This window comes from Eschrichtius robustus, chromosome 17 (genome assembly GCF_028021215.1).
Source record: "Eschrichtius robustus isolate mEscRob2 chromosome 17, mEscRob2.pri, whole genome shotgun sequence".
NCBI classification, from domain to species: domain Eukaryota; kingdom Metazoa; phylum Chordata; class Mammalia; order Artiodactyla; family Eschrichtiidae; genus Eschrichtius; species Eschrichtius robustus.
In genome coordinates this window covers 85,554,899-85,622,577 of record NC_090840.1, presented here as the reverse complement: position 1 = coordinate 85,622,577, position 67,679 = coordinate 85,554,899, and the positions used below count along the sequence as shown (strand labels likewise).

Below are 67,679 nucleotides of genomic sequence, written 5' to 3'. Positions count from 1 at the left end.
GCCCCAGGGGGACGGTGCAGATAGCACTCAGTCTGCCTGCTCCCAGCCACACTCTCCTTGGACAGCCCTGCACTGTGTTCATCACCTCTTCTGATATTAACCCCCAGAGAGAGACTCTGTTTCCAGAGGAAGGAGCTGGCACATGGAGAAGGCAAGCACCACACCTCGCTCGGTCAAGCCCGACTGCGTGGTGCTGACAGATGGGCACCGAATCTCCCCGCTGGAAGCCAGAGGTCCCTGTTCACCACTGGTCAGCGGCTCTGCTCTGCCCATCTTCCTCCATCCAGGGCCAACAAAACACGTGCCACTGGAATGCTGCTGGTCGCTGCGGGTGCAGAACAGAAAGGTGGATGAAGCCCACCGGGTCTTCCCAGTTCCCTTTTACTGCCCAGAGCAGCTGGGGCCTACAGTCCTGCCACAACGTAGGGGGAGAGATGAGGGGCCGAGCACAGTGGACAGGCCTTCCAGCAGGCGGCTGGGCAGCAGCAGCAGGGCCAGGAGGGGAGGAACCAGGTAGTCTGGACCCCCAACAACAGCCTAAACTGTTACCTCTTTGGGACCAAAACCAGCCTCAGAACGCAAGAGCTGAAGCCGGAGCAGCCCTGAGCCTACTCAGTACGTGTAACCTGCAACCCGCAACCTTCCCACCTCTGGACTCCCCGCCATCCCCGGGGCCCCTCTGGAGCCTCTCCCGCAATCCCGCCCAAACGGGGCTCCCCGCACCAGTCTCCTGCCAGCCCACCCTGTGTGTGGAGGCTTTTCACAGCAGAGGCATCAGTAAACGCTGAGTACCCGCCCACCACGCACTGCATTTATTTGTAAAAAATTATAAAAATCATAAAGCACACATAAAAATTAAAACATCTTAAAAAGATGATCTAGGGACTTCCCAGCTAGTCCGGTCGTTAAGACTCCACACTCCCAATGCAGGGGGCCTGGGTTCGATCCTTGGTCAGGTAACTAGATCCTGCATGCGGCAACTAAGAGCCTGCAAGCCGCAACTAAAGATCTGCGGTGCAGAAACTAAAAGATCCCCCACGAGGCAACTAAGATCCCGTGTGCTGCGACTAAGACCTGGCGCAGCCAAATAAGTAAATAAATAAATAAATAAATATTAAAAAACAAAAAGATGATCTAAAAACTAGAAATAAGCTTGCCGACGCATCACAAGGGAAAACCTCCAGTATTCTGAGGGCTACTCTTAGCAAAAACAACACTCCGAAAACGCCAGCCCGACTTCCGCTCCTGAACCTTCTATCAAACAAGCCACCAGGCAGTCCAGGGGTCTCACCTGGGCGCACGCGTCCGGAGCGCCACTGCGGCCACTTCCCACCAACGATATCCACATCCGGGTCTGTGCTCTAACCTCTTCTCGCAGCCCTATAAGCGCAGAGAAGACCAACTAGGCTCAACTAAGCTCGCAACCCAAAACTCTTCAATGGTCACAGGCGCCCCGCCCCTGGCGGCGCCCCGCCCCTGGCGGCGCCCCGCCCCTGGCGGCGCCCCGCCCCTGGCGGCGCCCCGCCCCTGGCGGCGCCCCGCCCCTGGCGGCGCCCCGCCCCTGGCGGCGCCCCGCCCCTGGCGGCGCCCCGCCCCTGGCGGCGCCCCGCCCCTGGCGGCGCCCCGCCCCTGGCGGCGCCCCGCCCCTGGCGGCGCCCCGCCCCTGGCGGCGCCCCGCCCCTGGCGGCGCCCCGCCCCTGGCGGCGCCCCGCCCCTGGCGGCGCCCCGCCCCTGGCGGCGCCCCGCCCCTGGCGGCGCCCCGCCCCTGGCGGCGCCCCGCCCCTGGCGGCGCCCCGCCCCTGGCGGCGCCCCGCCCCTGGCGGCGCCCCGCCCCTGGCGGCGCCCCGCCCCTGGCGGCGCCCCGCCCCTGGCGGCGCCCCGCCCCTGGCGGCGCCCCGCCCCTGGCGGCGCCCCGCCCCTGGCGGCGCCCCGCCCCTGGCGGCGCCCCGCCCCTGGCGGCGCCCCGCCCCTGGCGGCGCCCCGCCCCTGGCGGCGCCCCGCCCCTGGCGGCGCCCCGCCCCTGGCGGCGCCCCGCCCCTGGCGGCGCCCCGCCCCTGGCGGCGCCCCGCCCCTGGCGGCGCCCCGCCCCTGGCGGCGCCCCGCCCCTGGCGGCGCCCCGCCCCTGGCGGCGCCCCGCCCCTGGCGGCGCCCCGCCCCTGGCGGCGCCCCGCCCCTGGCGGCGCCCCGCCCCTGGCGGCGCCCCGCCCCTGGCGGCGCCCCGCCCCTGGCGGCGCCCCGCCCCTGGCGGCGCCCCGCCCCTGGCGGCGCCCCGCCCCTGGCGGCGCCCCGCCCCTGGCGGCGCCCCGCCCCTGGCGGCGCCCCGCCCCTGGCGGCGCCCCGCCCCTGGCGGCGCCCCGCCCCTGGCGGCGCCCCGCCCCTGGCGGCGCCCCGCCCCTGGCGGCGCCCCGCCCCTGGCGGCGCCCCGCCCCTGGCGGCGCCCCGCCCCTGGCGGCGCCCCGCCCCTGGCGGCGCCCCGCCCCTGGCGGCGCCCCGCCCCTGGCGGCGCCCCGCCCCTGGCGGCGCCCCGCCCCTGGCGGCGCCCCGCCCCTGGCGGCGCCCCGCCCCTGGCGGCGCCCCGCCCCGCCCCGCCCCGCTGCCAAGTGCTGGTTATCCGCGTCCATTTCTATGAAAGGGACAAGACTGTTTTGGGTCGGGGATAAGTACCCGTAGTACAAGCCCGCAAATATTTCGTTCACTAGTAGGTCGTACATATGTTTTGGGCATATTAATCCTATTTTTAAAATAACCCTTAACATGCAAAGGCCGTTGGTCGCCTGACGGCTGTACACAATCAGGCCCCGGTTGCTCTTCCCCAGCGCCTGAGCCCTCGTCTAGGCCTCGGTCAGGGCCGCCATTAGGGGGCCACGGGGCGCTCAGGCCCTACACTTCCCTGCGTGTCTGTCAACAGCAAAGCCGCCAGGTCTCCCAGGAAGAGAAAGGGCGTGGCCGCCTTGCCTCGACCTTCTGTCCCGCCCGAGACCTGGACTCTGTTCGCACTTGTTTCACTGGGCGGCCCTGGGGCGGTGAGGGCTGGGGGAGGGTGCGGTCGAGGGGGCGAGCGCCGGCATCTTAACTGGGGTGCAGGGGCCACCTTCAGCGGGGGTCCGTGTGCTGCTCTCCCCGCGCCCCTAGCAGGGCGCGGCAGGCATCCGTAGCATCCACAGCGCCCTCCAGTGGAAGGTCGGCTTGGCGCGGCACAGGCCCCGGTGGACCCCTGCGGTCCCAATCAGCGGAAATGGTTCTCCCCGGTGAGGACGCGCTGGTGCCACAAGCAGCCCGACAGGGCCCTGAAGGCGTGGCCGCGCTCGCCGCACTGGTAGAGCTTCTCGCCGGTGTGGACCCTCTGGTGCTTCACCAGGTCCGACCTGCGGCGGAAAACCCTCCCGCACTTGCGACAGTAAGGAGGCTTCTCCCCGCTTGGAAGCTGCCACTGCTCCAGAACGTGGGCCCCTCATGGGGAGGCCTCGGGCCGCACGGCCCGGTGCAGTGCTGGTTCGCCCGTTGGGGCTCCCCACGCCTGCTGGATTCTGAGTGGCTCCTCCAGCTGGGGTCGCAGCTACCGGGGCTCCCTCCTGCGCGGTCTTCCTGGCGGGTCACCAGGCTGGCGGTGAGGCAGGCTTTGCTTCTGGGCTCATGGTCATGGTTCCTCTCTTCCTCGAGAATCGCCTGGTGCGCGCAGGCCTTGTGTGGCAGCCCTGCCTGCCCCTGTGAACCCTGATGGCTTCTGCATGGCCCGGCAGGTCCCTGGCCCTGTGGCCCGGGCCTTAGGACCTTTGTCCCCGGGACACCCTGCGGTTCTGCCCCAGAATCTGCTCCTCACTCTGAACTCCGTCCTCATGGTCTGAAACCAGAAAGGGAGGAAGCAAATGACACCAGACTGTGAACCAGAGCATGGAGAGACTTCGGCAAAGGCCGCATCATCTCATTTAAATCAGCGGGGCGGGAACAAAGAAATTAGGCCCTCTGTCTGGGATGGGGTTACGCAGGGATCAAGGTCAGGGAGCGGAAGGTGTTAGAAGGACACAAACTCCCAAAACACTATTAAAGAAAAAGAAATCTGGGAGCACTCCTAACCACTTCCAGTTTGGTGCTGCCTGATTCCAAACGATTTTTGCTCAAATAAACTTTTTTTTTTTTTAAATTTTTATTTATTTATTTATTTTTGGCTGTGTTGGGTCTTCGTTTCTGTGCGAGGGCTTTCTCTAGTTGCGGCAAGCGGGGGGCCACTCTTAATCGCGGTGCGCGGGCCTCTCACCGTCGCGGCCTCTCTTGCTGCGGAGCACAGGCTCCAGACGCGCAGGCTCAGTAGTTGTGGCGCACGGGCCTAGCTGCTCCGCGGCATGTGGGATCTTCCCAGACCACGGCTCCAACCCGTGTCCCCTGCATTGGCAGGCAGATTCTCAACCACTGCGCCACCAGGGAAGCCCCAGCTCAAATAAACTCTTAAAGTTAAGACAAAATCACAAAAAAAGAAAAGAATTCTGTTAAAACCTGTCCTCCTTGAGGACTAGCCTTCAATTTCCCCTGAGATCTGGGGCCTGGCTGATCCCTGGGGCAAGCAAGGCAGCAGGGCTGGGGGGAGGGCACTGGGAACAGCCCGAGGAGGCTGCACCCTGAATGACAGATGCCAAGGTCAGGACCTGTGGCCCAAGGGACAAAGACCAGGGCTCGAGAGGGGAGTACCATGTCCCTGGGTCCCCGCCTCTGGAAGAGGAGCGCCTGGCCCGGTCCCCTCGGCAGGCAGAGTGGGTGACAGCGCTGCCATCGGTGAGATGAGGATTCGTGCTGATCCGTGGAGAGGTCCTGAGGCAAACACACCCCAGCTGTGCAGATGGGGCCGTGCCCAGAGCCAGATGCTCTCCCCAAGGGCACACTGGCCTGGACTTAGCAAGGTCCACCTGGACACTCCAGGATGAGCTTCTCTGAAAGGGAAACCCGGGCTTTCCCGGGATTTTCAAATCTTCCGGCGGACTCCCTAAAATAAGGAGTTGGGAGAAGCATGGTTTGGGAACCTCGCCTGTGGCCGTCCAGGCCCTGGGCCCAGCAGGCCGGGGGCGCCCTCCTCGCGCACGGACGGAGCTCGGGCGCCGGGGGTCGAGCCCGCCGGCCACGGTACCGAGAGCGGCGGGGGGCGCGGCCGGCTGGTCGTGCGGACGGCGGGAGGGAAGGCCTGAGGGAGCCGGGCGCGACGCCGCGTCCCGCGCCGGCCCGGCTGCAGGGCCCAGCGACCAGCACCGCGGGGCCTCTCACCCACCGGCCCCCGGGCCCCGGCGGTAGCCGGAGCCGGAAGCGCGCTCCGCGCCCACAGGGAGCCCCGCCCCGCGCCGCCGGCACTTCCGGGAGCTCTAGGAAGCTCGGGGGACCCGCCCAGGGGAGCGGCCGGGGGGAGGGCTCCTGGGGAGGAGTCCCGGGGAGAGGCTCGGGGGACCCGGAGAGCCCCAGGGCCGTGGACCTGCGCACGGAGGCGTGCGCGCGTCCCTGGAGCTGTCCGAGGTGCTGGGCTGCCCTGGCGATGGGGCCTCGGAGAAGTTGTCGGCGAGGCAGAGACCCTGGGAGGGAAAAAGCAAGGGGACTCGGCGTGTAGGGCCCGGAAGGCCGTAGGAAGGGCTCTGGGGAGGAATGACGCACGCTGGCTTGGACTGAGGTGAGAACATTACCGTCCATTGCTAAGGCAAGTCCACAAACCCTGCGAGCAGCTGAGGGAACTGAGTGCTTAGAAAAGAACCGCAGGGGGGAGGAGATGGACCCTGGCCCTGACCCAGCAGAGCCCTTCCCTGCGATGCTTCCCTTACCCTTCTAGTGGCTAGAAAATCCTGAGGGTTCTTCCTACGAGTGAGTGCAGCCAGGCTACGACTGGCCCAGAGGGCAGAGCTGGGAGCAGCTGGCGGTGAGAGGGCAGATCCTGGCGCGAGCCAGAGCTGTCCAGCACTTCAGGTTGCCTCTCCAGGTGGTGTCTGAGTGGGGCTTGGACCACTGCCTATGCAGATGCACCTGCTTTGAGGGACTAGATGAGACCAGAGGTTCCCAAGCCTGGCACAGTGTCAACATCACTGGGGGTGTCGGAACTAAATCCGGATTCCCTGGCCTACTGAATCTGTCTTCCCTGGTGTGGAGCCTGGGAATCTGTGTTTTTCAGCAAGCTCTGCCCCCAGGAGGAGCCTCTGATACTCATTCCTCAGGGGTCTGGTTCCGGCATAACCCCTCCTTCAGCTCAGAGACCCCAGTCAGAGACCTCTGAAGAACAGTTTGTCTCACTTTCCCTAGTGGAGTTGGAAAAGTCCTGCCAGATTTGATTTAGCCCGCAGCCTTGGGTTTAAAAGATAAAGTCAGGGGATCTGACCATTGATACACTTGGGTGACTGCAGTGACTGTTTAACCATACAGCAGTGCACAGGCCACCACCGTGCTGCACACCGAGGACAGAGTTGGGTGTGACGTGCTGTGTGGAAAAGCAGCCTCCTAGATGGGGACATGTACAGCCCAGAGCAGGTGCCCAAAAAGGGTTTACTGAATGAATGGGATGGAAATAAATAAGCGTAATAAACTATCATGAGGGAGGATGTATATTTTCCAGGTGGGAAGTGGATGTTAACTTCTGCTTCTGGCCTGTGCTCTGCTGGTTCTTCACATAATGATCTCATTTAGTGCTCACAGAAACCTTGTGATGTATTCAATAGAATCACTATCGCCAACTTACCGATGCAGCTTAGAGAGGATACGGACCTTGCCCAGGTGGCATAGAAGTGAGTGGCAGAGCAGGGCTACAAAGTAGAGTGAATGTCCTTAGAAGCTGGATGCTGGGAGAGCCTGCCTTCCTGCCCACCTGCTTTGGGGCACACGGCACAGAGCAGATGAGTCCATAGACCACGTCTTGGCTTCCACCTCTGGACCATCATTAATCTGGGGTCTCTCAAAGTCTGAAACCCTTGGGATACTGAGGTAGCCCAATATGGAATGTTGCATAGCAACTGAAAAAGACAAGCGCGTGGACGATACTGGTATTGAAAACGTGTGCAGAGGACCTTATGGTTCTGTTTGCCCATCCCAGCAACCTGCAGCCAGCATGGGTGTGACCTTGAATCAGGCTGAATGACAATCTCTGGGCCCATCTCCCTGATTACAGCCCTTGGCCCAGGGATGGACAGTGGGTGGCATGAGACCCCAGCAGGACCCAGCAGAGCCCTTCCCTGCGATGCTTCCCTTACCCTTCTAGTGGCTAAAATAGACGCGAATGGGTCTGGGGCCGCTTTGAGCTCTGCTCTGCGTCACGGGGAGAGAGCACATCCAGACCAGGAGGAATGAGGCCAACCCTATGGCATTAAGTACAATCTTATCCTTGCTCGAGATGGTTAATTTTATGTGTCAACTGGACTGGGCCACAGGGTGTCCAGATATTTCGTCCAACGTTATTCTGAGTGAGATCAACATCTGAGGCAGCAGACTGAGTAAAGCAGGTTGTTCTCCCTAATGTGGGTGGGTCCCAGCCAATCAGCTGAAAGACTGAATAGGACAAAAAGACAAAGTGATATAGAACTCCTCCTGTCTGACTGTTGAGCTGGGGCGTCAGTCTCACTCTACCTTTGGACTTGGACTGAAACACTGGCTTTTCTTGGGTCCTGGGCCTGCCGGCTTTCAGACTGGACCTATGCCATCGGCGCTCCTGGGTCTCCGGCATCCTGACTGCAGGTCTCGGAACTTCTCAGCCTCCATAATCTCGTGAGCCAATTCCTAAGAATACCTACCTACCTATCTACCTATCTCTCCAATTGAGTCTGTTTCTCTGGAGAGCCCTAAGACATCTTTTTTTTCTTTTTTCCTAATTAGAAAACAAATTTGGAGACGAATAACTTGTCGAACATTACACTTAAGTGTAGAGTTGGGCTTTAAGTTTCAAAGTCGATTCTCTTAACCATCATGCCACACTGCTTATATTCATGTAAAAATAAAAACCCTTGTATCCAACTGAAAAGCGTCCACATTTAGGCCCAGCTTTGTCGTTATTTCCTGACTCACAGGCACACGCAGCCCGCTCCACACTCTGCACAGAGCCCAAGATGGATTGTCAGCTCCTGGACCCTCTTCCCTGTGCGGGGCCCTGGGAGCTCCTCACAGGACCACCTTTCTTTAGGGCTCAAGCTCCTATAGGGCTTTTATTTACTTCTAGGGCCGAAAGCAGATACTGCCCCTACACAAGTGACCACTTCCTGGGCTCTGAAACGCACAGGGACTGCTTTCCTGGTGCCTCACTCCTTCTCCCTCAATGTTCTTTTACACTTGCCGTGGCCGGCCCTGGCCCCAGGTGGCTTTCTGCTGAGGCTGTCCATTAACAGTGTTCCTGACCTGTCCCTGGTTGTCGACAGAGCCTTTCCAGGAGCCCCTTTTATGGGTTTTTGCTGTATGCCTGGTGGCGTGCAAAGGATTCTATGGCCATCCTCCCAATCACCCTATGCGGTGCCAAAAGACGGCTGTCCCTATTTCCAGAGGAGGAAACAGGCTCCGTGAGGGACAGTAAGTGCCTGGGCTGGCATCAGGGCAGGCAGACCCTAACCCTGGTGTCCCGGAGACCAGTGGTTCAGGGAAGAGTGTGAGGCTGGCTGGAGCCGAGGACATGGGCCTGGGTGGGAGGGAGAGCAGCCCATGGGGTTGGAGATAACGGGGTCAGCGGGAGGCGAGGGACAGTGGCCGCTGAGCTAGAGACACTCGCAACCAGGGCTGGATAGAGGCTCCAGAGCAGGCCGGGGCACAGAGCTGGAACTGGAGGATGACGATGGCGGGGGAGGCGGGGCGTGACACCTGCGCCTGACACGAGACAGGAGGACAGTGCAGAGACTCCGGGCTGTACCCACGCCCCAGGAGCAGTCAGGGGTCGAGAACTATAACGTCCTGTGCAGCCAGATACTGATAAACCTGGGCAGCCACAACGGGCAGAGAAGATGCCCTGAGGAGTCCTTGTCTGGGTCCTGCTGGGCATTCTAGGTTCCCGGGAAGTGCTGAATGGATCAGATGGAGCCCTCGAGAGAGAACCGGTCCCAAGCCAGCAAACGCAAATGCCATTCAGCCCATCTCAGTGGGCCCCACACGACAAGGGAGGACACAGAGCCTTTGCTGAGAGTTTACCGCCTGGCACCGAGGAGCTGCAGCTGGGGGTGGTTGATTCCACGCTCCCCTCCTCTGGGCAGCCTTCCTAGCTTGCACGCCTGCTGCTCAGTGGCCTGGGAGCTCCCGCCCTGTCCCGTCACCGAGGGTCTGCCGGGCCACCTCCAGGACAGTCTAGGACAGTGGAGGACCGCTGGGCTCTGCTCTGGGGCTGCCCGCTAAGTCCGGTTGTGGTGCAGGTATCCAAGTCCAGCCTTGGTGCCGAGGCTGCAGGATGACCCTTCTGGAGCACAGGCTGAGCCGCCGCTCCCCGGAAGGCCCTGGGGGCTCTGCTCGCCCGCTCCGCGGCCTGGCTGCCCAAGATGGAAGCTTCACGATACCCAGTAGCCGCGTGGTATTAGGGACAGGGGACTGGGGAGAAGGCGGGTGTCCCTCGTCTTCCAGGGCGTCACAGTGCACCAGCAAAGACGACTCAAGGGTGTGTTCTGACCCTCGTGGGGGAGTCCAAAGCACCTGATGGCCTCAGGGCCCTGGGAGTGTAGCCTGGAGAGGCGGGGCAGCCCAACCACAGGGCTCTCCATTGGGGTCACTGGGAAAGAGGATGCGGAGGCGAGGCGGAGTTTTACCCTGGAGAGGGGCCGGGCAACTCCTCCGTGTGTGGTGCAGGTGGGGGGGTCCCAAAGCTGTCCAGGAGGGAGCAGGCAGGCAGGCAGGCAGAAGGCGTCCCCACCCATCTGGGTTCTCCCCTTTACCACAGGGGCTGGAGAGCTACCGGGCAGTCATGGCAGATCTGAAGCCGGCTACAGCCAATGCCCAGCTGCAGTTGCCTAGACCTGTCAAGCGGGGAACCCCCTGGGGCCCCCGCTTCCTGGGGCTGGAGGCAGCTATGAAGGCTGGGCAGGGCCACCTTCCACTGAAGCCCGCTGGCCTCAGGCAGCCACCAGTAGGTACAGAGGCAGGGTGAGAAGGCAAACAGAGCAGATCCGAGGGCTTGCTGCAGAGAGAACATGCTACACACATTCTCCCAGATGCATGAGGGAACCAAACCACCAGAGACTACAGCCCAGGGTGAGAGCGGGCAGCCCGGCTCCCCCCCCCACCCCCCAATCTGGAAACCACCCGTCCTGGGGTGCCTGACCCCGCCCTGGCTATGGCTCTGGTAAGTCACGATGCCTGCAGGCCTCGGTCGCTAGGGCACACGGTGGGCTCTGCCTTAGGTCCCTCACTCCTCCACCGAGAGGAGCCCTCAGGGATGGGGGGCAGCCACGTGGCCTTCCTCCCGCGTCCATCAAGTACACAGACTTTATTCGGGACACGCACGAGACGCCGGTTGCGCCAACCAGGAGGCGCGAAGGCAGGAGCCCTCCGCGGGAACTCGCCTCGACCTCAGGCTGCTGACGCGCCCCCTGCGCCCGCTACTCTCGGTAGTGCACCCTCTGGTGCTGGATGAGCTGGGAGCTCTGGCCGAAGGCTTTGCCGCAGGCGCCGCAGGCGAAGGGCTTCTCGCCCGTGTGGGTCCGCAGGTGCCGGAAGAAGTGCGAGCGGCCGCGGAAGGCCTTGCCGCAGTCGGGGCACTCGTAGGGCTTCTCGCCCGTGTGGATGCGCTGGTGCTCGATGAGCACCGAGCTCCAGATGAAGGCCTTGCCGCACTGGCTGCAGGCGTACGGCTTCTCGCCCGTGTGCAGCCGCTGGTGCCGCACCAGGTTGGAGCTCTGGCTGAAGGCCTGGCCGCACTCGCCGCACTCGTACGGCTTCTCGCCGTTGTGGATGCGCAGGTGCTGCGTGAAGTGCGAGCTGTGGCTGAAGGCGCGGCCGCACTGGCCGCACTCGTAGGGCTTCTCGCCCGTGTGGATGCGGTGGTGCTGGATGAAGCCCGACCAGCCGCGGAAGCGCTTGCCGCACTCGTGGCAGGCGTACGGCTTCTCGCCCGTGTGGATGCGCTGGTGCTTCAGCAGCAGCGAGTTGTACTGGAAGCTCTTGCCGCAGGCCTCACACCTGTGCGGCTTCCCGCCCCGCGGGCCACCTCGCCGGGTCCCGAGGCCCGAGCCCCGGCCGAGGCTGCCCGCCAGCTCGGCGGCGCGCCCCGGGCCGCCCTCTGTCCCCGAGGCTCCCTGCAGCCCGAGCGGCCCACGCCAGGTGCCTCTCTTCTGGGCGCGGGGCCCGGGCCCCAGCCGCTCCAGGCTGCACTCCTGCCCAAAGCTGTCCCCACACTTGGGTCTACGGGGAAGGCTGCTCAGAAGGGTCCTGAGCACCCCCGGGTCCTGGTCCGCCTGGTCTTCAGGATTGTGCGGCTGGGGAGACGACGGGGCCTGCTCGCGCTCCAACTCGGGATCTGAAATGGGAAACGGGAGGGGCGGAGAGCGCTCAGCCGCCCACCGGGCTGTCCCTCCGCGGGGACCCCCGTCCCATGCCAGATGACAGGACCGGGGTGAGAGCACACAGGGTGCGTGTGCATGTGGAGGGGGGTAGGCCTGACAGGAGATTCGGACCAGAGCCAAGCAGAAAAGCCCCTGATCCTGAGGACGCTGCCCACACGGCCCCGGAGCTGCTCCAAGGACCCCCAGAGGACACCCCAAGGGGAGAGAGGCGGGGGTGGGTGGGGGGGAGAGAAACGAGGAGCCGAGGGCCTGGATGAGCGAAGCCCCAGGGGAAGGGGATGGGACCAGAGCTCGACTTAGGGGACAAGTGGAGGCCGAGGGCAGCACACAGGGGGGCCAGGACGGCTCCCCGACTGCTGGCCAGTGGTGCCAAGTCAGACACTCTAGCCGGACAGGCAGGTGGATACGGGGGTCTGCGCTGCACTCACAGCCCAGAAAGTGTCAGCAACAAGACCGGGACTGAACGGGGGGAGGGGCTGTGGGGGACAGAAATGAGCGCTGAGCCAGGGACAAGCGGGGTCCCGGGGCCTGGCAGCGGTGGTGGGCGGCCGCAGGTAAACGCGCTTCTGGGCAGGGCCCCGCAGCAGGTTCCGCTCGCTCACCTGGCCAGCAGGTGTCTCTGCCAGTCTGGAGCTCCTCCTCCTGTGCTGGCTGGGAGGGCACCTCAGGGCTGCAGCCGGGGAAGCCTGGGGGTCACAGTGGGGCTGGGGCTCATCTCCCCCTCCTCTAGGAGGGGTCGTACCCCCCAACACACCTCCTTGCCCTCTGGAGGCTCGCTGAGTGGGACAGAACACATCTACCTGGGCCCTCGTCCTGGCTGTCAAGAGCTTATTTGTGTCCTCGGCTGTGAGGGGAGTGAGGCCAGGCCTCCTGTGGGACACGGGGCACGGAAGGGACCCCGGACTCCCTGACGGCTGAGTGCGAGCAGGGTCCAGGGGCACCACACACCGCAGGGCTTGGACATCCTCCCCGACCAGTTGTCGGCTATTTCCACACCTGGACACCCCCAGATCCTGCCGGGCAGCAGAGCAAGGCTGGTGGCTCCATCCCTGCAGGTCCCTGGGGGTCCCCACCCAAACCAGCTTGCCCAGAACTCTGGAGACCATTTTCCTGGCGTGGGATCAAAGGCTCGGAGAGGGAGATAAGGTGACTGGCTCCTCTCACACAGGCCTGGCCATCGAGGCTGCTTTTTCTGCACCCCTCATCCCCTAAAGAAACACACTCCAAGGGACTGTCCTCTAGGGAGCCACTGCTCACACAGCTCGGCCCCCAGCCTCAAGCACTGCTGCCCGAGTCCCGACCCAAGCACCAGGGTGCCGAAGCCCCAGCGCCAGTGAGCTGCCTGCCCGCAGTGACGGTGCAGGGAGGCAAGTACCATGTTGATGGCCGTGGAGGTGAAGCTGGGCCTCGTGGTGGTGGTAGGCTCCAGGTGTCTCCGGTGACTCGAAAGTGACAGTGGACAGGACATGAGGGGGCTCCTGACCGTCCCCCAGGGCCGCCATCTTCCCCCAAGGCCTGCTGGAGGAGTGCACACCTGGGAGCCGGGGAAACGAAAACCACGGCGAGATGAGGGGGTCAGAGGGATGTGCGGGGTGGGGCCGATCAGCCACAGGGGAGCTGGAGGCTCCCCCCCCGGGTGAGGGACTAAACGCCAAGAGGTAACCCGTGGGGCCCACAGTGCGAGGCCAGCGGGGCCCCTGGTGCGTTAGTTCCACCATGTGCACAGCACCAGCGCACCCACACGAACTGAACCCAAGCTCTCCTCCCAGCAATGCCTGCAATGTCCTCCCAACCCAAGGCCTTGCCCACGGAGAGAAGCAAGCTGGTTCTCCCAGAAAAACCTCCCCCATCACAGCTGGGGGCCGCTGGCCCTGGGGAGGGCAAAAAACTGAACCTTGCCTGCCGGAGCAGGAACGTCCTAAGTTAAATCTTAACGAGACATTTCCAGAGAGGAAAACCCCCCTCAGAGGCTGCAGGCTGGGACCCCTCACATCCCAGCCCCGCCCAGGGTGCTCCGAGCCTCCTTTGGGGTCAAAGATACTTTTCTTTAGTCTGGTTAGCAGGAATAGCTTGGTCTAAAATGAGGATTTTTCTTTCACACTTCCATGAGAAGGAGGCCTTATCTGGGAGTGAAAAGGGGCAGGGGAAGGACGAAAGGTAATGTACATCCAGTAACGGTGCAGACAGTACCTGCTTCAAGGAAGCAGGGAGGCAGACGCCACAGGGCTCCTAACCAGTGGGGGCCTCCTGGGTCAGCCCCCGACAGACCTCAGCCCCTAATGATGGGAAGGATCACCCGCAGCCAGGTAAGCGGACACACGGTGGGGCTGCAGTCCTGACATCTGGGTATGCCACATCTTAAATATCTGGGAAAGGGCACGGTCACCCCTAGCCGGGCTGTCTGAGGGGAGGTGGCGGTCACAAAGGGACGCCAGTTCAAACGTCCACGCTGTTGCAACGGTACCGGCCCAGGAGCAAACCCTCCTCCACCCCCCCTCCCAGCTTGGAGCCTGTGCGCCGCCGGAAAGAACCCGAACTCAGGGCGCTTGGCAGCGGAGAGCAGGGTGCCCCGGCTGAGTCCGGCCACGGACCTCGGGCCAGGGGCAGCTCTGAGCCTCTTTTCCATCTGCAAAGTGGACATCACCACAGCTCCCGTCCCTGGGGTTCCGGGCGCGTGGGGAGGCGCCCCGCAAATGGACACCCGCGATCGTCAGGGGCCAGTGTGCCCCCTGCGTCCCTCCATCCGCGCCCCCCACGCCCGGCCGAGGCCAAGGTCGCGGCGGCTGCGGGGACAACGCGCGAGCGCGGGCTGGGCCAGGGGTCCCCCGCAGCCGCCACCACCGCCGCCCGGCGCCCACTCACCTTCCGAACGGGAGGTGGCCGCCCGCCCGCCTGCCGGCCGGAAGTGCTCCCGCGCCCCGCCCGCCCGGCCGCGTGCACTTCCGGGACGCTCTAGGTCCCCGGAGGACCGGTGCCTTGGTGACCTCGGGGGCGGTGGGCGGGGCGCCTCGGGGGCGGCGGGCGTGGGCCCTCGCCAAGCGGGGCCGCCCCACAGGTGTCCGACAGCGTGTCTGCGGCCTTTGACCACCGCAGCCGCGCCGAGAGCCTGGGGCCGGGAAGGTCCCTTCGCGTGCCGCGGACCCGCCTGCGCCCTCTCAGCCCAGAGCCCGGAGCCCGTCGAGGCCGGCCGCCCCTTGTTCGTCTGCGGAGCTCGCGGTCTCCGGTCCACACGCTTCCAGGGCAGCGCTCGTCTGGCACGCATCCCTCCTTGCGGAGCGAGGCTTGGATCTCACACGTATTCTTTTAGCCCCTGGAATTCTCCCTTCCGCAATATGAAAAGTTCCACCCAAATCATCCTTGGAGGGATCTTTCTTTCCCCAGGATGGACGGCCATCATTTGCTGGGGAACTTGCTGAAGACATTCTTCCCCCCTTTTTTGGGGTGTCTCGAATACCCCCTAAACTGCCCTTTCATTGAAGTGTGCTCCCAAACTCTAGGGCCTGAGGGGTGTGTTACAGATGTTCGCAAAAAGCTTTCCGTGGAATTCTTCCTGAAAACAGCTGGAGGAGGATTCCATGAACCTATCCACCAGGGATGGACGTCCGGCAGGGCTGCGTGCCCATGGCTACCCCTGAGCCTGGGCAGGTAGAGGACAGGAAGACAGCAAGGGCGGAGCCACAGCCCCAGGCCTGAGGATCTCATCAGGGAGGAAGAGACATCTGGTCCCAGGGCGGATGCCAAGGCAGCAGAAAAACTGGATGATCAGGGACGTGTGAAGGACCAAGTGTCTGGGGGGGGGGGCCGTGCTTGGTGGGTGGTGAGACCAAGACGAGAGCTGGGAAAGAGGCTGAAGCATGCCTGGGGCTGGAGAAAAGGTGCCTACACCTGGAGCAGCTGATTCCCACCAAAGACTAGAGGTGGAGATAGTGGAGCTACCTGCTCAACCTGCCCCGCTCCCGGTGGACCCCAGTCCTGTAGGTTCTGTAAGAGTTACCCCCGACCCCCTCTGCCTGACCTGGTACCAGGCCCTGGGCCACAGGCTGGGGTACAGTGTGGAACAGGACAAGTCCCTGCCCCAAAGGGCTAAGGAGGTGACATCAGAGAAGAAAGGGAGGGAGGAGGGCAAGCTAGTCACACAAAGGCTGGAGGTGAGCGCGTTTAAAGCAGAGGAGCATGTGCGAAGGTCCTGAGGCATCGTGGAGCGTCCCTGCGGATTTGGAAGACTAGGCAAGCTGGAGTGTGGTGAGCAAACGGGGGACAGAACAAGCTGGACAGCGGGCTTGAAGCCAATTTGGAGCCTGGATTTCATTCTTCTTGCACCAGGAGCCACTCAGGTCCCGAGCAGGGGAGTGAGGAGTGCATTTAAGAACAGTTTGGGGCCGTGGGGAGGCAGGAGAGAAGGGGAGAGATGGGCTAGATGGAGAGGACGCTCGGTGGGGGCCGTGTGGGCGGCAGAACTGACAGTACTCGCTGCCCCCTGGGCTGTGGAGCATGAGGACACCTCGGGGTTCAGGCAGGAGGGAGACGGGGAGATGGCAGGGGAGAGGAGGGGGGTTGTGATGGAAATGCACACAACCTAATTCTCCTTGGATGTGTCCTCCCCGATGGTGGACAGCGGTGGCCGTGGGCTGGACTTTCACCCTTTCTCTTCTTCAGTCTGTCCCGCTGGTTCAGTTTCAGAGGGATGGGGGGCAGCCTTCTGTTTCCCATGAGGGTGGGGAGACCTCAGGGGTTCTAATTACTCCCATGGAGACTTTTAGCCAATCACCCTTTTTCTTACCACCTCTGCCCCACTGTCAGGGTTACCCGGGCCCCCATCCCCAGGCCCTGCCAGCCTTCTCAGCCTGAATGTGCACCTTGTCAAGTGTGTAGGCTTCTGCCGAAAGCTGCTTCTCCTCATTTTCCAGCTTCTGAAACCTCCAGCCGACAGCGCTTACTCTTCTCTCTCTGGCCTCGTGAATCTTCTCTTTAGCCCTTCGCCTAAGTCACGGATCTAACTCGGGTCCCCACCCTCAGCATCCTGGGCTCTTTAGCCCTTCGCCTAAGCCACGGATCTAACTCGGGTCCCCACCCTCAGCATCCTGGGCTCTTTAGCCCTTCGCCTAAGTCACGGATCTAACTCGGGTCCCCACCCTCAGCACCCTGGGCTCTTTAGCCCTTCGCCTAAGCCACGGATCTAACTCGCGTCCCCACCCTCAGCATCCTGGGCTCTTTAGGACGCTGAGCAGCTTCCCTGCCCCCCGCAGCTGACAATAGCACCTCCCCTCAGTTGTGACAACCAAAAAAATGTCCCCAGGTGTTGCCAGTGTCCCCTCCTGAGGGCAGAATCGCCCCTCGTGAGAACATCTGCTCTAAGAGAGGCAAAGTGAGCAGGGGCACAGAGGGGAGGACTGACAGAGCACGTCAGAGCTCAGGACCTGAATGGGGTGCTTACAGGGTCTGGGGGCAGGCAAGGGCACGTCACACTGCAGGCATGAAGCAACGACAGGGCCTAACTTTGTTTCCCAGATAAAAATGTCCCCCTGCTTTTTGAAAGTTCGCTTTACACCACTTTGCCTTTACAAGAGACCTATGTTAGTACCTGTTTTCCGACAAATCCAAACAGGATTTTAGCTGTTTTTGAATAAAGCCAAAAAGTGAAAACGGCGCTCAGCATTTGTTCTGCAGCAGCTGCAACCGAGGCAGCGAGAGTGGCCCTGCCAAGCTCCTTTGGAACTACACTCAGCACCAAGCTGCCAGGGCTGCGAACCGCGTCTGGGGGTGTCTGCGCTTCCTCTCGATTTGTCTTGCGCGCCGTGAGCAACATGTGTCCTAACAAGGTAACTAAGTGCCTCTTCGCTTTATGCCATTTCGGCCTTGGAAGGTGTCACAGGAACGCTCTGCTTTTGGATAGCAGGGGAACCTGTATCCAGGCTGAGAGAGGCGGTGTCTATTGAGGGACACGGTATTTTGCTGCAGCAAGGGGTCACGCCCATCCTAAGTTAGCACATTCCTTTTCTTTTTTCTTTTTTTTAATTTTACTTATTTTATTTTTGGCTGCGTTGGGTCTTCGTTGCTGCGGGCGGGCTTTCTCTAGTTGCGGCGAGTGGGGGCTACTCTTCATTGCGGTGCGCGGGCTTCCCATTGCGGTGGCTTCTCTTGTTGCGGAGCACGGGCTCTAGGCCCGCAGGCTTCAGCAGTTGTGGCTCCCAGGCTTCAGTAGTTGTGCCTCTTGGGCTCTAGAACACAGGCTCAGTAGTTGTGGCGCACCGGCTTAGTTGCTTTGCGGCATGTGGGATCTTCCCGGACCAGGGTTCGAACCTGTGTCCCCTGCATTGGCAGGCGGATTCCTAACCACTGCGCCACCAGGGAAGCCCAGCACATTCCTTTTCTGATTTGTGTGTTGGTCTCTTACAAGTTTGGTTAAGATGAGGTGGCCCCCAAGAGACGCATCCAGAGACAGTGACCAGCTGGGACTCTGGCTCTGCAGGCCTGGGCCAGACCCTGAGCTGGGAGATGGTCTCTCCCTTGAGGCAGTGGCACCTCCCTGGGGAATCTTGACTGTGGGGAGAGCAGCTGAATGCAGTGAACAGGTCAGAACAGATGTTTATTGTAGGAGAAAACAAGATCCAGAGGCAGCAGGATAAGGAAGCACTGAGATGCCCAGGGCATCTGGGAAGAAACGTGGGGACCAGCGCAACACCCGTCTGGGTTAAGAGAACACCGCGTGAAAAGCAAGCCCCGGGAAAGCGAGGCGAGAACAAAAGAGAACATCTACCCCAAATGTAGACCACACTTGCTTTCCACGGACTGAAGGATGTGACAATAAAGTAAAAGTTCAACAAATTTGACTAGTTGGAAAGTTGCATTTCTAGGACTAAAAATAACAGTCGGAAACACTAGACAGGGGAAAGCGTCTGCCCCAGCACGGGCCCAAGGCCACCCGCTGTGCATAGGCGTTTATAGCCCATGGCCACCTCGGTCCCCCAGGGGAGCATGAGGAGACCAGCATCCCCAGTGCTGAAGCTCTCCAGGAAACAAACACGCAGTAACACCAAGAGGCAGGACACTAAAGGCAAACAGGACCAGAATGCTGCGTGGGTGAGGCTGCAGGGACACAGGCCACGCGGGGCCGCAGGGAGCTAGCAGGTGTGTCGGGCGTACCTGACACCGGGGCCGCCCAGTGCCGGGATCGCTGTGGGCACTGGGGCCGGGGCGCCGGGAGCTCACCCCGAGGGACGGCTGTCCTCAGGCCTTGGAAACCCCCGTCCGTGAAGTCTGCAGCGTCAGCCTCGCCCTGTGGCCGGGCCTGGATCCTGCAGGGGCTCTGGTCAAGGGGGGGGACCTCCGGCTCCCGGGTTCGCTGACAGGTGGCTGAAGTTTGTGCGGAAGCAGCCAGGAGACAGTGAACTCCGAGCTCGGGGCAGGGGCCCTTGAAGGCACCGGCTGCCTCTCAGAGCACAGCCCTGACCCCAGGCAGTGGATCCCGGGTCACTCCCGCCCTGTCCCCTGCCATTTCCCGCTCTGGTCCCAACACTGCTTCCTTGGGCCTCGGAGACACCCGCTTTGCCCCTCCATCTTTGCTCAAAGAAAACCCCACCCTCACCGCGACCTCTCTCTCTGATGCTCCAGAGCAAGTGCCCAAGTGCCCCAGCACCAGGGGCTTCCATTGCAAGCAGGGCGACTCGGAGCCCTGGCCTTGCCGCCAGGGCCCAGGCCAGCCCAGCGTCACTCTGCAGTGCGTCTTGGTGTCTAGCTCACCGGCAGAAGAAAGGAATGATCACATCTTGGTGCCCAAAACGGGGACAGACATGAGCGGCCATTAGAAATAAAGCCCAGGTGACATGCTGGTGCCCAGAGCCTCCCCAGGGCTGCAATGGACCTGGCGAGGGCGACCTGGGCCGAAGCCCATCAGCCCCACCTGCTCTGTGGCCCGCACCGCCAGCTTCCCTCGGAGCACAGGATCTGGCACGAAGGACCACAGACGTCACGTCCCCGGGACATCCGCAGGTGTCCCCACGTCCGTTCAAGGTCCTCTGTGCCTTCGCTCTGACGCCAGGTCATGCCGTCCCAGCGCTCTCCGTGCTGGCCCCGGCAGCGGGGAGCCTGCGCGGTGACTCAGGTGCCCTGACGTGTTTTCTGCGGTCGCTGCTTTAACAGTTCTCCTGTGTTCAGCGGGGAGGGGACACCCTGAAGGGCATTTGTCGGGACAAGCTCCGAAGCCAAGGAGGTTCTGACTTGGCCGGCAGCTGCTTCCACCTGGAGCCTGTCCTACAGCTGAGGGAGGGGAGCTGAGCGCCTCAGAACCTCCAGACGGTTCCCTGCAGTTACTTCCCCTTTTCATCTCACTGCTTTCACAGGGCCTCTCAGCCGAAACACTTCCCTCCACCTCCACCTGACCCGATGGCAGGCACTGCCCGAGTGTCTGCTGCCCGGCCACCTGCCCTGCGGTGACAATGCCTGCCCTGTAGTGACAGCCCTCCGCGCCCCGTGTCCCCGCACGCCCCTCCTGCTGCCTAGCATGTGGACCGCAGGGGTGTCCTTTCTCACCATGGCCTTTCTCTTCCCTTCCTTCTTGATCTCTGTTCCTCCCTGGAGCTCAGGATTGTGGAAGTTTTGCTAGTTTTGAGGTTCCTTTTTATGCATATTTCATCAGGAACTTCTTGCTTTGGGGCTGATCTGCTTTCACAACCGAAAAAGGACGAGAAATACCTTTTGAATAAATAAAGAAGTGCAATTATCACCTGGTTGATAATTGGAAATTATCAACAGTTGGGAAATAGCCAACTGTGTGAATAAGGCCATGGCTCTGGGCACATGGACACGCGGACACTGGTATTTGGTGGGGATAACAGCCACGGGGGCTGGAGGAGAGCAAAGTGGGGAAGGGGGCACGGGCTGTGGCTCAACCCGTGTATCCCACCCTGGGTGGCAACAAGATTTCAAGGAAAGTGCTTCAAAACTTGGGACTTCCCTGGTGGCACAGTGGTTAAGAATCTGCCTGCCAATGCAGGGGACACAGGTTCGATCCCTGGTCCGGGAAGATCCACGTGAATATTAACAGTGATGGCAGAAACTCTGTACTGCTCTTGTTTTCAAACAGAATGCCGTTTAACATTTAACCTTAAGGTTTAATTTGCTATAGTTTTTTTTTCTTTGATTTTTATTTTATATTGGAGTATAGTTGATTTACAATATTTTGTTCATTTCAGGTGTACAGCAAAGTGATTCAGTTATACATACATATATGTGTGGGTATATATATATATTCTTTTTCAGTTTCTTTTCCCATATAGGTCATTACAGAGTACTGAGTAGAGTTCCCTGTGCTATACAGTATGTCCTTGTCAATTATCAATTTTTATATATAGTAGTGTGTATATGTTAATTCCAACCTCCTAATTTATCCCTCCCCCCCACCTTTCCCCTTTGGTAACCGTAAGTTTGTTTCCTAAGTCTGTGAGTCTATTTTTCCTTTGTACCTAAGTTCATTTGTATCATTTTTTTTTAAGATTCCACAAATAAGTGATATCATATGATACTTGTCTTTCTCTTTCTTACTTCACTTAGTATGATAACCTCTAGGTCCATCCACGTTGCTGCAAATGGCATTATTTCATTCTTTTTTTATGGCTGAGTAATAGTCCATTGTATATATATATACCACATCTCCTTTACCTATTCCTCTGTCAATGGACATTTAGGTTGCTTCCATGTCTTGGCTATTGTAAATAATGCTGCAATGAATATTGGGGTGCAGGTATCTTTTGAAATTATGGTTTTCTCTGGATATATGCCCAAGAGTGGGATTGCTGGATCATATGGTAGCTCTATTTTTAGTGTTTTGTTTTTTTTTTTAAAACAGGAATGAAGAGAATAATGCACTTTGTTCATCCTGTTTCTTATTTTTATTTTTATTTATTTTTGTCTGTGTTGGGTCTTCGTTTCTGTGCGAGGGCTTTCTCTAGTTGCGGCAAGCGGGGGCCACTCTTCATCACGGTGCACGGGCCTCTCACTATCGCGGCCTCTCTTGTTGCGGAGCACAGGCTCCAGACACGCAGGCTCAGTGGTTGTGGCTCACGGGCCCAGCCACTCCGCGGCATGTGGGATCTTCCCAGACCAGGGCTCGAACCCGTGTCCCCTGCATTGGCAGGCAGATTCTCAACCACTGCACCACCAGGGAAGCCCTCTGATCTTTTGTTGTTTTAGAAATGCAACAGATTTCTGTGTATTAATTTTTTATCGTGCAACTTTACCGAATTCATTGATGAGTTCTAGCAGTTTTCTGGTGGCATCTTTAGGATTTTCATGTATAGTATCATGTCATCTGCAGACAGTGACAGTTTTACTTCTTCTTTTACAATTTGGATCCCTTTTATTTCTTTTTCTTCTCTGATTGCTGTGGCTAGGACTTCCAAAACTATGTTGAATAAAAGTGGCCAGCGTGGACATCCTATCTTGTTCCTGATCTTAGAGACAATGCGTTCAGCTTTTCACCACTGAGTATGATGTTAGCTGTGGGTTTGTCCTATATGGCCTCTATTACGTTGAGGTATGTTCCCTCTGTGCCCACTCTCTGGAGAGTTTTCTTTTTCTTTTTTTTATCATAAATGGGTGTTGAATATTATCAAAAGCTTTTTCTGAATCTATTGAGATGACCATATGGTTTTTATTCTTCAGTTTGTTAATGTGGTGTATCACACTGATTGATTTGCGAATATTGAAAAATCCTTGCATCCCTGGGATAAATCCCACCTGATCATCGTGTATGACCCTTTTAATGTATTGTTGGATTCGGTTTGCTAGTTATTTTGTTGAGGATTTTTGCATAATATCAGTGATATTGCCTGTAATTTTCTTTTTTAGTGGTATCTTTGTCTGGTTTTGGTATCAGGGTAATGGTGGCCTCGTAGAATGAATTTGGGAGTGTTCCTTCATCTGCAATTTATGTCGTCTATGCATCTATGAATTTATGTCATCTATGAATGCAATCTGTCTGGTTAGAGGATTCTTCAGGCTATTTCCTCGAGTTGGCTTCAGTAACTCATCTTTCTTCTATAACCCACTTCATTTGAGTTCTCACATCTCTTGGTTTGACAGTTTATCCTTCTAATCTCTGATGTATCTGCCATTATCCTCCCCTTCTCACTCCTAATAGCTCCTTTGCTCCTTCCTTCTCTCTTTCTGGATCCCACTGCCAGGGAATGTCAATTTTCATAGTCCTGTCAGAGAACCAACTTTTATTAAAAATGCTCTCCATGGTATCCATTCCCATTAGTCGTATTAATTTCTATAATTTATTTCCTCCGTTCTACTTTGAGTTTATTCTGTTGGCCTTTTTTCACTTTTAAAGTTGGATGCTTAGCTTGTTGATTTTCAGCTCTTCTGCTGGTCACATAAGGCTACAAATTTCCGTTTGGCTTTAGTTGCACCAGAAGTTCTGGCAAGCTGTATTTTCATTATCATCCAGGTTTAAGTATTTTATAACTTTCATTACATTTTTTTCTTCCCTCTTTTAAAAAATTTATTTTTGGCTGTGTTGGGTCTTCGTTGCTGTGTGCGGCCTTCCTCTAGCTGCGGTGAGTGGGGGCTACTCTTTGTTGCAGTGCGCGGGCTTCTCATTGCGGTGGCTTCTCTTGTTGCAGAGCACAGGGGGCTTCAGTAGTTGTGGCGCGTGGGCTCAGTAGTTGTGGCTCACGGGCTCTAGAACGCAGGTTCAGCAGTTGTGGTGCACAGACTTAACTGCTCCGTGGCATGTGGGATCTTCCTGGACCAGGGCTCAAACCCGTGTCCTCTGCATTGGCAGGCGGATTCTTAACCACTGTGCCACCAGGGAAGCCCATGTTTTTCTTCTTTGCCTCAGGCTACTTAGAAGGTTTTCTTTTTCGGGAATTTGAGTTTCATTTGAAGAGCAATAGCAAAAACAAAAAACAAAAAACAAAAAAAACCCAAAAAAACCCCATCAAAATAGATTTATCTGAAAGGTTTGGGTTCAGTGCTTGGTGGTGATGTGGTTTCATAATGGTTAACTCAGAAGGAATGGGAAGTGAGCCCGTCTGTCTGCGCCAAAATGACAGGAGGCAAAAAAGACGGTGGACTGATTTTAGTTTGATTGTGTGATTTATTTTCTCATGTCTCTCGTTTTCCTGGTTGATTTCATTCTCTTGAGAGAGGGACTGACGGTTGTCTGCTTGCACAGCCACCTCTCATGCCTGTCCCCTCATTAAGGACACTAACACGTGACCAGAGCTGACAGCGGCTGAACTGGGGGTCAGCACGACACTGAGGTCACACACAGTCACTGACCAGGTTGAGCACTGTCAGTGCCTCCAAGTCACCTCTGAGGAACCATAGGCACAAGGAGGTGAAGGACGGGCCGAAGGTCCCACATCTCCAAGGCACGAGGGTCGAGTCAGTAACCCCTGGCTTGAGAGACTATGCTCTTTGCCACCTGCTTCCTCTCTAGAAGACACCAGATTAGAATGCTTCTTCTATCAAATTGGCGAGATTAAAACCCATCTGCTGTCTGTGCACTGCTGGGGCACTTATGCAGCACACCCTGGGGGAAGGTATTTGCCAGAATGATCTCCCTGTCAGCTCATTTCTGGCAACTGGTCCTGTTGGCCCTAAATATGGAAAAGATGTTTACTGCATTGTTTATAATGACCTAAACTGGAAACAGCCTACATGCCTTTGTTAGGAGACGGCTAAGTCAACTTTTAATTTAATGGATCATTATGCAGCCACAAAAAATGCTTCCCATTGGTATTAACGTGGAAACATAATAACATAGAAAACGATAATTTTTCTATAGTACATGTGATGTGTTGTAATTTATGGTACATTTATACAATATTTTATATATAACAATATATCCATCATGGTATATTATAAACCATAATAAATAAAAACCAAACCAAACCGAAGCAGATGCAGACACCCCTGGAACGTGTCACATACCCTTCATCTGGGACCGGCCAAATCCAGCCCACTGTCTGCTTCTGTAAGTAAAGCCTTATTGGCCGTTTCTGTGCTGTGACTGCTATTGCATGTCATGGCTGAGCTGAGTTGTGGCAGAGACCTTATGGCTACAAAGCCAAGAACAGTTATTATCTGTCCCTTAACAGAAATGTTTGTCAACCTGCCAATGTGCATTGTTGTTATTGCTTCTTTGCTCAGCCTTTGAGAGCAAACTGCAGACGTCATGACCCTGTGGCCCTTAAGACCTCAGCATGCATCTTTCATGACAAGGACGTTGTCTGGGATGGCTGCAGGCCATCAAACCAGGGAGCTTTGACACGGATGTGCCCCCCCCTCCCCTGTGGACAGTCTAGACCCAACGTTTGCCAAATGTCCCAGTGACCTCCCTTATAGCAACCTTTCCCCACCCAGGATCACAGGTGTGTTTTCCCTAAGCCAGACCCTGGCACCTGTTTGAACAACTTTGCCTCATCACATCTCCAGTTCCGGGGCTGTGAGAGCAGGATCACAGGTCACACCTGGGGCCTGCCTGTCGGGGGAGGAGGAGGGCCTGCCGAGCTGTGAAGCGGAGGTGCCAGCTCAGGCAGAGCTGTTATAACGTCGTAGCTTTTAGAAAGAACAAGAGTAAGAATCTTAACCTGGAGGGATGTTTCCACTGGGAGCACTCTCTCCTGTCTCCTGATGGAGGAGCCCCCAAGACCAAGGCCATTATTAGTTTTCTGGGTCCAAAGAGCTGAAAATGTAGGTATCAACATTTTCCTGATAAAAAGCCCTATTACTTCCTGGATGACAGTCACCTCACCCCTCTTATACTGTGCTGAAATTCTGGGACAAACCACACCCCCGCCCAGGAGAACATGGAGGCCCATCCAGACCACTCTTGGAGGGAAGCCAAGGGCAGGCACAGCATGTGGATGTGAAGGGGGTAGGATGGAACCTGGGGGCCAAGCACAGAGAAGTGGAACTAACCTGAACGGAGAGCTGGCCCTGGGGGGCAGGCCCACCGTCTCGTGTCTGAAAGGCCGCACGGCAGGCAAAGGCTGCATCCAAGCTGCCATCAACATCCCGGGGCCCCACATGGCCAGGGCAGGAAGCTCCCACAGTGGCAGCATTTAGTGTCCTGAGTGGTCCACCTGTTAAGTCAGGCTGCTCAGCTGGGATGATGGCTGATGTGGGAGGACACACAGAGAGCCCAGTTCCTGGGAGCAGGGGCCAAGTTCAAGGAATGGTTCTCCAGAGAGGAGGGAAGGCAGAGGACAAAGCACAGCACCGCCGCCACAGCCAGCCAAGGGGACAGTGGGGTCCCCAGTGCTCACTGTGGAAGCACTGCCATCCAGCTCAGGGCCACAGGCCTCCTGCCAGGCTGCACGGAGGTGGACTTGGGACCCAGTGGGCCAAGGGTCTGCAGCTCAGTCTTCAAAGGAGCCGGTGGGAGGGCCGAAGCCAGCATGGGAGTCACAGGCGGAGGCGGCAGTGGGAGGTGCTGGCCGTGCTCGGGTCTGAAGCCTGTTCCCTGGACAGCAGTTTGTACACTTGCCTCCCTGGTGCCACAGCTGCAAGGAGCTGCCTTGTTATCATGATGTCTTGCCCTGGAGATTCTCTAGACCAGAAAGGTCTCCGGCCACACTGGTGTTTGCTGACCTGGCTGGGGCGGTTTTGCTGGTGACGGCAGGACCCCCAGCCCGATCAGATGCCAGGGGAGGAGGACCCCCAGGCAGGCCTGCCAGGACAGTTCTCGCGGGCACAAAGCTCCGAGTCTGGATGGCTTCCCCACGCTCAGTGCTTCTTCCGTGGGTGACGTTTCCGATGGCGAATAAGACATGAGCTGTAGGCAAAGGTTTTCCCACATTCCTTACATTCGTACGGCTTCTCTCCAGTGTGGGTTTTCTGATGTTTTAGGAGATTCGACCCGCAGTTAAAGGCTTTGCCGCACTCACTGCATTTAAAGGGCTTTTCTCCGGTATGAATCCTCCGGTGCTTGGTCACGTCGGAGCTGTGCCTGAATGTCTTCCCGCACTGGGCACACTGGAACGGCTTCTCTCCAGTGTGGACTCTCTGGTGGCGAACGTGATCCGTCTTGTGCTTAAAGATGCGCCCACATTCGCTGCATTCGTAGGGCTTCTTCCTCTGGAAGGGAGTGAACACAGGAACCCCCTCAAAGTCATCTTTAAACGAAGCATTGAAGGCGTCAAACATGTGTTCCTCGTCCTCACGACTCAGGCTGGGTTCCTTACTGTGCTTTTTGGCCAAAGTGGATCTCTGGTTTGGCTTCTTTTTCCTAGATGCTTTATCTTCCTTGGGAGTGTCCTTCTGCACACGTACTTCTTCCTCTGGGGTCTGTGCCTTCTTTTTTTTGCCTGTGGGCTTTTCCATCCTTCTTGTCCCCAGGAGAGAGGAAGGACCACTGGAAGCCGGCAAGGGCCAAGGAGAACGACCAGCAGCAAAATTCTCCAGCCTTACGAATTTCCTTGTAACTCCACTTCTTCAGAAAGGTCTTGCTTTAGACACAACACTGTATTTTTCCAAGCTGGTAACTGCAGTTCTGGAACAGAAACTCTGCAACAAAGAGAAGAGCACCAACAACCCTTCTGAGGCTGGAGAGAAACAAGACCATGAACATTAGATTAAACGAGTGTTTGGGAGGAACACAGCCGTGAGGTCTTTGAGCGCTGAGTTATGAAGGGACAGATGGGCAGGGAAGGGGTGGGGGAGGCATGGGAACACGGCCCCCTTCCCTTCCCTGCTCACGTATCCCACCTGGACATCTAACGAGTCTCAGGCTGGACATGACCAAACAGAGCACTTATTTCCCAGAAACCCACCCCCGCCAACCTCACTGTTCCCAGTTTTCCTCATCTCAGTAGATGGCATCGTCGTTTACTCAGTTGCTAACCAAGGAATCCTTTTTTTAAAAAATTAATTAATTAATTAATTAATTTTTGGCTGCGTTGGGTCTTCGTTGCTGTGCGCGGGCTTTCTCTAGTCGTGGCGAGCGGGGGCTACTCTTCGTTGTGGTGCATGGGCTTCTCACTGAAGTGGCTTCTCTTGTTGCGGAGCATGGGCTCTAAGTGCGCGGGCTTCAGTAGTTGTGGAATGCGGGCTCAGTAGTTGTGGAGCATGGGCTTCGTTGCTCTGCGGCACGTGGGATCTTCCCGGACCAGGGCTCGAACCCGTGTCCCCTGCACTGGCAGGCAGATTCTTAATCACTGCGCCACCAGGGAAGTCCCAACCAAGGAATTCTTATTCCTCTGCCAGGGTCCAGTGTCTCCACACCTGCGTCCAGTAGGACTCATGTGTACCATGGACCAACGACTGCCGCATGGTCCCCAAATTGGAGTTTTCCCCGCCCTTTACTTCCTCCTTCTCCACTTCTTGTATTTGGGACCAGACAACGTGCTTTTGGAGTTACAGGCTGTGGGAGCCACATGTGACCCTCATGGAAGGTACCTCCCATCACCTGGAGCCTGGATTCTGAGCTGGATGAAACTTGCTCCCACCCTCACGCTGGCCCTCCCTTGGGTCCATCCTCCACAGAGCAGCCAGTGAACCCCCATCACATCTCTGCCCAAATCCCCACTGGCTCCCTTCACACTGCTGCCCCTGTGCTTCCCCACTCCCCCAGCCATCCTTAGGTTTGCCACACATTCCTTCCTGCCTCAGCGCCTGGCTGCTCCTAGAAACAGGTCCTGAGAGGAGGTGTTGGTGGTGCTGGCCCCTCACTCATTCAGAGCTCTGCTCTGAGGGCCCTTCTCAGGCAGTCCTCCCTGACCCCACTTGCTGGTTCCCTTACCCGGCTCCCATTCTCCTTGTGGCACTTAACTGGAGCCAACTCATCCACTGAAGGCCAAAACCCCATGGAACCATCAACTACGATCTTGCTTGCCTTGTCTAAAAAATATGACATTCTCTGTCTCTAATCCCATCTAAAAGAATCCCAATTTCACCACGAATTCAAACAGGAATCAGTCGGTCCCAGTGACAGGTCAGGTCCAGGTGCTTGTAGAAGCATCACCAGCATGGCTCATGTTTCATTGGTTAAGAACCTTCATCTATTTCTTTTTCGTATTATTTCTGAGCTTCATTGACCTGCCTCTTTCCTCAGTGCTAACTAGTGCAATTCCAGGATAAAGCCTTGACAAACTTCAGGCTCTTTAACCGCTAGCAAAAGAAATCCTCCTCAAGATTAGGAGAAAGCACTTTCCAAACAAAGCAGATCGTGTTCTGAGTCCTCAAATCATCCCTGAGAAGACCTCCCATGGCCTGTGCTGGTTACCCGATCTACTGGGAGGTCCATATCCTGACAGGCTTGTCTCGCCCTAAAATGTGGTGCTCTGGGTGATAATGTTCCAAGTGACATACGTTTTGAGGTACAAATGCTTTGAATTCCCTTTAAGTTAAAGGGGGTACTTGGGCTTTCATCCACTCTCCCATGCATAGAGGCAACGCATAAAATGACTGGACAGGTTTCCCAACTTGACAAGAGTTTGAGAGTCTGGTTTCTTCTAAATGCAAATGTTTAGATACACCTGACTTGGTTTCAGGTAAACGTCCTTCTCTGAAGGCTCTGTTGGAGGGAGCTTCTGGGAGGAGGCTGCTCTCAGCATCAGATGACAGCCAGAACTGAGGGCGACGGAAGGCCACCTAGGCTGAGCGAAGCATGCACAAATACGGGAGCATCTCTGCTGGGGAGGTAGGCGGAACCAGGGCAGAGGCTCACGGCCCCAGTCAGCCAGGCTGGAGTTTGAGCTCAGGTGTAGTGTTAGTAGGAAACAGATGAAAACCAAGAACCAACAGGAAAGTGCCATCAACCCTCTAGCCCAGGGCTCTCCAGGGAAGGTGTAAACTCAGCTTGGCTCTGTGCTGACCCACTTGATGGAGAGGGGTGGTCCTCGAACCCTCTGAGCCTGATAACTGCCGGCTGTGCTCCAAGAACTGTTCCCCCACCAGGACTCCTGTCACTCCACGTGTGGCTTGTCACTGATGCGGCAGTCTCCCGATGAGGCGAGGGCTCTTCAGGGCAAGGATCGTGTCTTTTTCATCCTTGAATCCCCAGTTACTTGACTGTAGCCTGCACATACTGCTGCTCAGGAAACATTCTAGATAATCGTCTTGTCTGCCTAACTCAAGCTGGCAGGTGCTTAATGGCAGAGACTGGACGTACTCACTTCTCGAAGTCCCGTGCACACCAAGGAATAAAATATTTAATTATTAAAAGCGGCGTAGATCTGAGGTCATTGTCTTGGTCTTTTCATTTCACAGGCCTGTAGGCCTGGTGACTGCTACAGCCACGCAGAAAACTCAATCCACCTTGCCAGAGCAGACGAGAACCCTGGCCTAAAGGCCGGGGTGCTGGTACCTGCTGTGCGACTTCAGTGTAGCTCCTTCACTCTCTGTGCCAGGCCTCTTGTAACATGAAGCTTTGGGTATCCCCCTGCAGCAGGACACTCCGTGGTAACCTCACTTGTCCTCAGAAGCCGGGGTCTCAGGGAGAGACTGGATTACTAGTGGTGGGAGATACAAGGGCAAATATGCACCCAAGCAGTCTGTGGGTCCCGGGCCCGCCTGCGGGCCCGCAGCGGTGTCGAAGCCGAGGAGAGGGCGCCTGACAGAGCCTCGCCAGCCTTGGACCCGGGGACTCCACCTCGATCCGCACGGAGCTGGTCTTCGAGCCTCGCCCTCCTCCCCGCGGCGCCCAGGAGCCGAGAGAGGAGTGCCGTTGCTCTGGGCGGGGGGCCCACGCGACGCCAGAGGGACCCAGTGAATTCCTGCATGGAGGTTGGGGCGGGCGCGCCCCTCGCAGCGTTCCCGGGCCGGGAGGGACGACTCGTCGCCGAGCCCCGCCGCACCCCAGCTACCCAGTGCCGGGAAGCTGCACAGTCGAGCAACCCCGCCCATGCGCCGGCCGGAAAGGCCCGCCTCTGGCTCCGCCCCTTCCTGCGTCGCTCTAGGAGGCGAGGGCTCGGGCCTCTCTGTGGTGCTCCCGGGAGGGCTCCGCCCCTCAGCTGGTTTCCCATTTCAGGCGATCCCCGCTGGCCCGCCCGCCCGCTCGCCTTCGGTGCCCGCAGGAAGTGCCTGCTCCCAGCCGGCCGTTTCCGGTGCCGCTCTAGGTGGCGAGGCCCCAGCATCTCGGTGGTGCGCCACGGAGGACTCCGCCCCCGAGCCACCTCCTCCCACTCTGCTGGGGTCCCACACGCCCCCTCACGCAGCCACCGCCCCCTATTAGCTGCACCTCAGTCACCTCTGCACCCGCTCCCTTACTCTTGTGCCCCCTTACTCCTGTGCTCCATCACTCACTTCAGCCCCCCTTCACTCCCCCCACACCCCTTCCTTCTTCTTGTGGCTCCCCCCGCTCACCCCAGCCCCCTCCCTCACTCGTGCCCTCCCCGCCAGCCACCTGTTTGAGTTCCTTAGAGGCAGCAGGCACGCTGTGGCGTGCGTTCAGTTGCACTGGCCACTCCCTCTGCCTGGGACACTTGTCCCCAGCTGTCTGGTTGGCTCACTCCCACTTCCGCCTGCTGAGAGCTCACCTCCTAGAGGGAACCCCTGACCACTGACTACCCTGTGTGTATTAGTTTCCTGGTTATCACAAGGTTAGCAGCTTAAAACAATACGTATTTGTTATATCACAGTTCCTGTGGGACAGCAGTCCAGCGAGTCTTAGGTGGTCCTCTGCTCAGTCTGGCAAGGCTGCGGTCATGGTGTCCGTGGGCTGTGTTCTCAGCTGGAGGTGAGACTGTGGAAGGATCTGCTTCCACACTCATGTGGTTGTTAGCAGGCTTCCTTTCCTGGTGGCTGTGTGACTGAGGGCCAGCTTTTTCTGGGCTGTTGGGAGGCTGACCTTAGGTCTTAGAGGCTGCCCACAGTTCCCTGCCATGTGGCCCTCTTCATGCTCCTTCAGGGTCAGTGGAGAGCCTCTGGCCCCGGTCTACTGGGGTGGAGTCTCATATGACCTAACGGTAGGAGCAGCCTTCTGTCACCCCTGCTGTAGTCCGCTGGCTAGGAGCACGTCCTGGGTGCTGCCTGCCCTGTTGGGGGTCACATTCTGTAATACCACAGCATTCTGCCTCTTTCTCCACCTTCTGGCCCTCACCCTTCCCTGCATTTTTTTCATAGCAGATTCCACTTTCTAACATACTGTGTAATTTCCTTATTATTGTGTTTATTATGTTCATCTTCCCTTCCCACGCCAGAAAATCAAGTCTTTGGGGGTGCACGGTTTTGCTTTTTCTGGTGGGGTCTCATTATGTGCAGTGCAACGAATGGGCACTTGACCCTGATGTCACCTAGATACAGCCTTCTCCCACGTATCTCTGTTTCTAGCCCCTGCTGTCCAGCTCTCTCCTGGACTTCACCCTTGCAGGAGCTTTAGGCACCTCAATTTGAAAATATTCAAGACCAAACTCAACTCTGCTTCCTTCTTTGTTGCTACTGTCAACTTCAGTAATATAATAATAGCCAGGTATTTTACCAGCAAAAGCAAGTTTATCTGGGAATAGCCAGAGGAATTGCAATTCAGGAAATGCAAGCTATGGTGGACCATAGGCAAATCTAGAAGGAAGGAAAAGGGGGGAGTTGGGAGGAGCCGGTCCCACAGCACAAGGGATGGGATGCTGGTCCCACACACGCCGGGCGTGAGAGCTCCCCCTACATGCTTGAGAAGTCCCCTTACCTTGGCCCTCCAGCAACCTGCTGGCCACCCTCTTGCCACCGCTTGCCCTTCCATGAGACCCTAGCAAGTAGTGTACGTTTCTGCAAGGCCCGGGCTTCAGGCCCTGAGCTCCCCTGCACCTGGCATACCCTCCCGCCTTCCTGCACCTGACTGACCTGTCCTCCAAGACTCTGCTCAGTTCAGCTCTCATTGTGTGCTTCTGTCCTACTTTTGCAACTTTATGTGGAGTTGTTCTGCTTGTGCGTCTGTCTCTACACATTACATACCACCTATGACTTGGATCAGCACCTACCTTATTCACTTTTGTATCCACAGGACCCCAAACACGGCCCAGCCCAGAGCTGGTGCAGAATCAATATTATTGAGTGACTGATGGCTGGACAGAGAGAATGCGACTGAGAAGAAGCAGCACAGCAGAAAGAAAGGCATTCTCCTGTCTCTGAGGAGAGACACAAAGCTTGGCCTCCTGGTGGCCCTGGTGGCTCCCTCCAGCCCCCCTTTGGTGGCCAAGTTGGTCCACCAGGAGCTCCAGGTGATGCCAACAGCATTGGTGTGTAAGGTCTGGTCAGAGGCCATTTCCCCAGCCAGGAAGCCCTGCTGTCACCCAGACCTGTCCCCCCCCCCTCACCACCAGCTGCCCTATAAATATGTACAGCAACACTGGGGGATGAGGGAGGAAGGGAGTCCTCTTTCCATGGGGGCAGCCTCTGTGAGGAGGAGAGCTGGGGGACTTGGAGATTTTTCTGGAGCATCCTTTGCTCCAGGCCCCTGCCAAATGCTCAGAATGCTCACCTTCCAGGATATCGGCTTCCTTCTCGGTGGGGCGCTGTAGCCCGGGCACCTGCATGCAAGGCGCATGTGTTCTGATGTGGGGGTCATGGGTGGGGACCCAACAGGGAGAAGAGAATTCTAGGACACGAAATGGCACATGGGAGGCAAGCTTGGCTCAGCAGGAAAGAGCTGTGCTCACCTAGATTGAATGTTATCCTAACTTGTACTGTCGCCGATACACAATCAGGGAGATTTCCCACCTCCTTCTCTCCCACCTCCTCACATTTTAGAAGTTACGTTATTTCTACTTGGTCAGAAAATACATATAAAGTACGTTCTTCCACTCACTTTTTTTTTTGGCCACGCCACGCGGCTTGCGGGATCTTAGTTGCCCAATCGGGGATTGAACTTGGGCCACAGCAGTGGAAGCGTGGAGTCTTAACCACTGGATGGCCAGGGAAGTCCCACCACTCACTTTTTTTTGATGTTAGATCCAAGGCCAGGGCATTAAATGATCACACCATCCATGTTTTTTTGCTGAAGTTCCTGTCATCTCTTGGTTGGATGAAGCTTCTGGTACATCCCTCCTGTTGGGCTCAAAGGTACAGGATCCCTGAGCTCCTGTAAGATCACAGTGTGAGTGGATACACAACCCTTGGTTCACAGTTTCCTTTCTTGCTTTTTTTGAAACTTCTGCTCCATTGTCGCTTTGCTTACTGTTGTGGATTTTGAGAAATTTGATGCTGGTCTAATTCTTCTGCTCCTGGAAAGTATTTGACCTTTTTGCCTGGGAACCTTGACTTTTTCTTTATCGTCAAAATCTCATAGTTTTTCTAGGTGGTCTCAGACTTGGTCATTGTGGCTTATGTTTTCCTGGTACCTAGTGATCCCTTTCAAGATGTAGATTTAGGTCTTCTTTTATTTCCAGAAACTTTTCTTGGATTATAGTTTTAAGTCTTAGTTCTGTTCCATTGTTTTATTTTCTTCAGGAATTCCAGTTTTCCATACATTATCTCTCCTTTGCCTGTCTTCCATTTTGATCACTTTCTCTCTAAGACTTACTTCTTCATTTTAAAATTCTCTTTGTTATTTTCCTGCTTTCCTTATTAATTACATTCAAATCTGTTCTTCCTTGTGCATCTTGTCATTCAGTCTTCATTTCTGATTGGTTATTGATTTTTCTTCTATGTTTTCCTGAGTTCCCTTATTTCTTCCTGCTTTTTGTTCATTTCTGTTCTGATTCAAGTTTTTTTTCCCCTTTGTTTCCATATCTCCAAATACTTGCAGATATTTGATTCAGTTTGGAGTTACAGTTTCCTTCTATTTTGCTATTGGTTATTTTGGGAATTTTCATGAGCTGAATTGTTTGATCCCCATTTTCTCTCCCTTTGCGTAGTGGTTTTGGAGAGATGGTGAGCTCACCCCTGCATTTCTGTGTACAGAGGTATGGGTTGTTTTACAAGATTCCTAGCCCAAGAGGGACCTCTTGTGTCAATGTAAAAAAAGCATAGTTTCGTTACCTGATGGCTTTTGTTTGTGGAAGAGGGGTGTCAGTGGGGAAAGGATGTGTGATGTTTGATTTTTGAAAACTTTCTTTTGTCTCACAGGATCTTAAATTCCCCTTCTTGCTTCTTGTTTTACAGGTAACTCAAAGTTCAGATGTTTTCTGTCTTATAGTTATGTCTAGGGCATGAGTTTTCTGTCATTTTATTTGTTCTTTATTGATATTTTGAAGGAAATGTTAGAAGATTCAGATTTATGCTGCTGCTATTACTTCAACTATTCAGAATTTCCTCAATACATATTTTTGAATGAACAATAATAGCTGATGTTTACTAAGAGTTTATTGAACGTTCTAAGCATTTTACATGTGTTATCTCATCTAATCCTCACAGCAACCCAATGATTTAGGTACTATAACATCTCCATGACATGGCTGAATAAATTGGGGAACAGAGAAGTCAGAAAATTTTCCAGAGATCGTAGAGCTAGTGCGTGCAGAGCCAAGCTTCTGACTCCAGAGCTTGCATTCTTAATCATCATACCACACACACACACACACACACACACACGCACAATGACTGTCCTCAAGATATTGTTAAGTAAAAAGAAAGCAAGTTTTATTATAAAAGCAAACAATGGCTAAAACAAAACCTATATTCATGTATTTGTTTCTATATGTCCATATGAGAACGGAGTAATGTGTGGAGGCACACACACCAGGCTAAGGGCCAGCAAACTTTTTCTGTGAAGGGCCATCTAGTAAATATTTTAGGCTTTTCAGGCCAGATGGCTTCTGTTGTAGCTATTCAGTTTTGCCCTGGAAGTGTGAAATTAGCCACAGACAAAATGTAAACAAATAAGGTGGCTGTGTTTCAGTGCATCTTTATTTACAAAAACAGGTAGCTGGCGGGATTTGGCCTGCAGGATGTAGTTTGCTGCTCTATTAACTTTGGCTACCAGATGGGGTATATGGAGATGAAGCAAAATGAGAGGGAAGGTGAATGGAGAAATAAAGTTGTGCCGAAGTGGAAAAAAGACACACTATAATATTAAAATAGAGATGCAGAATTAACTGTGACAAGTCAAAACTTAAGTAAGCATATGGATACATGAAAACGTAATTTGATTAAGCAATGGGGTTGTGGACATATTTGGTCTTAGATTTCTGTTGTTATTTTAATGCTGCTGTGAAATTTAATGAACAGAAACATCATTTAAAATGGAGTCAGGAGGCCAGAACGGGGGAGCTCTCACACCCTGTCACTCCACCTCAGTTGCAGACCCAACAGGAGGAAGGAAGATTTTCTCCCTGCCTGGCAACAGCTCAGCCAATGAAAAAGCACTAAACTTCAACTCCCAGTTTCCTCCAATGGACTCTGTTTAGAACAGCCCCTCCCAACTCCCCTTTGGTTATTTTGGGAATTTTCCCAACTCTGAGGCTGTGTTCTGTCCGCACAGCTTCTCTTTCATTGTAGCTGGTGGTTCACAAGCAGTCTGGAGCTGAGGGCTTTCCTGCAGCTGCCGCACTCAGAGGTTTCCTGCCTGAGGCTGTTCTGAGGTTGGGGCTTCATGGGGCTGCTCCTCTCCAGGACGCCTGCTCTGCAGGGCTGAGAGCCCACGTGCCACCGCCCCTGCCACGTACCCTGGGTTTCTTTCTGGGAGGATTATGAGGCTGAGTAAGGGGGCACCCCGAGGGGAGGTTTTTCCACGTTACTCCAGCATAGCCCCTGCCCCAATTCTCCAACTCTGGGTGCCCAGAGCCACCCTGGTCCCATGGGTGAGGGCGGCTCTGGTCTGTTCAGCATCCTTGACACTGAAACACACTTCTGCATCCTCAGGTGGGCCTCCCCCCAACCCGCTCTCAGGCAGGAGCCCTTGATGTGTGCAGGCCTGACGTCTTCGAGTGACATCGCTGTGACTCCCCTCCCTTCCGGAGAGTTCCTGGTCGGACTGTGTGCCTGGGAGTCGGTGGTCTCGCTCAGCTCCCACTGCTGACCAGTCCCCAAGTCCATTGGCTTCTGCAAACCCCGGTGGTCATTGGAGGGCGCCGCTGGGTCTGTCCAAGGCTGAAGGCCGGGAATCTCTGTCCTCAGGAATGTCCTGCTTTGGGGTCACTGCTTCGTCCTCACCCAGTTCTCATGGTCGCGAACAAGGACAGGAAATGCGACCATGGCCATCTGCTTCCTGCGCTAAGAGAAAGGAAGTCCCAAAGAAAACACCACGTTAAAGGAGCTGGGGCGGGATGCCCAGGACTGCCCACTGGGACAGGACTCCCGCAGCCCCTCGTCCAGCTGGCAGCTCGGGTGAGCCCAGAAAAGAAGGGAACACAGCATTCTGCTTGAGCTTGCTGCCAGCGCCAGGGCTGGGTGGGGACACAGGGCCTGAGGGGATCCCAGGGGGTGCAGAAGGGGTCCCTCTGCCCACTGGGTTCATTTGTTCCCTTCTCAAGGGGGCCAGGGGGTGGGACAGGGGCAGGGGACCTGGAAGGGAGCAGGGCGAGTGGGTCCACCCAATGCTGGGAAGAGAGACGGAAGGCCTGCCTCCAAAGGCCAAAGTGCAGGGCCCAGAGGAACCCTCCCAACCCAAGGGACAGCAGCTCGGAGCTCAGAGCAGCCCCCCAGGGACAGCTCCGGGGTCAGAGCAGTGACCATGGCATTCACCCCTGGCGGTGGTGGTGCACCAGCGCCTGGCAGCCGGCACCCCGCCAGCCTCCACGGGGATGCCAGGAGACGGGCTCCGTGTTTCTGCAGTTTCGTGGGAGAGAGAACTGAGCTCAGAGAGGCCGAGCCTCTTGCCAAGGCCCCTCAGCCAGGAAGAGGCCAGTTCAACCTGGAGGCCCGGCAGGCATCTCACGCCTGGTCCCCACGTCACACTGGAAAAGCCGGGAAGCCTCAAGGGCGTCTGAGCTGCAGGGCAGAGCCCTTACCTCGGGCCACCAGGCTCCAGAAGTTTCCAGCATCAGGCTCTTGAGGGGGGCCCTCTGGGGGGCCGAGCGCCTGCACGTGCCCAGGGGGAAGGGCCTGCTCTGGAGGGTCCCGAGGCCTGAGCACCGAGGCCCGGAGGCTGGCCCACCGCCCGGGGCCCCTCCCGCTCCCGTGCGCTGGCCTCTGGGACAGCCGTGCCCCTCCTTGTCCGCGGGCGGGCGGGCCGGGCGCCTGGAGGGGCCCCTCACGCCCTCTGCTCTCGTCCAGAAGGAGGCACCTCACAGAGCCGCTGCCGTCACCGGCTGGGTGTCTGAGGAACCGCCGGGTCAGCGGGCATCCTCTCCTGCCTGGCCGGTGCTGCTAGAGGCCCTTCAGCGCTGTGCCCACGGGAAGCCCACGTCCAGACTCCTAGGAGGACGAGCACCCTCACTGCTTTGGTGGCAGAAAGTTGTGCCAGGCTCTGTCACCCGCAAACGCCACAGGGTCCCCGAGGCGAGGGCAGCGTGCGGGCCGGGGTGAGGGGCTCCGGCGAGGCCCCCAGACCGCCATGTGGGGGGCCCCCAGTGGGGCGGGCGGGGGGGAGCTGCAGGCCGTGACAGCACAACCTCTGGAGGCGAGAGGCAGGCGCAAGGTCACCACAGGTGCGTGCTCTCTGCGGGGCGGGGACAGCCTGGGGCGGGTTTGCGGGCGGGCAGAGGCCTGCCTCCGTCGTGGGGGACACAGGCACCCTGAGGAGCAGACGGACCGAGTGCTGAGGAAGCCAGCAGGAGCGGGCGGCCCGCCTGGCCACCAGCTGTGCTCATGAGGGCCACAGGCGGGCCCGGGGCTCGTGAGCCAAGCCCCGGAGTTGTGAGCCGCGCGCTCCAGCCCTTCCCCGCCCACCGCGACCCACCCTCCACCCCGTCTGCCTGCAGCTCCCCCGCCCCTCCTCCCCCATCTCCACCACCCTGGCGAGCACCTCCTTTAAATTCAGTTCAGGGCTGTTGCCCCCCTCTGGGCCCCCCACAGAGCCCTGTCCCCCTTGCGATGGGCTGAACTGGTGTCCCCCAGATCCATATGCTGAAGTCCTAACCGCATGACCTCAGAACGGGACTGTGTTTGGAGATGGGGTTTTTAGAGGTGATTAAGGTACATGAGGTCACGAGGGTGGCCCCAAGCCAATCCGACTGGTGCCCTTATAAGAAGAGGAGGTCAGGACACAGACACGCACAGAGGACTGATTACAGGAATTGGGTCACGCGGTCCTGGAGGCCGAGGAGCCCCGCAACCTGCTCTCTGGAAGCGGGAGAACAGGAAAGTGGTGTAAATTCCCTCTGAGTCCCAAGACCTGAGAACCAGGAGCGCCGGTGTCTGAGGGCAGGAGAGGATGGGCAGCCCAGCTCCAGAAGCGAGAGTGAGTTTGTCCTGCCTGCCTGTTTGTTCCCTCGGGGCCTTGGATCGACCGGGTGATGCCCACTCACCTGGGCGGTGGTCTTCCTTTCTCAGGCCCGCCATTCAGATGTCAAGCTCTTGTGGAGACACTCTCACAGAAACACCAGAAATAATGTTTTTCCAGCTACATGGGCATCCCTTGGCCCAGTCAAGTTGACCCATAAAACTGACCATCACAGCCTCCAAAAGGGACACAGCCCTGTGATACCTTCTGACCTCCAGAACCATAAGATAATTCATGTGTGTGGTTTTAAGCCACTGAGTTTGTGGTCATTTGTTTGGGCAGCCGTGGGGAACAGGGGCAGTGATCTAGATGGACATGCTCCCCGCCAGCCTCCTGGGAAGGCGCAGAGGGGCTGTGACAGGGCCCTGGCTGTGACCGTCCGCTGACACCTCACACTGGACTTGGCCTGGGGACCCAGCTGGGTCTTGGCCGCCATCTAGCCACTTCCAACCTCTGGCTCAGGCGCCCTGGAGCCACTGCCCGCCTGGCCTGTGGCCCCCCGGGAAGGCGGCCACTGTCGGCGGGAAGCCCGCAGCTGGGTCCTGGACCTGCCACCACCAGCTGCGTGACCTTGCGCAGAAGTGTCACTTCCATCGGAGGGACTGTTGGGTGCCAGGACCGTGAGCTGGCTGGGCGGCGGGGAAGGGCGGTGTTCTGGGACGGGGTGCCCAGCAGGCACGTCAGGTCCCCGCCCACAGCTGGACCTGCCCGCTCAAGGCACCACTTGCTTCTTCCTGTGCCCTCGGGCAGGGGCAGGTTAAAGCCCCAGTGAGGGGTCAGGGCTGTGCTTTCTGCTCTCCAGGGCAGGAATCGGGGGCCCAGCTGCACGCAGGGCGCCCGGAGGCCCGAGAAGAGGCTGTCGCCAAAGCAGGAGCCCAGGGCAGGCCCTTCAGCCAGTGGCTTCAGACTGAGCCCGACCTGGCTCCCTCCTGCTGTCAAGGGCCATGAAGGAGGTCAGCTCCAGAGGCGCACGGGGGGCGGGGGCGTCTGTGCACTCAGAGCTCTGGGGGCTTCAGGGCGGAGGGTTGAAGGGAATCCTGTGAACGCAGGTGATGGCGCCCAGTGTTTCTACAGCGGGCGGGTGTGGCTAACGAGGCTTCTTGTGATGGTAAAGGACTCGGGTGGGGCGTCTCCCATGAGCTTGCACACGAAGGTGGCACACAGGGGCGGGGCCATAAGGGTTGCCCTGACAACAGTAGCGCGTGTTTGCTGAGCGTTTACTCTCTGCCAGGCATGGGCTACAAGCAGCCCCCTCGGCGCTTCAGTCAATTCTCACTGCAGCCCTACAGGGAGGGGTCTCCTACTTTCCCACTTGGCAGATGAGGAAACCCAGCTGCAGGCGAAGGGGCTCACCCGGGGCCTGGAGCTGGAGGGTGTGGGCCTAACATTTGAACCCAGGCAGTGTGACCCCCGAGCTCTGCTCTTATCTGCTATGCTTTTGTAGGGACTGTGTGTGCAGATGTGTGTGTCCATGAGTGTGTGTGCGAGTGGGAGTACATGTGAATACGTGCACATGCATGAGAGCGTGTGAAAATGCAAGAAACAGAGAAACCCAAAATAACTAGCTTCAAGATGGCAGAGGTTTATTTCCCTCCCAGGTAAACGGGTCCTGAGCTAGGCAGTGCAAGGCTGGTATAATGGGTCCAGACCCCTTCCTCCATGCTGCCCTGCCATTCTCAGTATGCCGCCTCATGGTGCAAGGTGGCTGCTGTGCTCCAGCCATCATTCCAGCCACCGGAAGGAGAAAGGAGAAGAGAAAGATATGCCATCTCTACCTAAAGGATTTGCCCCCCATCCCCAGCTAGGACTTGAGGTTTCTATTAGTAAGGAAAGGGGAGAATGGAAAGTGGGAGACTACTCTGCCTGCTGGGACACTTGACAGGCAGGATAGAGTTCTGGGCTTCCCAGCCCAGGGGATGTTGAGCTGGTGGGGATCAGGGGTCCTCTAAGCCTTGTTCTGTACTGCTCTGATGGGGAAACTGAGGCCCAGGCCCAGGCCCAGGCCTCCTCCCTCCCACTCCAGGGCTCTGTTCTGTCACCAGTCAAGAAGGCCAAGTGCCCAGCAGCCAATGACACCAGCCCAGCCGGAGCAGACGCTGGGGAAGCTGAGGTTCTCCTACCTGGCCCCCTCCCACTGCTCCTCTCCTCTTCTCCTCAGAAGCCCAGAGGCCATGTCACCCCTCCCTGATGCTGGTGGCCTGACCGCCCCGTTCACTGCCCCTATGCCCTCGGCACCCACCAGGCTGAGCGGTCGGCTGCAAAGTCCCATCTTGGCCACCCCTCCTGCCTCCCTCTCTTTTCTCTTCTTCTTCCAGCCCCTCATTAGCTCCACCCCCAAACCCCAGCAGCCTCCCGGGGTGGCGGGGCCCTTCCTCCTATAGGCCAAGGAAGCCTTCCTCCCAAAGTCTCCTCCCCGAGATGGGCTGCCCATCACATGGATGGAGGTGTTTTGTTGGTGGAAGTTGGGGAGCAAATTGGGGTGGTCTCCCCCATGGCATATGGTGAGTGTTTTCTCTGCCAGGGGCGGGAGCTGTGTGGACCCACCCTGTGAGCAGCTGAGGCCTGGACCTAAGGCCCACGTGCTGGCCATCCTGCCACACACAGGCAGGGAGAGGAGGCCAGGGTGCTAGATGGGGAAACGGAGGAAAGGCAGACGTGGCTGTGAGGAACCAGTGCTGGCCGGATCATTACAGACGCTTCCAGTTTATTCTCCAAAGCTGGGGTGGGGGCAGGGGAGGGGAAGGGAGGGGAAGACAGTGGACAGAGTGCTGGCCAGCCAGGGTGTAAGCCGGGCCGGGGGTGGGGATGGGACGCCCCCCACTCAGACCCCCACTGCCTGAAGGCCGGCGAGGAGGCTGAGCAGGAGGGTGGTGGCCGCGGTTGAGGGTCTACCCTGGGGGCCACCTGCCCCACTCCCCTGGGGGTCCTGCCAGGGCGGGATGTTGCATAGGCTGGCCTGGCAGCAGGATATGGTCGTCAGGGATCCATCCACCGTCCTGCTGACGGGTTGACATGTGTCTGCGCACCACCCCGAGTAGGTGGTCCGGGGACCTGACCCTGGGTGGGAAGGGGGTGGTGGAGAAAGTGCGTCACACTGTGTGGACGGGGCAGGGACGAGGCCCCTCACAGACCTGGGTGGTAGACTCCTCCTGTCCGGCTGCCCCTGGGTGGCCTACTCACCAGTATTCCAGTGGGAGACGATGGTTTTGCACGTCTTGGGGAGGGTGCAGCTCTGCATCTGTTCGCAGCTCTCATCCCTGTGCAGCGTCTGGCAGGAGTAGCACCGCAGCCGCACTGGGAGGCCGGGCGGGCTCAGTCCCCAGAGCGCCCCGCTCACCCACGCCTCCCACCTCCCACCTCTTCACCTCCGACGTCTCTTCCCAATTCCTGTCCAACTCACCCATTCTCAGCTGGTCCCCACCAACCCTGCCCTGCTGGAGCCTCCCTGCGCCCCTGCCTCAGCACTGGCCCCCTTTCCTTCCCCTCGCCCTGCCCCACCAGTGCCAGGATGCTCACGTCTTTCTGAACAGGACTCCACACCCAGGGCCTCTGACTCTCTGGTATCCCCATCCCGGGGCTCTGCTGTGCTCCTGTCTGCTTTGTGAACTCCTGTTTAACCTCTCTGCCCCGACACCATTGTCCCTCCAAGGAATGGCTCCTTCTCTAGGCCTCCCTACTCTGGATGGCAGTTGAGGGTCACGGTCAGGGTGAGAGGTGAGGGTCTGCTGAGTGTCAGGGGCCCCTCCTCACCCCTTCCCCCATGAGGGAAGGGAAGCTCACAGGGGGAGGCCTTGGCCTGTCGTGTCCTCACTGGCAGCCTTGCGGACCCTGGCCCTCGGCGGTACCCGTGCCTGTGTTGCAAAAGGGGGACGAGTGCCCCACCGTGGGGTCGGGGTGGGCAGGTACCTGTGCCGCTGCTGCCTGCAGTCACGCTGGCCTCCTCATCCTCCTCGTCATCCTCGTCGTCATAGCCTTCGGGCCCAGAGTCCACGTCGTCATCCTCGACCTCCTGCGCCCGCCCTCTGCCTGGCCGCGCAGGGACGCCTGTAAACCTCCACTACCCGGGCACAGAGGACACATGCTCGGGGTCCAGTGCCACGCCCCCACCCCTCGATCCATCAGCCCCCTTCCCAGTCCCTCTGTCCTCCCCGCCGCCTCCCAAGCTGGTGAGGTCGCTGCCTGGGTCCCTGCTTCCTTACCTGTGTGTAGCCTGGCATTGTCCTTACCGGCAACACTAGGGGTTGTGCGCTGGCCCTTTACAGCAGCTGGCCCGTAGCCGTCAGGATGGCCTGTCCATTTCACAGAAGAGGAAACTGAGGCTGGGAGAGGAGAGGGCACCCCAAAGCCTGCCTCTCTGAGAGGCTGAGCCGGGGGTTGGGTGGGGAGGGAGCCCGTGCCCCCAGGGCCTGGCTGGGCCGGGGCTGGAGGTTCAGGGAGCCGTGGGGACCCAGGACAGCCCCATCCACCTCCCTCTGGCCTCGGCCTCCAGCTGCACTCCCTCCTTCTTCCCAAGCCATGTCTTGCCCCCAGGCTGGACGATCCTGGGGGTCCTGTGTGCCTGGCCGGTGCTGTCCCCCTCGCTGCAGGCTCTCCCCTCGCCCTGAGTACCTTGCCGCCCGCACAGCAGCAGGACCAGCAGGACAGCCGCCAGCACCTTCATCCTGTCGGGGCTGCCGCGCGTCTGCTCACTCGGGTCCTCGCAGGGCCTCTGGATTTGTGGGAAGTGGGACAAAGGACATTGCCGGGGGCTTCCCGGAGGCCCTGGACCCCCCAGCTCCAGCCTCAAACAATGGGCCTCACACTGGCCCCCAGGCCAGGCACCGGGCCAGGGATGGTCATTTCCCTCCCTGACTCCAGGGGCTGGGTGGGGGAGGGGAAGTCATTGTGGTTGGCCCCGGGGCGTCCCGTCCACCTGTGTGGCTCTGCCCTGGCCTTGAGGCCTCAGCCCAGTAGTGCGGGCCGGCCAGCCCACTGCCCCATGTCCGGACCCCAAGGACCCCGGCCCAGGCCACACAGCCCCGGGAGCCTGGCCTCACGGGCCCTCCAGCTGCAGACCGCTCAGCAGTGAGTCATCATCGACATTCCGGGGGCCTCTTGTTAAGAGGATTTCAAAGAAAAGCACAATCGCAGTCCTCCCACTAGGCCTGCCTGTCACGCCAGCACTGCGCTCGCCCACTGGCCGCCGGCTGCCCTCCCTCCCACCTCAGGGCCTCGTCCTGGCTGTTCCCTCTGCCTGGAATGCTGTTCCTGCCGACGTCCATGAGGCTGTCCCACCTGCACAGGCGTTACCTCCTCAGAGAAGCCTTCCCACCATCACCTCACACCCTATCCGTCCTTTGCGTTTGGCCCCTGCCCTCCAGAGCTCCATGCCTGCCATCCAGGGTGGGGTGGAGGCCTCCTGGGGAGCCGCTGGGAGCCTGCCTTTTCCGGCCACTGCACTGTGTGTGGGCCTGGGCTGCCCCACTCTCCCGTTTCTCCCCTGCGGGCCGCAGACCGAGCACGGGGGCTGCTGAGAAGCCCCTTCCTGGAGGCCATGGAAAGGAGGGGGCAGGGGCAGGAGGCTAGATTGGGGCCTGGAGCCAGGGACGCGAGCCCGCCCACTGTTTGCCTGGCCCACTCCCTGAACTTGCCCAGCCTGAGTTTCCCCAGTGGGTGGAACATTCTCAGGGACCCCCTGCAGCAGAGGTTGAGAGCTGGCTCTGGGGTAAGACCGCCTGGGCCCAGTCCTCTTCTCCCTGGTTCTGTGGGCTTCAGTGCTCTCACAGTGGTCGTGGCCATCAGGAGCCAGTGCCCGCTGGCGTGTACGGCGGCTCCCGGCACAGTCCCCACAGGGCCGGCTGGGATGACATTTCTCTGAAGTCTCAGCCACCAGGTGTCATCGTCCCTCCCCCGTTCCTCTGGACCAGTGCACTCTCGCCTTCCAGTGGGCACTGGGCCAGCCTGGCCACCCTCAGCTTCTGCAGGAAGCTGCCCGGCCTCCGTTACCAGCTGCCCCCAGCCCTTCCCCGCCTGGAGGCCAAAATCACTCTCCAGCCAGGGTCTCACTCAGTCTGGTGCTCACGGCCCTGGACCTGCCCTCTTCATTCCTCAGGCCTGTGTCCACGGCCGCCCCACCCAGCTGCCCCCGCAGACCCGGCTTCCTCCTGCAGGTGCTTTGATCTGGGGTCACAGGAGCTGCTCCCAGGAAGGGCTCCACAGGGGTTCCCAGAACTGTTAGGGAGCAGGGAGTCTTCACCCACCGCCTGTGCCCCCCAGACAGGCCCAGCTCCTCCTCGGCCGGGGTGCAGATAATACTAGCACATTTAATTCACTAAGTAAAATTAAATGTCATTTTACTTGCCCTCAACAACTCTCGGGCCGGGTAGCGTTACCATCACTGCTTTACCGACAAGGAATTACTGCAGAGGTTCAGCTCCGCCCTGACTGCCCCCCCACCTCCCCGCCCTCCCTGCCCCAGGCTGCACCTCACCCCTCCTCCCCCACAGCCAGGGGGCTGGGGGCTGGTCCCGCTCACGCGGACGCAGTCACGTGGCCAGGCCTGGCCAAGGCTGGTGGCCCACAGGAGTGCATGAGGCCCCCAGCCCTCAGGTCAGTGTGAGTGTGGGCCCCCCCCTCGCCTCCCCCAGACATTCTGGCCTCAGACACGCCTGCTGGTGGCACTCTCTGACCCCAGGCTTCCGTGACAAGGGCCACCCCTGAAGACCCCCCCCGGGTGGGGACAAGGCTCCCTCAGACCCCAAGGGCCAGGGTTGAGGGCAGGTGGCCCTGTGGGCACCCGAGGTCCACTTTAGAGCCTCTGCCCTTCTACATCAGGGCTTTCTCCCTCAGCCTTGCGCACGCGCACCAGTGCTCTTCTTGGGCAGCCTGGGGGCCCAGCTTCCTGCCTGCAGACCCCTGCCTGGTGTGGGCCCGGCCTTGCCTGCTCTGCCCTGCTCGGTCGGGCTGGCTCCCGTGAATGGCCCGTGGGCGCAACTGGTGTGGGTCCCCTCCCTGCCAGGCCTGGCTTCCCTCTGGCCCAGTGAGTTGAGTGGGTCACCTTGTTCCTCCTGGCGACAGCAGCTTTGTCCTCAGACCTCGGTGCCGACCGGGGAAAGGGCACACTGGCTGTCCACACCCCGTCCTGCCCTGGCAGAGGGGGAGGTGGTAGGGGCAGGGCATGAGCCCTGCTCTCTCTCTGGGGGGCGGCGTGGCCCCGGCCTGCACTATGAACCCACACGCTGGGCCTCTGGGGTCACCAAGGTGAACCGGACCCAGACCTGGGGAGGGATGGACAACGCTTCTGATTGAGGGGTGGAGGTCTGGTGCTTGTGGGTGCGGGAAAGGCGTCTGCCCTGCCTGGCAGCACGCAGCCACGGGCCAGTGGGGCCTTTGAGGGCAGATGTGGGCTGCAGATGCGCTGGCCCTCCTGCCCCCCTCCCTGTTCCGGGCTCCTTCCCACCCTCTCTGCAGCGAGCCGTCTCCACCGCTGGGAGCAGAGGGAGGGCCTTCCTTCTTAGATCAGAGTCCAGACCGTCCTCCCCGGCGGGCAGGGGGCCATGGGGGGTCTCTCGTGGGCTCTCTCTCTGCTTCTGATGGCCCCCCAGTGACTGACCAGGCAGGCAGCTCCCAGGGACTGTTTCGAGGCACAGCCTCTTTCCTTCCTGAGATCCATAGCTGAGAAACAGGCAGGTGCGGGTGGGCCGGCCAGAGGCAGCAGGCTCCGGGTGGTCTCAGGGGGCCGACTCCCCTGCGCCCCGGGACCCCGTGAGGAGACACATCAGGGTGTAAGGAGCCATCTGTTGATTCCAGGCCCCCATCCTCCATTTGTTCAACCTGCCCCCGTCCCTCCTCCACACGTCCACACCCCAGGTTAATTTCCTCTAACCCTTGGACACTCTTGGCCCATCCACATTAACCTCGGAGAGTCTCACCTCCCCTTGCCCCCCAAGCCCCACCACGGATCCCTGGTGTCCGGCGCCAGCTGCGGGGCTGCCTGTGGTACCCCCCCTCAGCCCATGGTGCCTGTCAGCACCCCCTGCTCCTGCACCCTCAGATTACCCGCCCCCCCCACTTCTATGAGAAGCCAGGCCTCTGGGGGCAAGGGCCCCGAGGTTGCCACCCTGCCGACCCTGTGCCCAGTGTCACCCACCCTCTGGATGTCCCCTCTTCCAGCCTCCCCATCCCCGGCATCCTTCTCCTCTCCTGTCCCTTCAGCTCCCCTCTCTTCTGTCTCCTGGTTCTTCTTCCTTTTTCCTCCCATTTTTTTAAATTGGTAAAATACACATAATATAAAATTTGCCATTTTAACCATTTTTAAGTGTACAGTTCAGTGGCATTAAGGACATTCACATTGTTGTGCAGCCATCACCACCATCCATCTGCAAAACTGAAACTCTGTCCCCATTAAACACTCATTCCCCATCCCCCTCCCCTGCGTAAAGTCCTCGAGGTTCATCCATGTTGTAGCTCGTGTCAGAATTTCCCCCCTTTTAAAGGCCGAATAATATTCTGTTGTATGTAGAGACGACATTGTGTTTACCCTCCATCTGCCGCGGACTGCTGGGCCGCCACCGTGTTTTAGGCACTGCGAATAATGCCGCTGCAGACACGGGTGTGCAGACATCTTTTCCAGTCCTTGCTTCCAATTCCTCGGGGTCTGTGCCCAGAAGTGGGATTGCTGGATTGCATGCTGATTCTGTGTTTAATTTTTGGACTGGTTCCTCTCCTTCTGCATGTAAACACACTCAAGCGTCTCTCATTAAGAAAATAAAAACAAGTCCCTGAAAAGCCCCCCTTTTCCTTAGTTCTCCACCCAAACTTCCTCCCATCTCCTTGCTTGTGCAGCTCTCGGACGGCGATGTGGGGCCATCTCCACGTGCCAGGAGCTGCGCTCTCGCCCACGGGTGACCCTCTAACACCACCACGGACCCCTGGTCTCCGCGCCGGCACGAGGGCCTGAGTACCCAGACCCGGGGGGGAGGCTGCTCTGGCCCCGCCCACCGTCGGCCCCGCCCACCCCTGCCGAGGGCTGCAGGCCTTGGTGTTGGCGCCCCCTGGGGAGAATGCGCTGGAGAGGGGCACATCCTGCACGGCATTTATTTCCTAGCAGTAGGGACCCACCTCCCCTGCACTGAGCTGTTACCGCTGAAAGTAGTTACGCAGGGATTCTCTGCAGCCGGAGGAAGGGATGAAGAAGCTCTTCGTGTCCTGCCTCGGGGAGCGGTTACGCGGGCCAGGCGGGGCTGCGTGGCAAGAGGGGGGATGGGGGGGCTTGGCACTCTGCACTCTGTGCAAAGACCTCACGTCTGCACTGCGCCCGCCCCGCGCTGCCCGCCCCGCAAGCTTGGACCTAGGACGCCGGGAAGAAAGGAAAGACGCTGATGGCTGAGCTCGCGACGGGGGTCTGCACTTGGCGGGGGGGGTTGTCACTTAAGTCAAACTTGGCGGCAAGTTTGGGGCTGCGGCCCCGGGCGAGCAGGCGCCCCTCCCCGGGCCGTGGGCGGGGCCCTCAGGGGTCGCACGGGCCCTCCCGGCCGCAGCGCTTCTCCCGCACAGGGAGAGCAGTGGGACCCGCGTCCCGGGACGTCCCGCCTGGACTCCCGGCAGGTGTGGTGGCAGAACTTCAGGTATAAGGCTTTTGCCAGCAGTCCTGCTGGGGAAGGGGGTGGTGGGAGAGGGGCGAGGTGAGACCCCTGGGGGGAGTGGGGAGGAGGGGATGGGGGAGCCCATGGGGGGCGTGTGGGTGAGGAATCTGAGACTCAGGGATGGCCCGACTGGCCCAGGCCCTGAGCTTGGGGGGGTCGAGGCAGGGAGTGCAGCTGGGGTGCAGGGCCCTGCCCACTGCCTGAGGAGCTCGCTGAGTGGGAGGCTGTGGCTCCAGGATCCTGTGGGGCGGGGATGGGGCAGGGGATTCTGGGTGATGGGGGCCGGGACACAGAGAGCCCTGGGGAAGGTGGAACTCAGGCAGCGAGCTGCTTGCTCCCAGGGAGCTGGGGGTCCTGTTATGGAGCTGGGCCCCCTGAGCTGCAGGTGTGAGACTCCAGGGCCCAGACTTTGAAGCAGGCCTGGGACGGGAGGGGTCAGTCCCCTTGATCTCCAGCCCAGGTGAGATCCCGCCTCTGTGCTCTTGCTGGAGCTACCTCCCTCCCGGACTGCCCCTCCTCATCCCCCCAGCCCGGTGCCTCTTCTCATTCTGGGCTCACCAGGATCCCCGAGGAATTGGGGGTCTGGGATTCAAACCCAGGCTTGGCTCAAGACTCACATCTCAGTTTAGCGCAGGCACTGGGAGGGCGAAATGAGGAGCCGCAGGTGAAGGCTAGCAGGTGCTGGTCCGGCCGCCCCACAGGTTTCCGTCTGGGCACGTTTGGGGAGGGGCAGTTGAGAAACCTGGCCCCCCCCATCTCTCCAGGCGCCTCCTGACCCTCCCTACGGTCCTGGCTAGTGAAACAAGAAGGAGGTTCAGAGGGGCTCCCAGCTTGAGCTGGGCAGGCCTCTGCACCTCCCTGCCTTGTTTCTGCACATGGGTGACGAGGTGGCCGCAGCCTCTTTCCATCTGCCATTCAGATAGGATTAATGCACGCAAAACAGTTGACCCTGCACCGGAAGGCGCTGTCCTGCCACGGAGCAGGCCCGGCCTGGGTACAGGCACTGGTGAGCACCCTCAGACACAGGCCGGTCAGGACGGACTCCTACCCGCGGTGTCCCTCGTCCCCCTCCCTCAGAGCAGGGCAGCGGGGCCCGCCTCCTTGTAAAGGCAGGAGTGGGCGGGCCTGGGGGAGGCACCTTGTCACGCTGCTCAGAACCTGTGCTCCCACTCTCTGCTTCTAGATCCTTCTCCAGAGCCCTGCCAAGGCCGACTGGGAGGGAGAAATCCATCCTCTGAGTTTTTCAAGTGGGCAAACACGTTGCAGGGAAGAATGTGCTCAGGGCCACTCTCAGAGCTGGAACCAGAACTTGACCAGGCCCACTGGGGTCCGAGGAGACCCCACCCCAATCAAGCAGTGAGGTGGGGGGCACCGTGCACCTCTCAGGGCAAGGGGTGGCCTCAAGGCAGAAAAGGGGCTGGTGCTGAGGACAGCAGTGACCACCCCTCCTCTGGGCTGGGGGAACCAGTGTCCAGCCCTTGGCGCTTCTCCACCCATCTGGGTGCAAGGGCAGCACCCACCACTGAAACGCCAGACCTCTTCCCTGTCGTGCTCCGTGGTTCCCCCAGCGGACGCGGGAGGGGGCTGCTTTGGCCAGAAGGCGGGCTCGGGAGGGCGGCATTCAGGACGCTCCTGGAATCCTCCAGGCGCTCTGTTTCCAGCTCCTGATCCATGTTCTAACCTCACTTGGAGCACCTGGTGGGTGAATCGGCTGTTGTAAAACAGAACCTGCATGAGCAGCTGCGCCCCTGCTGTTGGCTCACTCAGCCACCAAAAGCAGGAAACCAGATCCTTGCAGCGAAACCCTGGCTCTCAGTCTGCATCATGAGTCAGAGGTTTGGGACTCAGAACTTGCCGTTCTCCTTCTTCAAGCGTCCAGCGCGTGGAGAGCAGCTACCCCATCCGTGGTCCTCGGTTCCGCGTGCCCCTCGTGGTGGCGCTGCCTCCTCGGCCCCAGCCTCGCCTTCAGCGGGCTCTTCCTGTCAGGTGACCGCTCGGGATCACCGCTCTTCTTCTTTGACCCTCGTGTACCCGTAGGCCGCCGCAGTCTCCACGCGGCAGCTCAAGCATCTCAAGGCTGGGGTCAGGGTCGGGGGCGATCCCACAGAACCGCTTCCACCAGACACTGGATGCTGCAGCTCACGCCCCTGACCCGAGTGGGTGCCTGGCCACCCCAGCCCAGTCACTGCGACCAGGGGGGCCCGAGGCCCTGATTCTGCAGTCGGAGTCCAGGGTAGACACATTTGTCCTCCCAGCAAGGTCTTGAAGGCCCTGCTGCCCTGCTGGCTGCAGACGGGGGTCACGGGGAGGGTTCTTCCCCTCTTAGTCTCCCAGGGCTGCGGAAACAGCACCACAGACGGACAGCAGCAACTTTATTGTCTCCCAGTTCTGAGGCTGGAAGTCTGAGATCAAGGCTTCGGCAGGGCTGGTTCCTCCTGAGGCCTGTCTCCCTGGCGTGAAGATGGCCGTCTTCTCCCTGTGTCCTTGTGTGTCCATCCCTCTGTGCATGTATGTCTCAGTTTCTCCTTCTTATAAGGACACCAGTCACACTGGATTAGGGCCCACTCTCGTGACCTCACTTTAACCTGATTACATCTGCAAAGACTCTATTTCCAAATAAGGTCCCATTCTGGGGTTAGGGCTCCAACATCTTTTCTGTGGGGACACGGTTCAGTGCAGGAAGCCCCATGACTGCCGCGGTCCTCCCAGCCTCGGTGCAGGTACACTCCTACCTCTGTCCCCTCCGCATGGTCCCTGAGGCTGGGACGCGGCCCTGGAGAGTGAGGTGTCCAGGCAGCTGTGCAGAGCGAGGAGGCCTGTGGGTTGGGAGGGTGGGCTGTGGGCGAGCCCGAAGCTTGTGCCCCAAACTAACAATAAGCCTTCCCCCTTCTCAGTGGCTGTTTTTCTGTCTCCTCCGTCCACTCCCCAAATAAAAGGTTCTGATCACCAATTCAGAACCAAAATGTTCTGATCACCAATTCAGATGTGTGTGTTGGCTGTCGTGACTTCAGTCAACTAAGACCTGGCCTCTGCCAACCCAGGATGACTCTTGAATTCAATGACTCAACAGCACAAGAGTTTTTGCATCTCTTCACTCTGTAATCATCAGTTTTAGGAATAATGCCCCTCAAGCAACACACTCTCAAGCAATTTCTAGACACCAGCTGGCTGTGCTACAATTCAGCTCAGTTCTGACCCTGTCTATCGGGGGTAGCATCAAATCCTACAGGTTAAGGGCTCAGTCCCACAAGACTGCACCTCCACACACTGCAGATGCCAGTCACAGGTCCCGGCTGTCACCTATGCTTCCGACTGACCATCCGCAGATTGGGGGTTCCCAGGGCCCCCGCCTTGGGTTTGATTAATTTACTAGAGTGGCTCACTGAACTCAGGGAAATATTCTACTTACTGGATCACTGGTGTTGACCAAAACAACTAATCAATAGCTGATCTAAGAGAGAAATGGAAAATTTGAGCCAACCTGAGGGTGATAACCTGGGAGACGGCCTTTCAGAAAGCTCTGAGGTCCGTTCCAGGACTGTTAGAGGTCAAAGCACAGTTATATACGTTTTCGAGACAAAAGGTTACATGTCAAATGATGTATTATTGACAGTTTACACGATCCAGATCTACATGTACAAAGTAAGCAGGGGGCCACGGGTCATCGTGGCCCCTTACAAAATCAAGAAGGAAGGTTATCTCCTAAGGAGGTCTGGTTCATACAGATGCACAGCACACACTAAAGGTGGGGGAGGAGGCCCTAAAGGGCAAAGAAAAATTTTACGTTTGACTTTTTCTCATCTTGCCGTAAAATATGAATTTTATTTCATCACTGGTTTATTATAGGAACAGTTCCCTCAGAGCTACTGAGAGGCTGTCTCCTGGGCTATAGTCCTCAGCAAGTTCTTCGAATAAAACTTAAATTCACAGCTCTCATGTAGTGTGTTTTTCTTTAAGTCGACAAGAGGCATAGGGCGAGTATAAGGAAGGGCCCATAGCTTCCTGGGTCTCCCTGTGTACGCCACTCTCCTCAGATCTCCTCCAGTGTGGAAGCTCTCCGACCCCATCCTTTTGGGTTTTTATGGAGGCTTCATTACACAGACAAGATTGATTAAATCATTTGGCCATTGGCAACTGACTCAACCTCCAGCCCCTCTCCCCTCCCTGGAGGTGGAGGTGGGACTGAAAGTTTGAACCCTCCAATCACAGGGTTGGTTTCCCTGGCAACCAGCCCCATCCTTAGGTGACAGAAGGGCTTTTCAAAAGTCACCTCCTTAACATAACAGAAGACACATTCATCCCTCTCATCACTTAGGAAATTTGAAGGGTTTGGGGAGCTCTGTGCCAGGACTAAATATATATTTATTACAAATCACAGTATCACAGCAGCTGACCATTGTGGACCACTAGGATTAAAGACAGCTGTCCTGCCTGGGGAAGCCCAGGAGGTGGTTCTGGTTCTGCCTGCGATCTCCAGGCTTTCCGCCCTGATTCCCGTCTCCACCGTCAGCTGGTGGTCATAATGTAGGCAGATAGGGTAGGGGGTCCCTGGAGGAAGAGAACCAGATATAACTTTCTTGCCACAATGGGGCAGGAGGTAGCGGCCCCAGGCTGAGCAGCTGGAGTTTGTCTCCTGTTGACACTTCAGATAAAGACAATGGCAAGAGCAGCGAGGAGCTGGGCCCTGTTTGTGTAAAAGATAAGGAGGCCACATTTTTCTCAATCTAGGGGTCAAGTAGACCTCCCAGACCACACATGTGCAGAAAAGCTCCGTGGGAGTCAGGGAAGAGAGGGGGCACCAGCCCATAATATGTCCTGCCAACCTCCCAGAGACCCTTGTGCTAGAATCCAGCTTGGCTAAATGATGCGTGTACACATCAGAGAGGGCCCTGATTCAGACCAAACATGGGCATGAAGCAAGACGCAGCAAGATGATTGGCCAGAGGGATCCTGGAACACTGCCTCCTTATAAGTGATTTAAACTACCCCTTTGGCACATGACTCTCTCTCTGATCACACTTGTTTGTTCTTTCACACGTACTTTGCTTCTAATAAACGCTTTACCTGCTTTGCTATGTCTGTCTCTTTGCTGAATTCTTTCTTCAAAGAAGACAAGAACCTAGGCCCTGCTTTAAGCCCGCTAGCCCTTTTGGTCTAGTGCTAGGATTCAGCGCTCTCACTGTCATGGCCCTGGATTTGATCCCCAGTCAGGAAACTAAGATCCTACTTCAAGCCACTGTACCCTGCAGCCCCTCAAGATCAATAAGAGAAGCCATTTTAGGCCTAAGCTATTTTGTGATCTAAGCAGGGCCACAGTGCTTGCCCTTGACCAGGCCAGGGAAATAACTTAACCATAACAGAGACAATAAATCAGTCACCAAGACTCCCAGTTCTGCTTCAAAGGTAAAGAATAGCCTGACACACATTCTTGAGCTACATTACAGGGTTTGAACCCTCTCGAACAATCAGCCACCAGACTAACTGGAGCCAGAGAACTGATGATGCTGACCTTTGCTGGCTGCTGTGACTTCAATCAACTAAGACCTGGCCTCTGCCAACCCAGGATGACTCTTGAATTCAATGACTCAACAGCACAACAGTTTTTGCATCTCTTCACTCTGTAATCATCAGTTTTAGGAATAATGCCCCTCAAGCTCACAAGGTGGTTGCTGCAGTTCCAGACATCACATACTAGCATGACAACCCAGAGAAGGGGACTCATTTTTCATGCCATGATTTTGTTTGTTTTTAGTTATAACCAACATAGAGAAAAATGCTCCAATCACAAATTCATGTTGATGAATTTTTACAAAGTGAAAATATCCATGTAATCAGCCTCTAGATCAGAAAACAGTTCACTATGAACACCTCAGGAGGCCCTGTCATGTCCCCTTCAGTCACCCCCAAGGGTGAGCAGTATCCTGATGTCTGATGTCGTGGATTAGTAGCACCTGTTTATATAATTGGAATCATACTCTTCCCTGTCTGGCTTCTTTTACTCAAGTAGGCTTCTGAGATTCATCTGTATTGTTGTGGTTGGATATCATTTGCCTCTTTCAAGTGCTACACAGTATTGTGTCACGTGAATATACCACAAGTTATTTATCTACCCTACAGTGGATGAGCTTTGGATAATTTTCCGTTTTTGGCTGTTTCAAATAGTACTGCTATGAACAGTCTTGTATATGTCTTCCTGTTTCCTTCATGAAAAGAATTGTGATATAATTTACATACGGCTAAGTATATAAACTTTAAGTGTACAGATTGATGAAATTAGATATATATAACATATATGTAGCACATATATAATATATATACATAGATATGCAATGTAGCCACCACTCACATCAAGATACAAAGCATTCCAGAAACCCAGAAGGCTCCCTTGTGCCCCTCCGGCCAGAATCTATCCCCTGAAGTTCATCACAAATTGTTTCTTTTTAAACCTGTATAAACAGCATCAGCTCCTTTGTGTCCCACTTCTTCCATCCAGCCTTGTGCTGTGAATCAGCCACACAGCTGCATGTACTGGTAGCCCATCCACTCTCATTTGTGTGGCTGTGCTGTGTTCCATTGTACGGAAATACCAGGGCCGTTGCCTAGTCTACTGCTGGTGGCATTTGGCCAGTTTTGGCTTTTATGAAGGACACTGCTTTGGACATACTTTACACATGTTTTGGTGTAAATAAGCCCTCATTTCCATTGGGCAGGTACCAGAGGTGGAATATATGTATGATTAGCTTCAGTCGGTATTGCCAAACATTTTCCCAAAGTGTTTCCTCCAGTATTGCAAGAGGGTTCCGGTTGCTCCACAACCTTGCCAACACTTGGTATTGTCAGTTTTTAAAAATTTTAGCCCTTCTGGTGGGTGTGTAGTGGTGCTTCATTGTGTTTTTAACTTTCTGGGTGTGGAAATTGATGAACGGATTCTAAAATTTGTATGAGACCAGCCATACATTAGAGGCCTCTCGACTCTCCAGTTTTGTCCTTCCCGCCCTGCATAATTGCCAGAAGCTCTGCTTGTTTCCTTTCCCCGTAGGAGTGGCCTCTCCCTTGACCAGAGCCATATCCACAGGCTCCCGGCAGCCCCAAGACAGCGGGGGAGGTGGTGGTGAATTTTCTGGTCCAGCCTACAGGTTTCCCATCTCGGGAATTTTAGTCCCTCTTGCCCTTATTGCTTCTCCAGCTTTCTAGTGTCTTAAAAAATGGTTTCTGTGATTTATCCGCCTTTTCTTGTCTTCCGTGGGAGCATGAACCTGCCACAAACGACTTTGTCCTCCTGAGAGCAGGGTCGGCCGAGTTTCTCCTTTAGGGTGAGGGACCTTTTCCATAAACCCTCCCTTCAGACATCCTCTTTGGCCAGAATAGCTTTATAAGCCTTTGACTAAACTAATTACCAACCGATGTTTCACCCCACCTGGCTGACACTAGGAAGGATTTACCCCCGGGCAGAGGCCACCTTCACAGAAAAGTGCGCACCTGAACAAAATTTGGATTCTGTCCAGGAAAAGGGTGGATGGACATTAGGGAAGCAACGGGGCCCGGCGGCGTTCATGGTCACTGTGCAATCAGAATGGCTAGCCCTGCACAGCCTCCACGGCTGGGTTAGGGGCGCAGATGTGGGCAAAGTGTCGGGAGAAATCATTTGAGCATTTATGCAGCCTGACACTTTACTAAGATTTCCACCTGCATCCTCTCACTTAGCCCACGTGCCAACCGCATGCACCAGGGATCCCATCTTTACCTGGGAAAACCAGGGGGAGCAGAGAATTGCCCGAGGTCACACAGCTGGTGAGCAGCACAGCTGGGACCCCGGTCCTTCTGTGTCTGTTTTGTAAGATGCAAAATTTCTTTTGATAGCGGGACCCAGCAGGATGACACCGGGAGAAAGAAAGGCAGAACTCTGTAACTTACGGTGTGGCCACACGGGTTTGCACCCAGGGGCGGGGTACTGCAGGCTGGGGCGGCGTGTGTGGCCTGCGGCGGGGGGTCAGCTGGAGCACTGGGCTTTTCCTCACTGCCTGGTACCCGGCCATGGGGGAGGTTAGGGTGGGTGTACAGTGGCCTGGAGTGTGAGAGCTTTAAAGAAAGAGGTTGGGTGTGCACTTAAGTGGCTGCTCAAGAAGGGGAAATGACCGCCTCTAGCCAAGGCCTCCAAACCTGGTCAAGACAGTGCAGTAAAAACCATATTACGCTGACAACAATGATTGTTTTTGTAATAAGAAAAAAAAAAACCCTCTAAAAATAAAAAGATATACAAGCAAAACAAAACAAACCTGTATTACAGCAGAGGTGGGACCTGAACCCAGGTCCTCCTATCCCCAAACTCCCATTTTCCCCTGTGACTGGTCCCAGCATCCCCTTTTGGGACTCCTAGATCCGGACTGACTTAAAGGAAGACAAATCTAGTTAGTGGCACACATTTGGGGAATTTAAAAAATCATTCTCATGCAGTCACTGAGCCATATGGGGACAGGGTCCAGCCCCTCGCCATGTGCACATTACGGAAAATGCAAACATCTTATTATAAAACTTTCCAAGTGTTCACAACAGTAGAGCCTTGTGATATTGTGATTGATAACAGGAAACATATTGGTCTTCACCTGGTCCTGGCACAAAGCTCCCCAAACTCTTGGAATTTCCTAAGTGACCAGAGTCTTAAAGGTGTTTCTTGTCATATTAATGAGGTGACTTATGGAAAGCCCCTCGGTCACCTAAGGAGGGGGCTGGTTGCCAGGAGAACGAACTTTGTGGTTAGAGGGTTCCAACTTTCAGTCCTACCCCCAGATGTCTGGGGAGGGGAGAGGGGCTGGAGGTTGAATCAATTGTCAATGGCCAATGATTTAATCAATCATGTCTATGTAATGAAGCCTCCATAAAAACCCAAACGGGTGGGGTCAAAGAGTTTGTGGGTTGGTGAACCAGACATACCACCATGTCAGACCCCCAAACTCCATGGGGACAGAAGCTCCTTAGTTTGGGACAGGTGACATCGTGGACTTAAAATTGGCATCTGAAGTGGGGACAGTCTTGTGGGACTGAGCCCTTAACCTGTGGGATCTGATGATATCCCTGGGTAGATGGTGTCAGAATGGAGTTGATTTGTAGGCTACCTGGCTGGTGTCAGGGGTCTCTTGGTGGTGTGCGGAACCCCCCATGCTGGAATTGGTGTCAGAATATTGAGTGTCCAGTGAACCCTGAGTCCCAGCACCCAACCTGTACAACCACACTTGGCTCTCCTCACTCCACCCCTTCTGTCCTTTCTTGATGGAGTATTTAAAACCAACCCTAACCTTCATTTCACCCCTAATACCACAGCATGAATCTCTTAAATAGGATGTTTTCTTACATAATCACAAAGCCCTACCATACTTAGCAAAATGTAAAATAATCCCTTACTATTATCTAAATCCTGTTTGTGTTTATACTTCCCTGGTTGTGCATCTGTTTAGCTTCATGGAAACGTGGTGCTAACAAGGGCATCTGTGTTTGGCTGTGTGTCTCTCAGAGTTTCTGAAAGTCCGTCTTTATCTAAGACAACTGCCCCAGCTTTTGTTTTGTGTCATCACATTGGTCTTTTAAGGACACCGGGTCAGTTTTCCTGCAGGATGTTCCACGTTCTAGATGTGTTGTCATCTGACTTACTGCCCTAGCTTCCGTATTTCCCAGACTGGAAGCCAAGGCTGTAGGCCTGATTAGATCTGGGCTCCCTTTTCTGGGAAGGACATCTTACAGGAGTGCTTTCTCCCTTCAAATCTCATCCAGGGCATGTAAAGTCTGGTTGTCTCAGTCCGAGGGAGGCTTCGGTGAACCAGCAGCTTCAAGCATCTGATGATTTTACCGTATTCATGATCAATGGCCGACTTGCCCACCTGGGCCCTGAAAGCCGGCCCATCGCCGGAGCTCAGAACCAGCTGGAAGGGTACTCCCATCCCCTGCGGGGTCACTCGGGCTGTTGTTCCGGCTGCTTTCAGCTCAGCTTCTCCCTCTACCCGTCCTTCTTCTTGCCCCTGCCAAGCACTCCCCAGGGAATGTCCCCCATGCTCCTTGGTCTTGGAACCTGCTTCCAGGAGACCCACCCCGCTGCCCCACAGAAGTCAACTCTGCCCAGGTTTCTGTAATTTCCTTTTAATGTCGTTGTGAACTCATGGCTTTCATATATTCAGTGTGTTTTAATGAATTACAGTCATTATTTTTAAAATAAATTTATTTATTTTATTTATTTATTTTTGGCTGCCTTGGGTCTTCGTTGCTGCACGCAGGCTTTCTCTAGTTGTGGCGAGCGGGGGCTACTCTTCATTGCGGTGTGAGGACTTCTCATTGCGGTGCCTTCTCTTGTTGTGGAGCACGGGCTCTAGGTACGCGGGCTCAGTAGTTGTGGCTCGTGGGCTCTAGAGCACAGGCTCAGTAGTTGTGGCGCACGGGCTTAGTTGCTCCGCGTCATGTGGGATCTTCCCAGACCAGGGATTGAACTCGTGTCCCCTGCATTGGCAGGAAGATTCTTAACCACTGCACCACCAGGGAAGTCCCACAGTCATTATTTTTGATTCTTGAATTGTCCCATCTGTAGTGGGCTGAATGGTGGCCCTAAAATGATGTGCCCATGTCCCAATACCTGCAACCTGTGAGCATGACCTTATTTGGAAAAAGTGTCTTTGCAGGTGTAATTAGGTTAGGGATCTGTATATGAGACCCTCCTGGGGCAGACATCAGGGTCACAGCAATCAGGACAGTGTTGTTTCTGTTTTTGTTAGTCCTTTAGGGTCAGTCCTGTCAGTCCTGTAGGGTCTGCCTCATCTATTGGGGGTTCTAGCGCTCATCAGGTGTTATATATCTCTATTTGTGGTTCATCTGAGTCTGACGTTTGGTCATATTGGCCACAGGGCCTGGGGTCTGGGGTCCCTGGGGCCGGCCACAGATGAAACATCCTGAGTGCATATATGAGAACAGACCCCCTAAGGGGCACCCAGGGCAGGGACACCCAGGAGTGTCCATGTGGGGTTAGCTTCCTGTGACTTGGGGTGTTTTTGTGTGCGGATGAGGCTGAGGGGCTCACCATTCCGTGCACCGGTCTGGTTGGATCCCGGGGTGGGGGCCAGCTGCCTGCCCCTCCCGGACGATCTGAGTGTGAGCGGGAGAGGAGCGCTCTGCTGTCTGCCCAGCCCAGGCAGCGTCCCCGTCCCCGGGGCCTCGGAGCTCAGGATGGCCAGCGGGGCTGGGGGAGGGGCACCTTCCTCTCTCACAGCGCCTATCACACTCTGTACTGCTTTCCTGCAGCTGCTGCAACAAACCACTAACTTGGGGCTTAAAACAACCAAGAGGTTCCACGGGAGGGCCCTTCCTGCCCCTTCCAGCTTCTGGGGGCTTCAGGTGTCCCTGGCTGTGGCCTCATCCCTGCGGTCTCTGCCTCCATCACGTGGCCTCTCTCGGTGTCTGTCCCCGTCCTCTATCTTATAAGGACACCAGACACTGGAGATGGGCCCTGCCTTCCAAATCCAGGATGGCCTCATCTTGAGATCCTTAACTTAATCCCACCCTCAAAGACCCCTTCTCCAAACAGGGTCACCTTCACAGATGCTGGGGGTTAGGACGTGGACACCTTTTCTGGGGCCACCATTTAGCACCCAGCGCTCAGCCTGTTGGCTTCTCCCCATTATTCTGGGGGTCCTGGGGGGCCAGAGACTTTCTCTCTCCCCAAGTTCAGCAGCGCTTCAGGAAGTGTTCGCTGTGTGAATGAATGTCCCTGTCAACCCTTGGCTGGTCCTCTCCGTGAGGCAGGGTGGTCGGGTCACAGCCACACCCACAATCTTGGACGGCTTGGAGGGCTTCTGATGGCGTCGGCCAAAATACAAGGCAGAAAACCCTGCAGCACAGCTCAGGTGTGACCCGAACCTTGCCCCTCTCCTGCCAGGGCCTGACCCAGAGGCCAGTCCCCTGCTTCTGTGCGCTTCGGAACTCCAGGTGCGCAGCAGCTGGTGAAGAACGCAAGCCTTTGACGCTGTCCGTGGTCCTGACCACCTGAAACGGCTCTGCTGTGGGGACAGCTGGCCACCAATCATCCCGACCCTGAGGAGAGCATGAGACGGGCCATGGCCACATAGTCACCCCAGGCTGTGGGTACTTCTCAGAGGGTCTCCGGGCAGGGTGAGATCCTGGCGCCGCTTGCCAGCATCTGGGCATCTGGGCCAGGTCAGGCTGGGAGGAGGGAGGTCAAGGCCAGCGGTCACCAGCTCCATGCGGGGGGCTGTCCAGACTGAAAGGGCCAGGGCCACACATGGGCACATTCTGCTCTTTCTTCTGCTAATCATGACTGATTGTTATTCTTGTTTGCAAAAATCCTGATAGGGTGACACCATCCCACGTGCATTGGGAGGAAGGCAGAGTAGCTCAGAAACCGGGTTAGGGATCTCTGTCCCCCTGGCAACCAAGCCTAGCATGGGGAGAGCAGGGTCTTTGCTCTCTGAGGAGCAGGCGCAGAACTGCATTCCCCAGCGCTGGCCCCAGACTCCTCGGACATTACTCTTTGGACATCTGGCTTCTGCCCCTGTCATGCCCAATCCAGCCCCTACTCACCTGCTACCTTTTGTTGCATAACAAATTACCCCCAAACTTAGGGGCTTAAAACAACACCGTTCATGCTCTCGAAGTGTCTGTGGGTCAGGAACCCAGGTGCTGGGACCTCGGGCTCACATTCTCTCACGAGGTTGTTGTCAAGCTATCGGCTGGGGCTGTGATCTCACCTGAGGGCCCAACTGGGTGTGTGTGTGGGTCCACTTCCAAGCTCCCTTGGGTGGTTGTTCGCAGGCCTCGGTCCCTCTTTACAGGGCTGCCTTCGAACACGGCAGCCGGCTTCCCCCAGGGTGAGCAATCTGAGAGAGCGAGAGGCAGAGCCCGCATCAGAAGCCACGGTCTTAATAATCCAACCTCAGAAGTGACATCCTGTCACCTGTGCCACACTGTTTTCACTACAAGTGAGTCCAGCCATGCTCAAGGAGAGGGGACAATTCTCTGGCAGTCCGGTGGTTAAAACTCCGCGTTCTCACTGCCGAGGCCCCAGGTTTGATCCCTGGTTGGGGAACTAAGATCCCACAAGCTGTGCGGAGTGGCAAAAAAAAAAAAAAAAAAAAAAAGGGATGCACCAGGACAAGAATACCAGGGGGTCACTGGGGGCTCTGAGAGCCTGCCCCACACACCACCAGTCCCAGATGTTGGGGTGGGCTGCCCTGCCTTAGGTCTGGCAGGGATCTTCCGAGTATCTGGACAGAACTTTGGCAGAGATTCCTAGTCCAGGAGTAAGCTGGCTGTGATCAGCAGGGACCCCCTCCCTGCCACCCAAGTGCCACCCACATCCACCCTATACCTGCACAGGGAGTCGGAATCCAGCTGACCAAAAGGGAGAGAGGCTGGCCTTGTGGCAGGGCACCCAGGATATCTGCCCTGCCTCCAGTCCCATGGGGAGTGCTGTGTGCTAACTCTGAAATGCATGTGTCAGTTCTGACAAGGATGACTGGCTCTGGACTCTGCCCAGCCTCAAGGCTTTCCTGGCCCCAGAGCTTTTAGGACAAAATCCAGCCCTTTTCTGTACTGCGGCCTGAGCCATCGCCACCACCCTCCTCCCCTCGCCCCTCCCCCAAACACTGCTGCTCGCTCTTATCTTGGAGCTTGCCAGCCCTCCTCCTCCAAGCTCACCGGCTCCATCAGAGAGGGTTTGTCCACACCCCCAGGGCTCTCTCTTTACTGCTCATCCCACTCTGTAGCCCCTGTCAAGTTGCCCAGCTGTCCCCTGCTTGCCTTCCTTCTCGCTGGCACGCGCCTTGGGCCAGGTGCACGGTGAGCTCTCTCCCTATGGGTCCCGTGTAGCCCTCACACAAGTACTTTCACGTGGTTACTAGCAACACCCTCATTTTACAGACGAAGGAACTGAGGCTCACGGGGCATGCAGCATACCTGAAGCCACACACCAGTGGGTGGTCCCGGGCTGTCTGCATAAATATTTGTTGGACCAGAGCAGGCAGATGAGGGCCTTGAATGCCCAGACCAGGATTCGGGACTCGCCCTCTTGAGTGTGGGCGTGGCTGAAGGCAGCAGTCCCTGGGGCTGCGGCTGCTGGTGGGGTCGTCACGGGTGCTCCGGGGAGGAGAATAGCCTTGAACAATCGAGACCGTGATGGGGCTGGGGGGCGCAGGGCCCAAAGGCTGTGAACAGGGCCCTGTGCTAGCACCTGCCACCCGTATTCCCTCCCTCCCTCTCTGCGTCTTTGTGCCGTGTCGTTTCCTTTCGCAGTAAACGTTCTTCTTCCGAGAAATTCCAAGGGGATCTCAGCCAAGCCGAGGGGGAAGGGATCCTGCCCACGCCTGGGGAGGGGGAGGTAGACGTGGAGGGAGCGCCCGGGAACGGGCGGAGGGAGCCCGAGCCGGAGAGGGCGGGCGGGCGCGCGCTGGCGAGCGAGGCGCCGGCTGGCCAGGGGGGCCCAGGACGGCCCGGGACGGTGACCCGGCGCTGGCCCTGAGCCCCAGACGCCCCGGTCCGAGAGTCTCCAGCCTTCCCCGCCCCCCGCGCGGCCCCCGCCCCGGCTCCGCCCCGCCCCTCGCGCGGGGTCCGTGTCTGCGGCTGCGTTCCCCGAAACACAAGGCTGCACCCGGGTTCCCGTCCACAGGGAGACTGAAGGGCACCTCTCCCCGCGCCGCCCGCGCTGCCCGGAGCCCCGGAGTCGCGACACCCCAGGGATGTGAGTGCGCCCCCGACCTGAGGCCCGCGCTCCACGCTTAGATCCGCGGTGAGAGCTGAGGCTCGCACGGGGAGACGAGGGGAGGAGGCGAGGCGCCGGGTTCCCGGCTCCCCCGCCCGGGGTGGGGTGGGGGCGAGGCGCTCGCCCTTCCCCCCATTGGCAGGTACTGTCCACTCGCATCTTGTCCTGCCCTTTCCTCTCCGGACGCACCTATCGCTCCCCAGGGAAAAGACGCGCCTCCCGACCCACCCCCCTACCCACAGGTGCGGAGCGCGGGGTGCGGGCCTTTCGAGCTGTCACCCTGCCGGAGAGGGCAGACCTATTTTCCCCGGAGGGGATGCAGTGATGGTGGATGCTCTGGGGGATGGGCTGGGGGTGGGGCTTTGGGAGCTCCCGGACGACCCCCGGCCCTGGATTCCGGGGAGGAGGTGGCGTTAGGATGCCAGAAAAGGGGAGGGTCCTTCGAGCTGGGCCGGGGCTTGGTCTCCTGATCGAGGCTTCTCCCTGCCAGGCCTGTGCCCCAGACGACCCCAGCCTGCAGCCCCCGCGCCTTCCTGAGGCCCGCCTGGAGCATGTTGCCTGCAGCCATGAAGGGCCTCGGCCTGGTGCTGCTGGCCGCTCTGCTGTGCTCTGCCCCCGGTGAGTCTGGGGGCGGCTGGCGGGGGTAGGCCAGGTCGCCTGAGAGCCTGTACGAGGCAGCTCCGGAGAGAACCAGGTGTGGGGCGGCCATTCTCTGACGATGCCCAGCAGACCCACACCCCCTCCGGAACCCTGCGACCCCAGCCCAGCCCTCGCCTGTGTGGCCCCTGCTGGCGCTGCCCCAGCTCCAGCCACGCGGGTCTCTCCTGGCTCCTGAGGGCGTGGGTCCTTTTCCTCCGGGGCCGTGGTCCAGCGGCTGGTCCTGCACGGATGCTCCCGGCTTAGTGCCGGCTTGCTGGTGCTCCATCTCTTCTCAGAGCCCCACCTGGCCTCCCATCAAGTCCTGTTTGGTTCTTCCTCCACTGGAACCAACTGGATTCTGGGGGGATGTGTGTGAGGGGGTGCGGGAGGGCACCGTAGGTGTGATACTTGTGGCTATGTGTGCACGCACTGTGCATGTGTGTGGGGCCTGGGGGGGAGGTGCATGGGGGCTTCCGGAGTCCCAGTGGTGGCACCCTCACCCCACCCTGCCCAAAGGCACACAGGTTCTCCCAGCCTGTCCTCCGGGTGCTAGTTTGGCCTGGTCACTCCTGGTCAAGGAGTGCCCAGCCTCCTACAGCTGCATGGTCCTCCTAGGACACGCAGGAAGGCAGGCGGGAGGAGGCAGGGGGGAGGAGGCAGGGGGCTGGCTTGGACCCCAGATCCTCCGGCCATCCTCCTCTCTGTGCCCTGCCCAGCTCATGGCCTGTGGTGCCAGGACTGCACGCTGACCACCAACTCCAGTCATTGCACCCCGAAGCAGTGCCAGCCGTCAGACACGGTGTGTGCCAGTGTCCGGATCACAGATCCCAGTAGCAGTAAGTCAGGCTCCAGCCTGGGGTGGGGAGGGGTCGGCAGTGTCATCAGAGTCCCTCTGGCCTCGGACAAGAGCACGGGTCTGGGGGCAGGGCACTGCCCTGCTGTGTGACAGTCAGCAGGTGCCTGACCCTCTCTGGCCCTTCTGTGGCCCTTTTCATGTAGCTGGGGACAGCGTGGGTGGATTGAAGCCTCAGTTCTGTTGTTCTGGGGTCCTGAACTGACCTGGAGGGTCCCTGGCTTAGGTCCTGGGCACAAGGCAGAAAGGGCCCTGTGGGGCTCGAGTCCCAGGCTCCTCTCCCTGTTCCCCAGGCAGGAAGGATCATTCTGTGAACAAGATGTGTGCCTCGTCCTGTGACTTCGTGAAGCGGCACTTTTTCTCAGACTATCTGATGGGCTTCATTAACTCTGGGATCTTGAAAGTAGACGTGGACTGCTGTGAGAAGGATGTGTGCAACGGGGTGGCGCTGGCGGGGCGCGGCTCCTGGGCCCTGGCTGCGGGGCTCCTGCTCAGCCTGGGGTCCACCCTCCTCTGGGCTGGGCCCTGAGGTCCCCTCCCTCCCGCAGAGCTTCCGAACTCGTCCCGCCAGACCTGAGCCTGTGGCTGCCCCCTCCCCAGCCGGGCCTGGCTGAAGCTGGGGGCCGCCTTGGCCTGCTCCACAGCCTGCGGCCCCCGCCCCTCCCTGTCTCTCCACCAGCTCCAAGTCCCAGCCAGCAGCGCATCTCCAGGAATCGGGCGTCCAGCAGGAGGCTGGGACCCCGGGCCTCGGAGGGGGAGCCAGGCTGCGCCAGGCCCCGCCCGACAGCCTGGCTGTGAGGGCATCCTCTACGGAGAGATAAAGTCACTTCTGAGTCCAGAGACCCGGGCCCGAGCCTGGGTGGGGATTTTGGGGGGGGGGGTGGGTTCCTGGCAGAGAAAGAGCAGGGGACGGGGGCAGGGAGGGCAGCGTTGGTCCCCTGGGGGCTGTGGTGTGGAGCTGCCAGGGGACCGTGGGCCTGATAAAGTCTAGGAACAGCCTGAGGGGCGGTGAGAGTTGAGATGAGCAAAGTCACAGGGTGGGCCTGAGGGCAAGGCCTTGCGATGGTGTGTGCACACACCAGGGACGGGGCCGTGCCCAGACTCACACCTACGCCCTCAGAGGGCACACAACTCACCCACACCACGTTCTCACGTCACCATGTGCTCGTGCCCACAGGTGCCCCACACGCCTCCACTGACACGTTTGTATCACAGCAGCCCCTGAACCATTGTGCCCCAGTGCAGGCGGGTCCACACAGGCCCACGTGTGCATGTGCACGGGGACATACAGACACGCCCGTGTGTAGATCTGCAGTGCTCTCTCCCCGCTGGGTGGTGATCAGCTCCCCGAGAGCTGTCGGGGCCCCTTCAGGCTCACGTGCGGACCTCGAGGGCCCGGACCCAGAAGCAGGCACGCCCCCACCTCCACCCTGAGCTGGGTGCTGCCGTGGGTAGGGTCTTGAAGGCCAGTCCCCTGACCAGGGAATGGGATGGCACAGATGGACTGGGTGCTTCCCGTGGGAGGAGGTGGACCTGAGGCTGCTGCTGCTTTTCCTGGCCCTTCCCACTCCAGCAGTGGGCCCTCGGTTAGTCCCTGCACCCCTGAGTCCAGCCCAGCCTCCGCACCCACTGGCCGCGGCTCGTCTTGTGGCCTAGGCTCACCACGGGACGCTCGGCGGCCACTCCAGCCTTTCTTGGCCAGTTCCTCTTCATCCCTCTGTGGCTGACCCAGCCCGAGGTCACTCCTGGGTCCTGGACTCCCTGGAATGAACGATAGTTCCTCTCAGAGCCGGCCTTGGCATTCCTCCCCGGGCTCCTCTTCTGGAGTGATGGAGACGGGTCTGGAGGTCCTGGGCGAGTGAACCAGCGGGGAGAGTGGGGTCACTGGAGACTGGTATCAACTTCCTGCTGGTGGAAATGGCCGAGGGACTTGTCGGAGGGTCGTCTCCCACTCCGTTTTAAGTTTGCTCTGCTGCTCTGCGCTGTAACCCCCCACCCCGCCCAAACCTCAGTAAAGCGTGCTATCCACAGTGTGTGTCTGCTGCTTTTGGACTGTGGGGACCGGGTGCTGCTGGCGGGTGACCTGGAAGACCCATGCAGAGAAACTTGGGGATGCGGAGGAGGCTGGGAGCCAGGAGATCTGGAGCAATGGGAGGCCTGGAGGTGCTGGGAGGATGTGGACGGGCCACCCCAGGGGCATGGGGTTCAAACCAACTTTTACGTCAGTCTTTGCTAAATTTGTTATTTGAGGGAAGTGTTTAAAACACAAAAAGGCGTGAAGTTCTCCCAGGTCTTTTAAGATACACGATTAGGATTGGACGGAGGGGCTTCCAGGGAGGGCAGCATGGCCCAGATAACCCGGCCTCGACACCTCAGCTCCCGTTTCCATGCAGCCAGAGCTGAGTGTGTGCCCCGACCATCGCGAGCTGTTGCAGAAGGATCGAAGCCCACAGTCCGTGTGACGTGCTCGGCACCTGGGCACACACATAGCGCTGATAGGCCAGGGTGCCACGGCCTCCTTTTCTGAACCATTCATCAAGGACACTCTCCTGGGTCAGGGCATCTAGACGGACCTTTCAGTGTCAGCTGCTGAGTATCTTTTGGACCAGGACTCATTCAGCTTCCCCTTGTCAGTGGGCGCAGGGGTCCCTTCAGTGGTTTTTGTCAGCAGTACTGCCATGACCGTCCTAGTCCTCATATCGTTTTGGGGTCAGGCAATTATTTGTCACATCGATTCTGAGACAGGGGCAGCTGAGCCAGAGAGGACATAGACTTAACAACGAAATAGGTGCTCAGAAAAGGCCGTGGCGCAGTGGTTAAGAATCTGCCTGCCAATGCAAGGGGCACGGGTTCGAGCCCTGGTCTGGGAAGATCCCACATGCCGCGGAGCAACTAAACCCGTGAGCCACAACTACTGAGCTTGTGCTCTAGAGCCCGTGCTCCGCAACAAGAGAAGCCACCGCAGTAAAAAGCCCGTGCACTGCAATGAAGAGTAGCCCCCGCTCACCGCAACTAGAGAAAGCCCGTGCAGCAACAAAGACCCAACTCAGCCAAAAATAAATAAATTATAAAAAAAAAA

General features: G+C 57.7%; 3 protein-coding genes across 5 annotated transcripts; 1 reads left to right on the top strand and 2 right to left on the bottom strand.

The window, feature by feature from the left end:
• Positions 1-10,384: 10,384 nt before the first annotated feature.
• GLI4 (GLI family zinc finger 4) lies at positions 10,385-14,386 on the bottom strand. Its single transcript, XM_068526197.1, has 4 exons — positions 14,337-14,386; positions 12,850-13,008; positions 12,077-12,160; positions 10,385-11,428 (listed from the first exon to the last, which is right to left on the bottom strand). Exons 2-4 carry the CDS (start codon positions 12,974-12,976, stop codon positions 10,512-10,514), a joined length of 1,128 nt encoding a protein of 375 aa, XP_068382298.1. The 5' UTR covers positions 12,977-13,008; positions 14,337-14,386; the 3' UTR covers positions 10,385-10,511.
• Positions 14,387-20,641: 6,255 nt separating this feature from the next.
• Positions 20,642-30,320, bottom strand: ZFP41 (ZFP41 zinc finger protein). 3 transcript variants are annotated; one of them, XM_068526214.1, is made up of 2 exons: positions 28,225-30,320; positions 20,642-26,990 (listed from the first exon to the last, which is right to left on the bottom strand). In XM_068526214.1, the coding sequence occupies exon 2, from the start codon at positions 26,805-26,807 to the stop codon at positions 26,211-26,213; it is 597 nt and encodes a 198-aa protein (XP_068382315.1). In that variant the 5' UTR covers positions 26,808-26,990; positions 28,225-30,320; the 3' UTR covers positions 20,642-26,210. The 3 variants fall into 3 exon arrangements, with proteins under 3 accessions (XP_068382315.1, XP_068382316.1, XP_068382317.1); XM_068526215.1 differs by having other exon boundaries at positions 28,794-30,320; XM_068526216.1 differs by having other exon boundaries at positions 29,791-30,320.
• A 33,339-nt stretch (positions 30,321-63,659) lies between these two features.
• Positions 63,660-65,129, top strand: LY6H (lymphocyte antigen 6 family member H). Its single transcript, XM_068526000.1, has 3 exons — positions 63,660-63,726; positions 64,464-64,583; positions 64,894-65,129. Exons 1-3 carry the CDS (start codon positions 63,660-63,662, stop codon positions 65,127-65,129), a joined length of 423 nt encoding a protein of 140 aa, XP_068382101.1.
• Positions 65,130-67,679: the final 2,550 nt, after the last annotated feature.

What these genes read in the sequence shown, in the direction of transcription:
- GLI4 (XM_068526197.1), bottom strand. Translation starts at nt 12,976, where the DNA reads ATGGCGGCCCTGGGGGACGGTCAGGAGCCCCCTCATGTCCTGTCCACT. An exon ending in CCTCCACGGCCATCAACATG is followed by an intron (nt 12,161 to 12,849) that starts GTACTTGCCTCC and finishes TGTGACCCCCAG; the next exon opens with GCTTCCCCGGCTGCAGCCCT. An exon ending in CAGAGACACCTGCTGGCCAG is followed by an intron (nt 11,429 to 12,076) that starts GTGAGCGAGCGG and finishes TTCCCATTTCAG; the next exon opens with ATCCCGAGTTGGAGCGCGAG.
- ZFP41 (XM_068526214.1), bottom strand. Translation starts at nt 26,807, where the DNA reads ATGGAAAAGCCCACAGGCAAAAAAAAGAAGGCACAGACCCCAGAGGAA.
- LY6H (XM_068526000.1), top strand. Translation starts at nt 63,660, where the DNA reads ATGTTGCCTGCAGCCATGAAGGGCCTCGGCCTGGTGCTGCTGGCCGCT. An exon ending in TCTGCTGTGCTCTGCCCCCG is followed by an intron (nt 63,727 to 64,463) that starts GTGAGTCTGGGG and finishes TGCCCTGCCCAG; the next exon opens with CTCATGGCCTGTGGTGCCAG. An exon ending in GATCACAGATCCCAGTAGCA is followed by an intron (nt 64,584 to 64,893) that starts GTAAGTCAGGCT and finishes CCTGTTCCCCAG; the next exon opens with GCAGGAAGGATCATTCTGTG.